Source organism: Ixodes scapularis, unplaced genomic scaffold, assembly GCF_016920785.2.
Source record: "Ixodes scapularis isolate PalLabHiFi unplaced genomic scaffold, ASM1692078v2 PGA_scaffold3__209_contigs__length_174095766, whole genome shotgun sequence".
Classification (NCBI taxonomy): domain Eukaryota; kingdom Metazoa; phylum Arthropoda; class Arachnida; order Ixodida; family Ixodidae; genus Ixodes; species Ixodes scapularis.
In genome coordinates this window covers 155,769,653-155,841,741 of record NW_024609868.1, presented here as the reverse complement: position 1 = coordinate 155,841,741, position 72,089 = coordinate 155,769,653, and the positions used below count along the sequence as shown (strand labels likewise).

General features: G+C 45.5%; 1 protein-coding gene across 1 annotated transcript; it reads right to left on the bottom strand.

The window, feature by feature from the left end:
• Positions 1–42,948: 42,948 nt before the first annotated feature.
• LOC120840611 (zinc finger BED domain-containing protein 4-like) lies at positions 42,949–47,439 on the bottom strand. The gene is made up of 3 exons (XM_040501087.2): positions 47,006–47,439; positions 45,858–45,997; positions 42,949–45,333 (listed from the first exon to the last, which is right to left on the bottom strand). The coding sequence occupies exons 1-3, from the start codon at positions 47,059–47,061 to the stop codon at positions 43,043–43,045; spliced, it is 2,487 nt and encodes an 828-aa protein (XP_040357021.1). The 5' UTR covers positions 47,062–47,439; the 3' UTR covers positions 42,949–43,042.
• Positions 47,440–72,089: the final 24,650 nt, after the last annotated feature.

The window sequence follows — 72,089 nt, the reverse complement described above, 5'->3', positions numbered from 1 at the left end:
GTTCTGACAAAATATTAAACGAGCTGTCTAGGTCAAGAGAAGAGCAATCTCGGAGGCCCTAAAGGTAACCTGCGGCTGTTGGATGACTTTCTGTCAACGGACCCAGAATTCGCGAGCATAGAGAGATGTGCAGAAGCTATGTGATATTCAACCGAAAAGTTAATAAGCTCAAATCATTATTCAGTTTAAGCCCAAAATCTATGATTCGCACATGCCTATTGTTCTAAGTATGAAGCAAAAGGCGAACAAAGTTGTAGTCTGTTAATTAATTGCCGAATAGAATACATTTTCACTATCAAACTGGATGGTTTGCTTATGTTTGAAAGGTTGCTATAAAAATTGAAATAATTAATTGGGTGAAAAGCAAGCCATTGTAAAAATTATGTGCATGATTATATTCTTCATGTCGTTTTACATTCATACACAGCACCCTATTTGAAAGCTAATAGAATTTTTAAAAGAAGGCCGTGAGAGTTACGTTGATTCCTTTTTCACTGCGTGTTCGTGGGACTCGGCGGACATTAGTAAAGGGAATAATTGTCACAGTATGTTGACTAATTGACCATAATCTGTTAGCTTTGTAATTAATGGTTTTGTGGATCATGTTGCAACTGCAGTGTTAAACGCCAGTCAATATGAAAGGCTATACCGATTTAAACCAATCACGAAAAGCCAAGCGGCTTCGAGGTATTCATAGTCAAACTTTTGCATTTTAATGTCGGGTGCAAAAACCGCGCTCAGCTTGACCTCAAGAATTCGTGCCGTTAATCAGTGACATAGTCGCACCGGGTACGTCGTCACTATCTCGACAGTGTGTCCTTAGTGGAAGCATCGGCGTCATACTTCCAGGATAGTGAAGGTGCGTCCGAAGCAACCATGTCCGCACGACATCCTGAGGCCTTCTGAGCGCAAGATTTTGTTATTGGACGACAAAAAGGCAGATGTTTAGGATTGAATATCTCAAAATTGTTGCCGTTCGCAGATTGTGTCAATTGGGTTAGTCTTTAATATTCACTGCCTTTGAAACTAGAATTGAAAAATATCCCACAAAACCATTATTAAAAATATTATTAAAATTTTCGTTAAATAGTTTTGAATAACATACTGCGAAGGGTTTTCCCCTTATGTAATGTCCTCAGAGCCCCACAAACATACGGTGAAGGCGGTATCCAGGTAACACTCACGCCGTTTTTTTTTTTTGTTCTTTTTATTTTGTTTGAATTGAAGTAGAAAGCTTTGTATATATGTATATAAAAATATATATAAATTCCAGGTGCATGTGCATGCAGCCGTGCACCATTCAACTATAGAGGTCCACTTTTTCGCTAAGAAACACTGGAACAAAGTGGACAAGGCCAGTTTTACACAAACCCCTGTAGAGCATGTGCCATAGACCGCTAGAAATGATTGCTCACCTCGCAGAACACTCTGCGTGGCTTGAAGAGAGCGGCTTGCAGTGTTTGACGGTGGGTCCACCCGCTTGGTGCAGCTGGAACCTACAAGAAAGTTAATGCAGCTTGCCATATACCAGAAAGTAACAAAGACAAGGCCAGTATTACATAAACTCCCAGCACGGCATGTACCAAGGACCGCCAGAAATGACTGCTCACCTCAGAGAACACTCTGTGCGGCTTGAAGAGAGCGGCTTGCGGTCTTTGACGATGAGTCTACCCGCTTCGTGCAGCGGGGACCTGCAATAAATTTAATACAGCTTGCCATATGCCACACAGTAACAAAGAAAAGCCAGTAATGCATAAGCCACAGCATGACATGTCCCAAGGACCACTAGAAAGTCGCGCTCGACTCATGGAACACTTCATGCGACAAAACCCCGCATTAAGAACTGATTGAACTTAGTATAAATGTTGCAGAAAAATAAGGATCTGTATTCAGCTGTGTCAAAACACGTGATCTTATGCAATAATTGTGTGGCCTTATAGATCACTACTGAAAAAATTTTGACTAGCGAGAGTGACCACAAGTGTATACTGAAAGAATCAATAACAATCATGAAACCCAGATATTAGTTAAAGGCCTTCCCTGTGTTTTGCCATCGAGTGAAAGAAGTTTCTTGGCCTACATTTTTCATTAGAAACAGGTGTGATGTCCGTCTGTGTTTTGAAATCTTGATGTTGTGCACGATATTTTTTATTTCTTGTTGAAAGCTCAAGGCAATTCCAAGTTTGTTTTATCAGATTTACCCAGATGTTAGTAGGTTGCTTCTTTGCGTCTACTGTTTTTGGGTATGTTAGGAGTTGTGAGCAGTATTACGCTGTAAGGTCCAGGAAGGAATTCCCTTCGTTAAGTGGAGGTAAGGAGACGAGAAATTGTAAAGAGTGACTTCATGTCTACCCCTATGTTTCCTCTTTTGGGTCACCCATTCATTTTTGTCCATTAAAACTCAGCTGTGATGGACACTTCTCTGCGTTTGTATTATCTTCCTGAGAACCCGTCTTGAATAAGTCATTCGTGTTTAGCCTGGTATAGCTAGCTTGTACCCTCGTTTTTATTTTTGTTAATTAATGAATTACTAGGATTCAACTGTTAGCACAGTGTTAATGCATACTAATAAATAGCAGCATACTTTTATTGTCGATAGTCAATAAAAGCATGCTGCTATTGGCTACCGACTAGTTCAAGCATCAGCACTACAGTGCTGATGATTGAACCAGTTGGTAGCCAATCATTAAAAAGAAATCATGAAGAATATGGGAACAGAGGATACCAACACAACACAGCGCTGTGTTGATCTCCTCCTTCTTGTCCGTGCCTTTCACATTCCATGTTTTTAATAATACATTTTTCAATAATTTTCTGCTTGGCATCATCTATATAGGGGTTCACTGAAACGACCCACCTGCCATTGCATTCACTTTAGGGCAGCTCCCCCTTTTCATGGTGCCATCGTTGAGGAAGTGCAAGGCGGGTGTCACTCTCACTCTTGTGGTTCAGTTCCTGAGGTTCCCATAGGTTTCAAGCTGCTAGCCGAATTGAGTCAGGCCTTCCAGCCCTGCAGGAAAAGTCAATTCCACTCTTTTAGACCTAGGCACTTACTTTTTGTGTATACATGAAAGAAGCTCTAACAGAGAAGAAACAAAATGATTGGCGCTTTATGAATGCATCCTTTTCTTTCGCTGAGCACATACATACAAGTCACATGCTATTGTACGTTCAGTGGTGCAGATTAATTTAGGAAGAACACTTTTTTTGTATAACTTCGAGCTTTTGAGAGACAATTCAATATAATGGGTCTGACATAAATGGTTGCTAAGAACTGTCCTATACGTTTAAACATTATCTGATATCATAAAAAGAGTAGAGCAGGGTAGAGCTGCACTGCATCATTTACGATTTTTGTAACCAATTAGCAGTTGGCATTTATTTACTTCTTACCATTGGCAGAAAGAATAACCGGGCGAGTTGGTACGGTGGTAGTCTTCCAACTCCATGCAATAACCAGACTGGACATTAGGCGTTTAAGTTCATTTTTTTCTACCTTCCTTTATGTTTTTGCTATGAATAAAGCTATACGCACTCCGGAGTGCACTTCGGACGGAAATGCCTATACGCACTCCGCTAATCTCGTATAAAACAAATGGTCGCAACGAGTTTTCTGAGCGATGGCATAGCATAGGGTTTAAGGTGTCTGCTTTATACGCAAGTGGACGCAGGTCGATCCGCGGTGGGTCTGCTTTTTTTTCAGGAACATTTGTTTTTTCGAGGTATTTGGCGATATTTACGACATTTCGTTTTTACAAAAAAACACTAAACAAAAAACAAAAAAAATGAATGCTGTCGACGAAGCTGCACAGAACTATATGGTATGGGACTCCCTTTTCGGAGGTGCGATCGAAGACAGCGGGGCTTGGGTTGCCGGCTGGACGCCGCGAAGCGGCGTGTACTGGTTAAGTTTCGTAATTAGCAGCCGCATACTGTCGCCGCGAAGCGGCGTGAACGCAGGCGGGGGGCTGTGCTAACGAGCTCCCCAGTGATACACGCGCCGTTCGAAAAGGGTGGCCCGAGCGGCATGAGCTCTCCGCGGGGTGCGAATAGCCATTTCCGTCCGAAGTGCACTCCGGAGTGCGTATAGCTTTACTCTTTTGCTTTTTCTAGCAGCTCTATTTTTTGTAAGGGATTTCGCCACCACAAAAAACGTGACATCTACATTCTTCTTTTTTCACATCACACAATCGTAAACTTGGAAAGTGTGCCGGTTCGGCAAACGCGAAGAGACCGCGCGTCTCTTCGGCAAAGGCATTAGCTTAGGAGAAATATCATGCTGCTCGCTCTTGGAACGTTTTTCTCGCTCCCGCTTTATGAAACAAATCGGTGGAGAGCTGCTGTTGGGACAAGACGTCAGAACTAGCGTGACCTGTGATTAATACTTTGGGACGGCGACTGAATGCTCGAACTGCCGTCAGAGTCAGACGGCAGGTGAACGCTCCACAAAAGCGTCGTCGGAGGAGCCTTGGAGGACGGCGTCCAAACATCCCCACACTTCAGCCGCACGACAATCCTTCTCACAGTGCGGGAAGAGCCACAGGTTTTGAAGAAGATACGCTCTTTTCAAATAACGAAATAACACAGGGCAGAAGCATAGTTAGAATCAAGCATAGCTTAACAAGCACAGGGTACACGACAAAGTTGGAAACAGCGGCCCACTTCGCAGAAACAAAAGAAATGTTGCTTACCGGCGTTTGCACGAGTCGTCCATGCTGTCCTAAGCTTACGGGCGTTGGCACGACGCAGCGTCTCCCAACTCTCAGTCATCGCTTTCTATTCTTGAACACGGTCCTCGTAAGGAAGATAACTAAAATATCCGCTAAAACGGCTAAAACGTAAAAAGAAAGGAGATTTCTGAAGCCACTGCAACTCTAACGGCCATTCATCGTCAGCCGCAACCGAAACTGGTTGCAAGAGCGATGGTCTTGCGCAGTCTTCAAGAGACTTTTTTCTTTTTTAGAACGAAAGGAAGCAAACCATTTTTATATTAGTAACAATAAGAATTTCGCTACAATAATAATGTAAAATATTAACAAAAGTTTACTAAAGGTTAGGTTTTATTTAAACTTGAGGTGGTTTCTTTTTTTGTGCAAAATCGGAACTAACTCAAGCAACAAAACATTGCTTGAGTTAGTTTCGGTTTGCGCGCGTGCATGCGTGTGTACGTGCCTGCGCGCGTGTATGTGTGTACCTGCGCGCGCGCAAGCGTCTGTTTGTGCTTTCTATTGAACTGCGCCAGCAAGACGACCAATTGAATATCCCTGGCCACTGTTAAAACGCGCTTATTTATTAATTTTATTATGATTTTGATTATTGTCGTGGTGATTGAAGCATGGCCCTGAGTTTTTAGACTCAGGACCATAGAATTGTCTATAGGCGGGTGAAGAAAATTTATTCGTTCCCTGGCTTTAGACAGAGGGCCCTAGACTTTTCCATTGCTGGCTGTAGCTGTATTTATAGATTTCTGAGGCCGACCATACAAGCCCATAGGAGGTGATAGCCTGTCATTTAATTTTTCATAGACGACCATAGACCATTTTTTTGTGGGATGTCTCGGACTGGTTTATTATGGGTTCTGCCTCTTTATGTCTGTGAGTTATTGTGCATGTAATCATATGCTCGAATGAACATTTGACCTAGGTAGACAAGGTCATGTGACAGGTTCTAGCAGCACGTCATGAATATTTGTCGAACATGTTTACTTTATTTTGATTTCATGTCGTGTTGTCAGATATAAACTCGAGACTAACTGAATTTCTTACTGTACACTTCCATCAATAAATATTTGTAAAAAACGCAAGTATTGAGCATTTCTCCATGGTTTCAATTTTCGGAGTGCGGAGTAATTTGTAAGAAAATTAAATATGAACTCATATATAAAATTTTGTTGGCAAACGTAAAAATTGTATGCAAACGAGGCACTTTATTATCAGCTATTTGCATGAATTACAACTGACATAATAAAAAAGAAGACTGCTAACAAGCGTTAGTGTTCAAGCAGAAGTCTAACCTGTACATTATGAAAGAGCCATCTATAAGCTTTCCAAAACCTTTCCGTATTTATTTCGCACCCTATTCTACACCCTTCACTAAATGGAGGGTGTAACAGGAAACACCGCGCCAATTGGCAAAATTATGAGGGTTTATTATTAGATTTAAAGGTGATAAAAATGCCCAGGGTGTAAGTTGCTACAACACCCCTTGTACACCCTTAAAGGTGTGAAAACTTGTACTGTGTACCTCCGGTACGGAGTCTGATACTCCCGGAATGTAGTTCAAGTGTATGCGTTAAAATAAAACCAAATGGAAGAATCGCGACAAATTTTCAACCTCAATATTTTCATTCGATGCTTGTCAATCTGAGCAGCTTGCAAGCACTGCATGTGCTCCCTTTAGATAATGAAAATAACACATGTGCATTGACTTCTTTGTACTATTCCAAAATAAAACAAGAAAAAAACTTCGATCAAGAAAGGGTTCACGTCATTTTTAACGAAATCAAAGCAGCTTGATTTTTTTACTGATACTGTTGATATTTTTTTTTATTGTAACTGAAGTGGTACAGCTTGCAGCAAGAAGAACTGGTACAGGACAATACATGCAATTACAGTAAAAATGGCATTATTGGAGCCCCTAGCGCATTAAGAAGTTAAAAGTAATGTTGGAATGAAGGGCTGCTTTCCCTTTATTGAATAAAGTTGAAGGAAAGCAAAAATGAACGCAATTGCGCAAATAACTATCAGTACTTCAAGATCACTTACCCAAGGTCTCGTTTACCTATTAAAAAGTATCCACATGCGGGTTGTCATCGAAAACATATGCCCGTATACACACACGCACACCGCTCTTTCTCGAGCATTGTTTGTAATCCAACTCTATCGACGACTCCAGTTTTCTTCCGCATAAGTTGACGACGTCCAAGGCTCTACCTAAGTTCACTCGTTTATCTATCATCGAGATGTTCTCAAGAGATTGGCTTACAATAGGCTAGAAGGTTTTCCGTAACCTCAACCAAGTCGTCGTGACGTCAAGGATGACTGGCCACCATCAGCTGTTTCTGAACTATGCAGCTGAATATATGACGCACAAGCTAATGAACAGACGCGATCAAGCCACGAAAAGCAGGGTCGGCTCACTTGCTCTAGCAGAAGCATAGCCGCGGCATTCCCTTCGCTGACCAATGCTTTTTGAAGTAAATCGCTATCAAGCTAGAATCTGGCACCCAGGCTAATTATTCGTTAACCCTAAATGGGCACCATCTGGAAGGTTGGATATCTCAAACTTATTAAAGATGTCCCGAACTGATTTAACCTACTTAAAACATGAAGGAAACCCGTAAAAAAATTACTCGCGCAGGTGTTCGTAAACGGGCAGGAAGACAGACACAGAAGTTTGTTTTCAAACCTCCTAGAAGTGTTTTTTACGCACAGCATGTTCCGTAGATAAGTACAAACGTGGAAGCGCTCTGCGAAATGTAAAAATGTGCTTCTAAGCTTTTATACAGCTGAGAAGATTGCAAAGAACAGGGTAATTCTAAGGTACACATTGCCTATTCTCCCGGCAGCTGAAAAGATAATTTCCCAAAATTCTACCTGCAAACACCTCTCATTGGCGGTAATAATTAGTTCGTCGAACGATGTTTCATCGACAGATTGTTTTATAATCACCTACTATAAGTAGCCTTTTTTTTGTAAGAGATCATCCCAGATTGCCGCCGCAAATTTCTTGTAGGGTGGGCCACGTGGGATAACGTTTCAGTAATGAGCCGTTGCAGAATGTCGCCGCGAAGCTGCGTGGACGGGACTGCCGGCCAATGATCGACACAGCCGCGAAAAAATGTCCCCGTAGTGTGAAATTCGCGTAACGAGTGTCGGTGATATGTGAGTGTCGACAAAACGCGTCCAACAAACGTCCATTCACGAAAAGTCGCCTATGACATGTTTCCACGAAATGCCGAGAGAACAAGAAAATAAGTATTGTCCGGTATAATTGTCGCATGATTTCAGAGAGCTATTTGGAGGCGACTGCGGGAAGACTTTCGGGGAAATTATTGTCCCGTCTGCCGGCAGAATAGACAGTGCCTGATTCTATAAATAATCTTGAAGAGTACCCGTAGAACAGAAGACACTCGTTTCCAACAAGTCGGCTTCAGTGCACTTACCATAAACTTAGCGGACTTGAAAGATGTATTCCTAGATATATGTCGATACGGGCACTGCAGAACAACCTCACAAAAATGGGAAGAAAGGGGTCCGTTAAGATTCATTTAGCACGATGTGGCAGAAGCAGTCATTTGCCGAACGCACACTAAACGCGGCACAAGAATTTTTTAGGCTCCTTTGAAGAAATCGCTCGTTGCCGTTATACGCAAAGGACTTTTCAAATATTGGTTGCCTTGGATACGTTGTCATGGACGAAATCTACAGCAGCCCCGCATGTCGCAGCATAGCACAAAAGAAACTGGGCCAGGAAGCAGACATTCCGGGATTGGAAAAAGCTACCTTTACAACGTGATCACGCTCCTTAAGCTACCCGCGCCCAGAGAGCGGAGTCAAGCGATAAAAAAGTCTCCTATTGATTGGTTCGGCGAGTTCGCACATTCTTCCACCGTTTCAGCTTAGGAAGAGAGGGGAGAAAAGAGAAGGGGTAGGAAAGTAACAGCTCCTTCAAGGTCAAAAGGTGGTTGCGCTCACAAAGGCTTACCTTCAGGGGTATCCCAACAATGAACACAACGAGAGGATTTGTGACTTATATCTTCTTGATAGTTCGACCCAAATTTGATAGTGAAGTGGATGCTATCCGTGCCCTTTGCCCTCGGGAGGTGCCGTGATCTTTCTTATCTCTTTCCCTTGTAAACTGTAGTCACGTGATCCTACCCGGAGACACGATTGGCCTAAAACAAGCAGAGCGTCTACTCTGCTGTCACTACCGAGTGAACAGGACAGCTCCATACTTCCAAAAGAACTCCGTAGCCCGAAAATGGCCCCCGAAACGGGAAGCTAGAATATCCTAATATAAAATGATGAATTGATGAATTAACTGCGACCACGTTGACCGCGACTACGTTGACTGACCGCGTTCGCTCTGCGAAAATTTGAGCGTGGAACTCTCGAGCAGCGTTAGCTTGCTGTTGATGCAGGACGCTGGTTTATCGTTGAAAATCCTTTGCCGTGCGAACGCGAAAACGTTTTTGTGCCGGGCGTACCCTACGCAGCAGTGCCTGTCAGCAACGGCCCGCGCAGCATCGCAATCAATATATGAGAGACGTCATGTTTAGGCTCATCCAAAACACGAAGTCCGAAAGATCCAATCTTATCCGATCCAAACACAAGCTGATCGGGGCGCGTGACTAGCGTGGCGGTGTACTAATGCTGGGTGCATTGATACACCTATAGGATTTTAAGGTGGAAGAGGGGGCTCATGGTCGGTGTACAAGTACACTGGTTGGGTAACGGAGGGTGCATCTTCCAGCAAAGGGGTGCATGTGCGCCCGATGCACCCGGCTACAACTTTTTTTTCTTCTTAGAGTGCAGTTGAGAAGGAAATATGTGGAACACTAACCAAAAAAACGCAGACGTGGTATTCGCGCTGAGAGTGCCGCGCAGCGACAGAGCGATGTTGTTAGCGCGAAAATGACATCGGCGCTTTTCGTATTTTATTTTCAAAGACCCACGGGCAAAATATGTTCCCACTTCTGGTAATGTTCCAAATGAACATATCACACGACAGTGCTAGTTATGGCAATCGCCTTTTAAGTCTAATGAAGAAAAAACTGAATAAAACGTTGATCGTTTGCTTGCGCTAACAGTGTTCGCGCGATGCACGCACTGCAATCCTGCCAACCATCCACTTATGATGCTTCTGTCGCTGCCCGTCGTCATGCCAAAGTTTCGTCAGCGTGATGAAAGTTAAGATTATAGGTGTCCCTTCGGCGAAACTGAAAATCAACACTTCTGGCCAGACATTTGCCGGCCGTGTTTATGTCTTCGGCGGCCAAGCTGAAAATCAGCACTTCTGGCCGAACACTTGCCGGCAGTGTTTATGTCCCCGGCGCCCAAGCTGAAAATCAGCACTTCTGGCCAAACACTTGCCGGCCGTGTTTATGTCCACGGCGGCCAAGCTGAAAATCAGCCCTCCTGGCCAAACACTTGCCGGCCGTGTTTATATCCCCGGCGGCCAAGCTGAAAATCAGCACTGCTGGCCAAACACTTGCCAACCACGTTTATGTCTCCGGCGGCCAAGCTGAAAATCAACACTTCTGGTCAGGCGCTTGCCGGCAAGAGACCGGCCACAAACTAGCTGTTTTTAGCTTGGCCGCCGTCTCCGGCGGCCAAGCTAAAAACAGCTAGTTTGTGGCCGGACTCTTGCCGGCCTTGTTTATGCCTCCTTTGGCCAAGAACTTAAAGTGGCCAAGCTGTCCAGACACTGGCCAACCATCGGCCGATCGAAAGTCACTTTCTGGTGCTGCTTGGGTGTGTTCTAAGTTACATGATACATCGAGATCATGTCGACGACTGTCTTGTTAAACCGTTTTGTATCTTTTTTTCTTTTTCTGTATGCGCAGTATGCGTTGTTGCTCAATTATAGCTAGTGGTTCAGCAGAATAATTTTCCGTGTCAGCTGGGCCACGCACCTTGACTCTCGGTCAGTTATCAAGACTTGGAGGGCGGTGTGCTGGAGAACGATGTATTCTAAGAAAGCTTTTTTGTGAAGGAACTTTTCCTTCACAAAAAATATGTGGATTTTATTGGCATGTGTGGGTGGCCGAGTCATTTCTGACCAGTCACATTTCTGCAACTTTTGTGGCTTTTGCTGTTTCTAATTTGCCGTTTTTATTTTCCAATAAAACTTCAGTTGATAGTCAGTGCTCGTCCTGTTTTCTTTCCCGTCTTCGTATTCGTCTTTATTGTGCGCTTTCACTACTTTTCAACATGCATAACCAACTCGCCTGCATCACTACGTTATTCATTCTAAGAAAATCTTGTATACCACTAAAGCAGTACCAAAGGAAAGTTCCTTTATCTCGTCGTACCGGATATAGCTAATTCTTTGCGACGACTATCCAGCGGTTACACGACGCAAAGGCTGGGAAAGGTCTTAATAGATTCATTCCGACGTTTTGAAATGGCGGAGCAGTCGGTTGCAAAAGCCCAGGTGGTTTCTGACATTCGTGTGACTTTCTTGTGGCGCTTGAAGCTTAGACCTGTTGTACTTATCACGAATTCGAGCCAGAGTTCTGCTGTAATCCAAGTGTCCGGATGTTTGGAAGTCGTAGCAGGCTTGGAAGATCTCGAAAAACGGACGGGATCACCAAGAGCCACCTCGAATGGTCCCCTAAGTTCTTTTTATAGTGGATGTCTTCTCTAATGGCGAAGGTGGCAGAATTCTTGATGAGATACAGGGAACTGCAGTTCTTGGTACTTTCAAATGCTCGAACAGAACTTGAAGAACAAGATCTTGTCACCTGAGATTGGCCATTTCAGTAACGTTCAGTCCACCTATAATGCTCTGTTGTCGTCGTTAGTGCCGATGGAAGCTGACTCAAGGGGGGTTCTGGAGAGGTAGTAAGATTACGTGTGCACACTTCCTTGACTTTTATACTATGGTCACATCGAACTATTGCAGCCGTAAGCTCCATCGAGCTAGTCCTCCTAAGCAGTATTTAATGTCGGCGAGACAACGCATCGAGCGGTGGTCTGTTTTCACTCGAAACGGGTAACCGTATAAGCATGGGTTGAGTTTCGTTATCGGCCAGGAAATGAGCAGAAAATCCTTCGCGGTCGTCAAGAAATTGTGCTCCGTGTTCGAAAGCGTGTGGCTACCGTAGGCGTTCACTTTCTTGGTTCCTTCTTACCGTCGGAACACTGCCGAGCAGATTCTTGTTTTGCTGGCGTATGTGTCAACTATCGTTTCCGCTGCCCGGTCTAAGCGTAAGAGCAGCGGGGCGACTGGAGTTTTCGCATCAGCTTTTCGAAAGCCTGTTGTTGCCCCCTCCCACATTATAAGTTCACGGGGTTCTTAATAAGGTGTGTCAGCGGCGAAGAGATTTAGGGGAAATCCCAAACAACGAGTTTGTACAAGAAACAGAAAAAAAAATATATATACAAATATATGTATATATATATATATATATATATATATATATATATATATATATATAAAACCTTTCGGTTACACTTACGGTTAGCGTTTGCCGTTGATATCGGTTACCGGTTACACGTTCCTAAAAAAACGGTTTATTCCGGTTTTTCTAATAATTTATTTCATTGAAATGCTAGACAGCCGTTTCCTAATAAACGTTTTCAACTTAATCAATCAATCATTCAGCATTTATTTCAGTTTGCCATACAAACTGAGTGTAGTGAGAAAAAAACTCTGTCGTCCACTGCTTGACTGGCCTCGCTACAATTACAAGTCAACAGTGTAAACGCAGTATAGAAAAATAAAATTAAAAAAATGAAGGTATATTCAGGTGCACAGATTTTTGCGTGTATGATACATCTTACAATTAACTGAAGTACCGACAAATAGTACAGAAGGAGACATATCACTAAAATGATCACAAAGAGGCATATTCCAACACTTTGGCAAGATATACCGTAACAGAGTAAAGTCATAGTTTGTTCTGCATCTAGATATCATACAATGGAAATTCCAAGTACCAAGAACTCAAAAACATCTTAGTACTTTTATTTGATCAAACGTACTGCACACGTTTCTAGCTCGAACACACTTTCACTACATAGATTTAAATTATATAGTTTGATACGCAAGCACACATGTTTAAACACCGTTATTTGGGAATTACCGCATTGTACAGAATAAAAATAAACATCGCTACTCTATCTTTCGTCAGCCTCGGTAAACCACTTTCATAAAGTTCCCGCTGGACGCTGGAAGAACCATTCACACATTATCGTCTCTATACATGGTGTTCGGGCCAGTTAACGGCCATAGGTCGGCATTTTAAGCTGTCCTCACTCAAACTAATGATCACTATATTTTCCTCAATCAGAACTCACGCCCACTCACGATCACGATTTATTCAAAATAGGGTCATCACCACGGTCGTCACGCTCACAGATCATCCCGGTCATCACGCTCACTGGTCATCACGAATCGTCAGACTCACGGGTCATCAGACTCGCAGGTCATCACATTCACAGGTCCTCACGGTCCTCATATTGTCAGGTAATCACGCTCATTACACTCACAGGTCTTCACGGTCCTCATCGCACTCACACTCACAAGTCCTCACGGTTCTCACACTCACCTATCATTATGCTGATCACACTCACAGGCCCTCACGGTTCTCACACTCCCAGGTTATCACGGTCATCACACTCCCAGCTCCTCACGTTTCTTACACTCACTGGTCATCATGCACATTCCACTCACAGGTCCTCACGGTTCTCACACTCCCAGGTCATCACGATCCTCACGCTCACAGCTCCTCACGGTTCTCACACTCACCGATCATCATGCTCATCACACTCACAGGTCCTCACGGTTCTCACACTCCCAGGTCATCACGGTCCTCACACTCACAGCTCCTCACGGTTCTCACACTCACCGGTCAACATGCTCATCACACTCACAAATCCTCACGGTTCTCACACTCCCAGGTCATCACGGTCATCACACTCACAGCTCCTCACGGTTCTCACACTCACCGGTCATTATGCTCATTCCACTCACAGGTCCTCACGGTTCTCACACTCCCAGGTCATCACGGTCCTCACACTCACAGCTCATCATGGTTCTCACACTCACCGATCATCATGCTCATCACACTCACAGGTCCTCACGGTTCTCACACTCCCAGGTCATCACGGTCCTCACACTCACAGCTCCTCATGGTTCTCACACTCACCGGTCAACATGCTCATCACACTCGCAGGTCCTCACGGTTCTCACACTCACCGATCATCATGCTCATCACACTCACAGGTCCTCACGGCTCTCACACTCCAAGATCATAAGGGTCCTCACACTCACAGCTCCTGGCGGTTGTCACACTCACAGGTCCCCACGGTCCTCACACTCACACATGTCTTCACACTCATCATTCTCAACAGGTCATCACGCTTATAGGCTTTTCTCGTGTTTTTCTTTTGTTTCTCGCAAGCCGTTGGTTTTTCTTCGCTTGAGTCGTGCGGCGGGGGAACTACCCCAAAACAGTGAACTTCTGAACCGCTTATCCAATCTGAAAGAAATGTACTATGTTTATGTTTATGCACCGCACATTTCTACCGAATTTTTTTAACCTGGATTAATTACGAAAGAAACTAAATGCAGGCTGAAGAAAGTGGGTGTGTTGAACTTTCGCCTGCTGAAATGGGCGGCGGTAAAACACAAACGCTCCTTCCGACAGGTCACACAGACAACGTCGCAGTGATTATAGCATCGCCTCGCTGTGCATACCTCGCTCATTTGTACACAAATAAGCGATTACTACATATATCGCCAACGTTTCTTATCTTTTTTTTTGTGCCACCCACACGTACTTCTACGAAACTTTATGCAGCATATATAGTAAACATATGCATCGACCATATTTGTTTCTGTTTTGGTAAGGTGGTAAAATTAGGTAGGGTGGTTTCACGTGACGTAACTCTGGTGTGAAATCTCACCATAATCAAAGTTGGCAGCTGTGACCGTAGTCGTATGCTATTCTATGAACAGAGGCCGCGGAGGCCGAGATTTTCTTCTCACTCAAGTTGCTTCTGCTTTTGTTGATCGACCGTGCTTGCCGGAGTCGGCTGCAATTTAAAGAATCATCGGCCGGCATTGATTTTCAGTCCTCTCGGCCTTTATAAAATACTGTCAGCATTTATTATCTTGATACATGCAGTCGTCCTTGAATTGGTTTGGTTTGAATTGGTTTGGCATGGTTTTGCTTGGTTTGGGTTGGAGTGGTTGCGGGGTTTGGGGTCGTCCCCATGTTACTCTTTGTCGCGCTCTCGATCACTTAGGACGCGTCACTTTTCATGTGGCAAGCAGCGTCATTCTTGGCGCGCAGTTCTATAATGGGTAATCAGTTCGTCGAACAAGGTTTCATAGACAGATCGTTTCGTCGACACTGCGATGTTTCATCGGCAGATCGTTTCGTCGACATTTGTTTCATCGATCTGTCATCCGCAGATCGTTTCTTCGACGTTCGATGCTCGACAGAGCTTGCTACATTTCGTCGACACTTTTTTTCTTACTCATACGTCTAAACGACATTTCTCTTTCTCTCTCTTTTATCGATTCGGCGTTGGCTTCTTTACGTCTCGCGTTTTTCGTGTGTTCGCAGCGCACTACGGTGTCCGCTACGGACAGGGCGCAGGTGGCGCAAGCGCAAATGCTCCTCACTCTTTGTACGCAGTGCGCTGTGCGCTTACGTTTCTGGAGTGGTGCGTGCAGAGTGGTAGCCTTTTGGATACGTTTGGCCGTTTGGGTGCTCGGCCTGTCTAGCGGATATTTGTTTACGTAAGGAGCGTGCCCTATGAAGCTGAGGACCGGCGCTCGGCAGCCAGACGGCCGGACGTAATTGTTGCTTTCTGTCGTGCTTTTGACTGCGTGGACACTCGAAGCTCGCGAGGTGCTGAATCGTTCCGAACTTTTTCTAAAAGGAGTGTTTCTCGACGCAGCCGTGGCCTAGTATACCACTCATTTTTTTGTAGAATCATGTGAGGCTCATTTTTGTGCCCAGTAATGCACGCGAATGACCAAACTTGACGTTTTACATCCTCGCCTTGCAAGTGTTCCCGAAGAAGGTAGTGACGTAGAGGATAGCCTGTCGGTTTCAGTTATATAGTATTCAACAGTGCTCATCCGTTTGTACTGTAGTTAATATTTCAGACCCGATATATCAATAGTTTATTGTTATCAACCAGGAAAACGCAATATCTGTAAACACCTCCCGACAAAGAAAGAAGACGAGTGCTCGTCGTTCGTTTTGACCAATAGACCGATCTCACCAACCGTCTGAAGCGTGCGTGACGCAGTCATGTTGTAGTTCACAGGAAGCATCGGTATGCACGAGACGGCTCGTGATCGACACGCGCAAACCTAGAGTGGCGTTGACCCTCGTGCGGAAAGACCACAGTTCTCGAAATGCATTGCGCCATAGGAGGCGTAGCGAAACTGGCGGTGAAGCCGGTCTATTACCCCAAGCCCGGTTCACACATCTGCGTTCCGAGCGACAGAAACGGCAGAAACCACACGAACGACATGACACCGAAACGATTCTGTCCACCTTACAGAGCGTGACAGATAATGCAATTAGCAGCTTTGTCGAGCAATCGTGTGTCCCGGTTGTTCTGGTGTCATGTCGTTCGAGTCGTTTCTGTCGTTCCTATAGCTCGGAACGCAGATGTGTGAACCGGCCTTGGGTAGGAATACTAGCGGGGTCTTAAGTGATTTGTTCGGCGCACAAGCGTCAGTAAAGGTCATCACTTTGTCAACATTGCCTGAAGCCTATTTCAATTGTAAAATAAATTATCGAAGGTGCCTTCATGGTCCTTTAAGTGTGCGTGTTTGCACGACATGAAGTGTCGCAGCTTTGCGACCGCAACACCTCACGCGGGCACAATGTCCGTCCATATCAAAATTGAACTGGACGGTGTTTTTAAATATATAGCATTATTTCGCGCATTTAGTTCCCAGAAATTAACAGCATATTCGGAAAATTGAAGTTGAGTGGTATTTTTTTTATAACTCGCGGAAATGATGACAAAAGGTTTCTCTAGTCATTTAGTTGCACATTCGCAAGAAATATTATAATTTATGTTACATAATTATCAAACCCGCGGCGTTTCTGTAATTATCGGTTCGAGAGAGATTCTCTGTCGCTCGGTTAGCAAGTATTCATTCAACCCAGGAGCGCGCTTCAACGACCCGCTGATCAATCTTTCCCTCTGCAACACCACTGTACAATTTCGTTACGGGCTTGAATCATCGCGATATGTGTCATAGGCCTTGAAGCGATATGAAGTGTTTTAGAATTGAATTGTAAAAAGTTGGTTATGAAATATATCATTTTCGTTTAACAAGAAATTCTTAACTCACTCTGGGTACCTATGCATTCAACCATAATAACGTGAAAACGCAACATGAGTAAACAGCGGGCAAAGGTAGCACAGCGTCATGTACGAAGCCCGCGAAGCCCGGGCAATGGGCGCCTCAGAGTCGCGTCCAGCCGGCGCGCCGGCAACCCGGCCGTGGCCGTGGGGCAGGCGCCGCGACGTTGCGGCCACCGCGCGCCGCCGTCATCTACTTCTCAGTTAAAGCAGGCACACGGCACACGGCGAATTCTACGAATCCCGATGAGCCATAAACTTATTGGAGTCAGACACGTGACAGCGTCTCACAGGCATCCATTCTAGATGCCACGTGTCTCTATGCGACGCTCTAATTGACCCACTGAGTTGTAGCTTCCACATTTTGCTTAGCCATACTTAAATGGGCTTATTGGTGTGCCCATAGGCAACCGGGTTCCTATCATTTCGTCGAAACTCGTTTCGTGGAATTACCTTTCGTGGACAACTTTTCGTGGACACACGTTTCATGGACACACGTTTCATCGACAGTGTGACGTTTCGTCGACAATCGGTGAGACGACAGCACCACCGTAAAACGTTTCGTCTACAAACTTCTTTTTTTTTTTTTTTTGCGGTTCCGAAAGGAATACCGGAAACTTAAGTTACATGCGCTTGTAACAGATGAAAAAGACGATGCCTAGCGCAGTTGCTCTCCGAGGTGAGCAACTGCGCTATCCTCTCGCTTTCATCCGTGTCAGATGGAAAAGCAAGAGCGCGCGGGACTTCGCGCGCGGCCTATTCGGATATTTGCAAGTTCCGATGCCCGTTTATGGAACCGAAAGTTACTGGAAGAAGAAAAGTGGTGGAGAAATATATGCGTAGGCACAAAGCAAAACTTCGATCCAATGGTGGGTTGCGGAAAAGGGCGTAAACACTGTTTTTTTTTTTTCTTCTTCATATTGGTTATTCTTAAACAAAAATACAGCTTGCAGTTTTTTATTGCAACATTACAACCCTAATATTTCAGTCGAAATTAAGCATGTTCATTACCCTCAAGTATTCAAAAGGAAAAGTGATGCAGTGTTTTACTGGCTACTGCGACTTATACGCGAAAAAACTGTTTAGTCACACTCGTTTCACCGTCATTTATCCTTAAGGGCCGATTAAAAGAACATTACATAATAAGGGGGCTGTAAACAATGTCAAATAAAAATGAATAACAAAAGCACGAAAACCAATAACACTCGCACTAGCGGGAGCACGCTGCCCGCGAGTAAACATGACAAAAAAAAACAAAACTACATTGCATTGCAAAAAAAAAAAAATAAACACAAGAGTTGGTAACAGATAAATAAAACAGTACACCAAATTTAGTCGTATTACACAAAGTAAACCATAGTTGATATCGAATGTGCATCTTAAAGGGACCATGAAATGATTTTAAAATCGAATTTCATCCACCGCACGTCGTAAAAGGTGTGGAAAGGTACACAAAAACACAAAAATAGGGAGCCAAAAAAAATTATTTGCTATAGAACTTTTAAAAGAAAACTGGACTTTTTTGCGCCTTCTTTCCTTCGCCTTTTCACTACGATGCATCCGCGGAAACGGAGCACGTCAGCCGAATCCACATCGCCTATTGGGTAAGAGCCTCCTCACCAGCACCGCGATCGTAAACCATAAATAGCTGACGAATGTTTTTAAAAAGGTTTGTTAAATAATATTCAGATCCACATTTTGTACCATAATTAGAGATGTGTGGCGAAAATTGCAAAATTTGATAATGCTGAGAGCCAAGCGCCATCTATCGTGTGGTAAACGAAGCAACTACTGCGCGTGCGCAGTAGGGCAGGGCCGACTTCAGTTACTTGGGTCGCGACAGAGGGGAAACGGTGGGTGAGGATGAGTGGCAAATCCCGCGCGCCGACATCCTGGGTCCCGAGTGAAAGATCGCGAAAGAAAGCGACCCTATTGAAAATATTTCTAAAGGGCCCGTCAGCCTTGAAGGATTATGGGACCTCACAGGCCTTCAAAACCCTTTAAAAATACCCCACAGAAAAACCCTTCAGGGATGCCCCATAGAAAAACCCTTTAGCCCCACAGCCCTTCAACCCGTCAGACCCTTTAGCCCATCACCCCTTTAGACGCGCAAATGACTGTGAACCATAGACAAAATGCAGTTCAAAACATTATTCAAAATTTATTGCAGACATTTAGTTTTACATGCATATTATAACTCAAAAAGGTGATAAAAAAGCAACGTTTGTTGAAACCCGGCGCACGGAGCGGTAGACGAAAGAGATCACATCAAACAGGGACAACTGACTTCATCATCACAAAAGAAAAATATATTTCGAAGTACTCACAATGCCGCTGAATATATTCCTGATGTGCGGTAGTTCAGCTAATAAAACCGAGCAGGTGCACCTCACGTACACATACACAGTCTTAGTAGGCGCGTTTAGCGAAAACCACGAAGTCGCAAGCGCTAGCACCCGCCGCCGTTGAGAAATCCCGAGCACAGTCACGGTTTCGTCCATGATGACAATACGCCGACGTCTTCGGCGTATTTTTCGCTTGCTGGATGCTTCTGAAGTCGGACGGACGAAGAGGCGCAAAAACCAAGTCCGGACAGCGACCGTCATCCACCGTCTCAGGGCCCACAGCGCCATAATCCCGGTGCGCAGGCACAACATGCGGTGGGACGCTGACCCCGACTGCCAGGCTTTGCAGCGAGTAAGCCGACACCGGCCACCATCTCCTTGAATGCGCTGAACACGACGGCGCTCGAACGGTGCTGAAGGCGACCAGCGCCGAACTCGGGTGCACCTGCGGAACCAAGGAAGAATCAAAAGAGACCAAGGGGCGAGCCCTGAAAGGCATGCATGCTCACCTTCCTGGAGGAAATTGGTCCGCTCCAAAAATCCGCTGTGTGGGCTAACCGGAACTGTCCACGAGGCTGGCCTCTCCCGCTTGCACACACCACCCTCTCCCGCCGACCGCTGGGCTGGCAGCCCTGCACCCTCTCCCCATCGCCGGGCGGAGAGAGGGGCAGTGTGACTTGCTTTTGGGGACCGTCTCCCGGGGAAGAACCGGTTCCCGGAACGAGTCGCTCCCGCGTGGGTCCCTCTTTCTGGAAAGCGCGCAGTGCTGTCAGCTTGTTTATTTTTTTTTTATTTATGGTTCCACGGATTTCGCCTCCAGCGGACAGGATTGCGTTCGCCTCAAAACGCCGCTCGGTCAACACCACTCGGCCAGCGGCTCGAATTGATTCTCTACGTGGGGCGGTCGCCCTCAGTGGCCTCCTTGGCGACCGAACCCCCGGGCAGTGACAGACGACCCACTCGTAATTGATAGAAGAGCAGTACTACAAATCTGACCGTACATACATACGATCGGCATTCTCCAAATACTTTTTTTCCCCGTAGCGTACAATAAGGCTATATTCTAATTCTGCGAAATGTGTTTTCTCGACCTAAGCCGTGGCCCGCCGACATCTCAAGAAGCCTGAAGGTTTTCCCGACCCCATTAGAAACGTTCTTGACAGGCTTCCAGACATTTCAAGGCATTGTAAAGGGGACTTCAGACATTTCAGGAGAGCCTCTGACGGGGCCAACGAACCCACCAGGAAATATCGGTGCACCTTTCAAACATCACAAGAATTCCTGAAGTCCCTTTCACACCCTTTAAAAAAATCCTGAAGTCCCATCAGAGCGATTTTCAATAGGGGACAGAACACAAGAGATAGAAACCAATGTTGCCAGCTGAAGGACGACAGTCGCAATGGTAATCGCGAAGACTGAAAACTCTCAGCAATATAAACAGTGATAATTTAACGTTGCAAACTAAATTCTGAGTTATTCTAAGGTTTATAAAAAGCAGTATACTCATTACGCTGCATTAACTTCCCTTCTGTCGAAATCTCTAAAATCTGGTAGTTGCGCGGTTTCGTATTTCCGGGCGCGGCCACCCACGCCCGGAAATACGAAACTAAATTAGACAACCGAAGCCGGTTATCTTGTTTAGTTTAGTGTTGACGGGAGGCCGTAAATCTGCGTGCTATGCAAAAAGAAAGCTTGGAAAAGAACGCGAATATTTTTCCGCCGGTAAGTTCGTGGATTGTTGAAGTTCATGACACTGCTCTGATGATATATTTAGGAAATCGAAGGCAGTTGGTAACCATGTGGGACCCCGAGGGTCTGCCTGCATACTCCGCCGCTTGCGGCAGCCAGAATGCATGGGAAAATGGCGGACCTTTTCCTCTAGATTTAGTATGTATGATCTCTATGTGGTCGCGACGACCGACGAACGTTTATTTCCTTTGATTTCCTTCCTCTCAGAACTCTGACTGACTGAACGTTTATTTTTCTACGTGTTCTTCTCGCGCGTGCCGACTTCAAGTAGCAAGTAAGTGAGTTTTACATTAATAGTTAAAGTGAACGAAAATAGATGTGCAGGCTTGGAAAGTGGTCTGACAAACTCGTTTTGCAGGCTATACTTAACAAAATAACATATTTATACAAGTTGTTTTATAAGTCCCTGAGACAGCCATATTGAGAAATACGCTAGTAATAGTCGGGCCGATTGTTGCTTCGCTTTGACGCCGAGAATCAGGCAATGAGGTCTTCAAGCGAGATGTCCGTCGCCCCGTTCCGGCACTTGTAGTAGGCGCTGCAGGCGTGCATTTAGTTGCGACCGCGTGCGCCGTTCGGCACGCGCGGTCGCAACCAAAATTTTCCAATGCGAGTTTTCTAATAGTGGATTTTCGTAGACCAAATTTTTGTTTGTTTCGGCTACCAAATTTAATGCTGATTCTGGTAACAAAGCTCACGGCGTGCAGAAAACACGATACAAAAGTTTTTCTTGCGGAAAACCTCCATGCAGAGGGTAAATATCCATCTCACATGTATACCTTTTTGCCTGTCGCCTTTCTACACCAGGCTTGTGTACTGTTCTCTAGCACGCAGAGTTTGGTTCTAATTACCCACATTTTATTCTAGTGTCGCGGGGGCCTCGGGAGAAGAAGAGGACGGTCGAGCGAGGCGCGAGCGGGGGCCAGCCGGCAAGGAAAGAGGAAGAAATCTGCACGAGGCTGGGGCCGGGCAGGAACGCTAGAGCCGTTCTGGCTGGTCTGGCCCGTGGCGATCCCCGGAGCATTCCACCAGCGAGGTTCGGATCAGGACCGGCGGAAACGGCAAGCCCGGGCCTTACCGGCGCCATGAGGATCCATGAGTGGTTCCGCAGCGCGACTTTGGCTGTGATAGCTTGGAACAGCTAGCCTACGCAGCGATGACGTGGGAAGAACGATCCACAGGCGTGGACACGGACTCCGACTGCGAGCCATGAACAACGGGTGATAACTAGGGTCGGCGGGTCCGGACTGCCGGATCTTGAAAACGGGCAACCGAGAAGTACAGTACATCCATTCGCTTCCTTCTCGTTCTGTTGTGTAACTTCCTGGGAGACGAGCGAATCACAGACCGATCGGGCGGCTATTAATATAGACCGACCCCACAAGTGGTGAAGACAACTCAAACTGGTGTCCAAATGACAACGCTAGAATATGCTTTAAACACTTCGACCTATCAAGGCTCCCGATGGTCTCAAAAAACCACATAAAAAAAGAAGAGACATGGCACGCACGTGCGCACGGTGACTGCCGAAATCGGGGTCGCCGCCGCTCGCCACGGCTCGACGGGCAGACTAGCCGCCCCATTAACAGAGACACCTCCGCTTGTGGCGCTGAATGCAGCACTCGCGGGGCGCCGCCTGGCCATTGCCGGCTGGCTATCAGGCAATTGCGCCATCTTGTCCCGAACGACACATAAAAGCATGATATCCCACAATGTGAAAGATCTTACTCGAAGTTTCGATCGATCATGACACCGCCTTTGTCGCATTTCCTGAGTGATGACTCATTTGCGAAAGGTACGGTGAGGTAAGCGGAAAGATAAAATTGTTTGTGCGACTGGGTGCTGATGAGGATCATGCGAGTCACTTAATTTTATCGCAGCCGTGCGAACATTGCAGTTGACGCTAACCTAAAATTCTATTCCCACCGGCACCAACCTGGCAACAGAAGCCGAAATCCACACAAGCCTTTCTATGTCACAGAGAGAGGAGCGCTAACCGTTTGGAGCACATCCCGAACTCCGACGTTACCGCGCCGCCTCGAGGCGCCGTCAGTCCGTTGACGTCTCGCCGTCTGCCGTGAAGCGAAGAGCGATCGCTGAGGAGAGACGAAAGCGAACACCCTACCCCCCCCCCCCCCCTATACCCCCTCTGCCTCCACAGCTGGTTGAAACATTGCGGAATGCTCTGGCAAGGAGGAGCCTGCAAGAACCAGCACCCCACCCCTCCTCGTCCGTTCTCGTCAGGACCCAGCGCGTCTACACGGCGAAGGAGTAGGCGAGCGACACCCAAACCAACCCTGAACCTCACGCAGTAGTCGCGAAGCGAACCTCCTCGCCCACTAAGATATCCCGGGAGCTCACGTGACCAACCCAGCCAAGATAATACCAGCGCTCACCGCGACTCATGATGGCCATGGTCCTCAGACTCACGTCATCACGCAGACTAATGTAGTCACCGGACTCATATCCACCCTAAAACTCTCGTCTTGATTTGGGCTCATTCTCATGAGCCTCGAAACTCACAATCACACTCACAGATCTCAAAACCCACGCTCATGAGTACTCCACTTAGAGCTGAAGCTCACACTCACACTCAAGAGTTTTCAGAGCTCACGATCACACTCACGATCAAACTCACGATCAAATTCACGCTCATGAGTTGGCAGGACTCACACTCATGAGTTCTCAGAACTCGCGATCACACAAAAGATCAGACTCACGCTCATGAGCTCTTAGGACACACACTCACACTCACACTCATGAGTTCACATAACACACGATCACACTGACACTCACCATTTTTCGAGACTCGCGGCCTCACTCACGATCACCTCAAATCTGACGGTGAGCGTGAGTGATCGTGAGTGATCGCACTCATGAGTGAGAATGCCGAGGTATGCTTACGGCCGCCTCGACAGGGAGCTGAGAACATTTCCGGTTCGGGTTTTGTTGACATACTTTAATAGGGCAACATTACCGCTGTTTTGTGTGCACGGCAATTAAATCTGGCTTTTGTAATGTTTTTCGCGTCCAGTGTACTCTAGAAGTAAAGTAATGTTTTGCAATTGACTGGACAATTTTGCTGTAGCAGATATCCGCGAAATAAAATTATGCAACCAGCAGCCACTCCGTGGCCGTAAAACGCGAATATTCTCTGTCAAGTACGTGTCGATTTCACGCTCAGCACTAGGATCGCCTAATTGTGAAATCAAAGATGCGATCAGCCGACTCTTACGGACAGCGAAGAAACTTGATCTAAACGATCACCCTTGAGTTCTTATACAAATAAAGGATTGAGTGAAATATAAGTTAAAATTCGCCGAAATATAGCTTTATATATTAGTCTAAATCCAGGTTTTCATAACCCAGACCACGGACATAGACCAACTTGGTACTGCATAAAAGATTTAATAAATAAAAATAGACTTTATCATTATTTTTTTTCATCTTAGAGCAGAATTTTTGCTGACGTTAATTCTCGGATGCTTGCGAACTTGCAAACAGGCGGTTTATGTGAGAGTTTATAAAAAATTCCAGCAAAAACTAAAAGACGAACCAAAAAAGGGAATATGAAACAAATATAAATTTTGAGAGTTTATATCGACGGAGGACTTCAGATCTTTTCAAACAAAACCGAACCTGGGGTTTGGTTCCACGTCAATTGAAAAAACTACGATTTTAAAGGTCGAGAGCCTGATTTTTCTTTTCATCACGCAATAAAGCTAATGTTAGTGAAACGATTAAAGCAAGACGTGACACATAGCACGAAACCACATGATTTTATTACTCGCCCACGCCGTCAAACACAACAGCGCTTCTGTATGTCTACCCAAACAGAACACTTTGAACAAATGGGTTATGTCCCCAGAAGTGCCGACTGATCGTATAAAGTCGGACGTGAAACTAGTATTCTTACCTTATAGCCTGAGTTATACGATCAAAAGCAGCCCTTTGACGCCCGTGTCTGCAATTGCATCAACGTGAATATCATTCATGGAATCGCCGCGGTAGGTCGACATTGTCACAATCACAGTGGTTGAAATGGTCGTCGTCGAAATGGTCGTGGTCGAAATGACGCCGCTTGTTTCTTTGGTTTTCGTTTCTTATTTTAATTTCCTGCCTTGACCGAGTAGCGCAATCGTATACACTGCGACAGCTTTGTCCCAGTCACGATATCTCTATTCGTCGTCGAAAACGCACCGCTGCATTTTTCCGGTGCACAATTGAGCACGAGTTGCTCAATTCTTCACACCCTCATTCAACTCCGTACGACAGGCGTAGCGTAGTTTCGTTTTGACCAGCTCGGACAATCATGGTGACGACGCGCATTTCACAAAAAAAACACAAAACAATTACAAATCTCGGCTGATTTGTGGGCATCTAACATAGTAGCAAGTCACACTTGTATACAGGTTTCCACAGGGACGTCAGGTAGGGCCAAGCAACTTTCCCCATGGAGGCCAAATAAAACGACATGCGGTGCTTTTTCTGGGTGACGTTTGGTCAGAAACACACACCGATCTATCTTAATTTCGTTTTTCGAGATGTTTTGTGTTACTTGTTGCCATTAAATACTTAAATACGCGCTGCTTGTTCTTGCTTATTGAAACAAACCAAGGAAGCTGGTCAACCGGGAGGTATCTCGGCCAAAGGAAGTTCTGGCATTACTTGTTTATGTTTACCTAATACCATATATAGTTTGTGGCGATCGTAGAGGTGTGGCAGATTTAAAAATAGAAACATTCCATTATAAGCTCGACTACTGATTCAAGCTAAGTATCCTTAATCCTAAATGTAGATTGAACGGAAATGTATTACCAGATGCTCCACTTGCTGATGGTAACTGTTATTTGGCCACGACCACTAATGTTCATGACAAATGCTGAATCGCGTTTCCCCGCTCCGCGAGTGTGGCCACCGGACGCACTCGCGTCCACCAGACGCGAGCGGCCACGGACGCGTGTGCGGCCACTAGCCTCTGCAAAAATGGCCGCGAGTGCGGCCATCGTTGCAGAGCCTAGCGGCAGCTTGCTGAGGACATGGTTTCTACTGGTTGCCTTCATTCGCCGAACAAGTACCGACCTAAAACATGGGCCTGCCGTACCCAGTTGCTGAGCTTGTGGCGAAGCGGCGGCGAAACGTGGCCACCGGGGATGTCCTTCACCGCCTCCATAAACGTGGTCACGTTCGCTGTTCATTCCAGACCCTATCAGAAAATCCCCTAGACCGGGTCAGGTCTCTTCTGGTGTCCTCTCTGGTGTAAACGCCACACCCACTATTGGGTTTTGGTGGGCACAACTATCCCACCTGTTGTACTTGTGTACATCAGACCCACTTAATATGTCCTGGTCTGAACATCATGCCCACCTAATGTGTTTTGGTCTACACATCGGACCCATCTAATGTGTTTTGGTGTGCACATCAGGCCGACCTAATGTGTTAAGGCATGCACACCAGACCCACCTACCGAGTTTTGGTGTGCACATCAGACCCACGTCATACGTATTGGTCTGCTCATCAGACGTATCGAATCTGTTTTGTGTGCACATCAGACCCACATAGTGTGTTTTGGTGAGCGCATTAGACCAGCGAATTGTGTTTTGGTGTGCACATCACACCCACCTAATGCGTTTTGATGAGCCCATTAAACACACGAATCTGTTTTGGCGTGCACTCTACTCAGGACTAGTGTACCCCGATGTGCACATCACACCAACCTATTGTGTCTTGGTGAGCATACTACATCACACTACACCAAACTAGAGTATCCTGATGTGTACATCAGACCAGCCTAATATGTTATGATGTGCACAGACGCACTTCCGAACACCCGCACACACACACCCACAGATCATTTAAATTTCAAGCACTCTCATATACACGTGCACAAAGACACACCCGCGTACACACACACAAACACACAGGCAAGCACACACAGCCGCACGCCTGCAAACACACGCACGCGCGCACGCCCCCACACTCTTAATCTGGTTCGACTAAGGTCTTAATGAAGATCCGCCTAAGGGTGGTGTTCGAGTAACTTTGACTCAGCCGTGGCAAATTTTCAGCGGACCAGATTCTTTTAAGTGGAAGGCTTGTTTTTGTATCCTTTTGCAATCGACTTTTCTTATCTGCAACACGTTAATTTAGAGCAGGCTGATCAGTTGCTCAATCTAAGTTTGTTCCACTTGCTAGTCTTGTTGCAATTAAACTCTCCGCGCAGTCTTTTTTTTATTTAATATGCGACAATTTGTTATTTGTGTGATGTGGTTCGAAGAAACACAGCAAAAAAGAAGGAAGACTTCGTGTCTCAAAATTTACCACTTCGTCAAGGATTTGGACATCTTGTACTAGTAACTCCTTCGCCCAAAAACATTCCTTAATTTTTTCCGCTCTCCAATTCAAGTGCAAAACATTCCTTAATTTTTTCTGTCGGCTGCTATACGGTCTGTTGATTAAGGTATTCCATGCTAGAATTCCTGTGCAAATTGTCGTCACACAATATTTTAATGAAAAGAGAAAAATGAACGGTTTGAAAAAGGGACTTCGCCAAACTGACGGCTTAAGTGTTGAGCATGCGGAAATAAGAAACAAACTGAACAAACTGGAAAATAAAATATCAACTCGCCAAACTGGTGGCTGAAGTGATCGCCCTGCCAGTTGAGCTGGAAAACTTTCTAGCTAAACTGTTGGACGGGTTGTGAACTTTTTAAAACTGGTAGTCGAACTGATGTCTTTTTTCGGAAAATCACTGCCTCGGGCTTCTCAAAATGCTTTCAAAGCGTGCTATTTAGAAGAGCCACAGATGTCTGCCCTAATTGCGGAAGTGGCCGATTGGCATTTGTCACGAATCATAACAGACAAATATCTAACTGAATGAACCAATCAGCCAGTCCATTTTTTCTGCAGAGTTCCGGAATAAAAAAGGAGTCCACGCTGGCATGTTTCAATAATAAAAATAATATTTTCATTCATCAAACATTCATGTATACAGTACAAATACGGATCTGTTGCAGCCAGATACGGCTTGGGAACAGGACCCGGGCAAGTAGAGTAACGAAAGAGAAAAAAAGGCTCGGTTGTAAGCGGCATAAGTCACCATACAAATGGAAAAGTAATGCATAATATCGCGATGTTAGAGAGATATATTGCCGCGCGCAGGGCTGAGAAAGCAACGCTCGATCACGAATCTCTAGAAAGTTCCCGTTATTCTTGTTCCAGACGTAACATCTATCATTTATCCCTGCTTTTGTTGTTCCAGAAAGTGCGTGTTCATTCTTGCCCCGAGCGCGCTACGCTCGAACCTTCTCCGCCGAATCTTCGAGATAGTGACTCACCTTAGATAAGAGGCCGCCCGCGACGTTGTCGAGTCAGTTTCGCCCCAGCGTTCGACTCTGCTGCTTCGCCGACTTCGACGCCCACGACACTCTGTTATTATCTTTTGTACCCATTTTATTTTTGGCAGAAGTTCGCCACATTAAACGTTCATTTCTTCCTGATTAGTGATTGTTTTTTTGGTCACCACCCGTCACATTTTTGGTGGAGGTACCGCATGCCCGTGCAGCGTTCCCCTCCAAGGGCCAGCAGTGCAAGTCCGGTTCCCAGCTCGGTAAGAAGACCACTCACCGCGGAACCTGAAACTCGGACCAGCCGCCACACCAAGGAAGAGGATCCTGACCACGGTTTACTGCTGGACACGCCCAAGCCGAAGACGACGACGATGGCCAACCAGTCGCAGAACCCCGCCGCTCCTGCCGTCGTCTACCTACCCGTCGCTCCTCGGACACCGGCTCCCTTCCACGGCGAAAGCCACGAAGACATCGGTGACTGGGTCCAACAGTACGAACGACTGGCCCGTCATAACGGGTGGACACCAGAACAGTGTCTACAGAATGCGTACTTCGCCTTGGAAGCAACCGCTTGGAACTGGTTCGAGAACCACGAAGCATCGATCACCTCCTGGGAGCAACTCAAAGCTGAGTTGCGAAGAACGTTCACGAACCTACAACGAAGAGAATGCGCGGAAGAGATTCTTCAAGCGAGGATCCAAGGCCCTAACGAGAGCATCGACAGCTTCGTGGAGGATGTCCTGCGACTCAGCAACCGCGCCGATCCTCAAGCCTCCGAAGCGAAGAAGCTCAGAATCCTGATGCGAGGCGTCAAAGAAAACATCTTCGGCGGCCTTCTGCGAGCCCCGCCTACCACAGTCGAACGATTCATCACGGAGGCTACAAACATTGAACGTGCCCTTCAAGCACGGGACTCCCATTACCAGCGACTTCCCGGCGTCGCGGCCCTTTCGACTTCCAGCTGCAACAGCCCGGACCTCCGCGAGATTATCAGGGACGTCGTGCGGGAGGAAATCAGGAAGCTGCTACCTGCTGCCACAAGCCCGGCTACGCCCTCAGTCGCCGAGATTGTCCGGGAAGAACTTCAGCAGGCGCTGCAGCCACAAGCTCTTGTCAACGCCGCTCCCGAACAACCGACGCTGAGCTACGCCGCAGCTACCCGACGACCACCGCCCCCTGCTCACCCGTACCCCGCGCCACCCCGACGTGACCCTCCAGCGCCGCAGTTTCCCCGACGCCAGGACGATCGGGCGCACGCCCACCCAGAACAAGCAGCGCCAAGAAAGACCGACGTGTGGAGGACAGCGGATCGACGACCCCTCTGCTATCACTGCGGTGAAGCCGACCACATTTATCGTCGATGCCCCTACCGACGACTCGGGCTGCGAGGGTTCCACCCGAACAACCCACGCCCCCGTAATGGTGAACGCCCTACAGAGATCGACGAGTACCTGCGACGACCCCAGTCGCCCGAGCCTGCGTCCCGCCGAGAGTTCCGGTCGCCTTTGCCCCGACGTCCAGCTTCGCCCACGCACCGACCCCGACGCGAAAGCCTGTCGCCCCTCGCTCCTCGCCGGGGAAACTAGGCGCGGCAACCCCTGGAGGTGGAGTTGCCGAAGACGACCGACGTAATGAGTTTCCAAGAGCGACGGAGCGCTCCCACCCTCGCGACGCTACGCATCAATACGACGCTCCTGCTTCGGTGTCCAACAACCTAATCGTTGTTATAGACGGCCTCGACTCATCGGCACTCGTGGACACCGGAGCAGACTACTCAGTCTTGAGTGGGAGGCTCCCCCGCCGCCTTCGAAAAGTCATGACGCCGTGGGGTAGACCACAAATAAGAACCGCTGGAGGACACCTGATTACACCAGTCGGGAGATGCACCGCTCGCGTCGAGATTCACGGCGAAACATGCCCTGTGAAGTTCGTCGTTCTGCAAGACTGCTCGAGGGACGTCATTCTCGGAATGGACTTCCTGTGTGAATACGGCGCCATCATCGACCTTGCGGAGAACAAGCTGACGCTTCGGAAGCCTGTCCCATCGGTGGAAAATCCCAAACCGATGTTAGCTGCAGTGCGAGTCCTCGCCAGCCACGTAAACCTGCCTCCGCTGTCGAGTGTCTTTGTGCCCGTCGGAACCGAAGGAGCCACCCGCGGTGTAGCACTGCTGGAAGGAAGCGTCCAACTTCTCCTTGGACGAGGGATTGGCATTGCAAGAGGCGTAACCGAGCTCCAGGACGGGTGTACCGTAGCCCTTGTCACCAACTTCCGGCAAGAGTCGCAGCACCTTACAAAGGGTACAGCTGTGGGCTACGTCGAGGAAATTCAAGACTCAGCCGCGATCACCGTGGTCTCAGAAGACGCCTCTCCGACGCAGAACAAGACAATCACGTCCTCAGAGCTCGACATCGACCCGTCCCTCCCAGCACCACAACGACGAGAACTTTGTGCCCTTCTCGCCCAGTTCAGTGAGTGCTTCTCCGCGTCGTCGAAGGTGCGCCAAACGACGGTTGCGAAACATCGGATAATTACTGATGACGACGCACTCCCTGTGCATCGGCCGCCGTACAGGGTCTCCGTGAAAGAAAGGGAAGCCATCCAGCAGCAGGTACAAGAAATGCTCGACGACGACATTGTCCAGCCCTCAAGCAGTCCGTGGGCTTCACCGGTAGTCCTGGTGAAAAAGAAAGACGGGACTCTTCGGTTCTGCGTGGACTATCGCCCACTGAACGCCGTAACAAAAAAGGACGTCTACCCGATGCCACGCATCGACGACACCCTGGACCGGCTGCGCCACGCCCGATACTTCTCGTCGATGGACTTGAAGAGCAGGTACTGGCAGATTAAGGTCGACGAACGAGATCGTGAGAAGACAGCCTTCGTCACGCCGGATGGACTGTATGAGCTTAAAGTAATGCCGTTCGGGCTGTGCACAGCACCGGCAACCTTCCAGCACGTTATGGACACCGTCCTTGCCGGCTTGAAATGGCAAAGCTGTCTCGTCTACCTCGACGATGTTGTGGTGTTCGCAAGCGAATTCGACGAGCACCTGAGACGACTGCGAGCCGTGCTACAGGTCTTCAAGGCTGCTGGGCTGACCCTCAAGCCTTCCAAGTGTCGGTTCGCCTATGGTGAGCTGAAATTCTTGGGCCACGTCGTGAGTGCTCAGATTGTAAGCCCTGATCCCGTAAAGACGTCCGCTGTCGCCGAGTTCCCTAAGCCATCAGGCAAGAAGACCGTTCGACGATTCCTTGGGCTTTGCGCCTATTACAGACGTTTCGTTCTTGACTTTGCGCACATTTCTGCACCGCTGACCCATCTGACGAAAGACGACGTGCAGTTCCAGTGGAGAGAGGAGCAAGAGCAAGCGTTCGCCGAACTCAAGCGAAGGCTCCAGTCGCCCCCTATCCTCGGACATTTCGACCAGTCGGCGGAGACTGAAATCCACACGGACGCCAGCAATACCGGTCTCGGTGCTGTACTCGTTCAGCGTCAAGAAGGGGCAGAGGGGCAAGAAGGGGCGCTTACGCAAGCCGGGCGCTGTCTAAGGCAGAACAAAATTATTCAACGACCGACAAAGAATGTCTTGCTGTCGTCTGGGCGATAACAAAGTTCCGCCCGTACTTGTATGGGATCCCGTTCCGCGTGGTCACAGACCACCACGCCCTCTGCTGGCTCGCAAACCTCAAGGATCCGTCCGGACGCCTCGCCCACTGGAGCCTTCGACTGCAGGAATTCGACGTAACCATTTTGCATAAGTCTGGCCGCAAGCATAATGACGCTGACTGTCTGTCCAGGGCTCCAGTCGAACCTCCAATCTCCGGCGCCGACGACGATGACGACTCCCGTTTTCTAGGCGCAGTTAACGCTACCGACATGAGGGCACTGCAACGCGACGACGCGGAACTTAGCTCCGTGATCGACCACCTCGAAGGTCGAGGAGGCTCTGTCCCACGGGTGTTTTCTCGGGACGTACCGTGTTTGTCCTGCGGGGAGGCGTGCTCTTCAGAAAAAATTTCGGAACCAGCGAAACTCCCTGGCTACTGGTTGTCCCCGCCAGCCTCCGAGAAGAAATTTTTCAAGCGTGCCACGACGACCCAACGGCCGGACATCTCGGCTACCGCAGGACCCTTGCCCGGATTCGTGGGAAGTACTACTGGCCAAAGCTTCCGAAGACCGTCCATCTCTACACACGATCGCGCCATGAGTGCCAGCGACGCAAGAAACCGCCGTCAAAGCCGGCAGGCCTCCTCCAGCCGATTACCCCGTCAACCAAGCCCTTCCAGCAAATCGGAATGAATTTGCTGGGTCCTTTTCCACCGTCGACCATGGGGAACCGCTGGATACCCTACTGAAAAAAAAACATTTGAAATTCAAACGGGTGGCAAACTGGTCGCCCGTTTGAATCAAACCTGTCGATCCGTTTGGATCAAACGTGATTATGGGATACGGGTACCCGTTTGGAAACGGTACCCGTTCGAAACGGTACCCGTTTGATACAGGTGCCCGTTTGATACGGGTGCCGTATGGTACGAGTACCCGTTCGACATGGCACGTGACCACACGTTTGAACGTGCCCTTCGAAATGGCAAATTATGCGCTAGCCCTAAATGGGTATCGTCTGGGAGGTTGGTTATCTTAAACATATTTAAGACGTCCCGAAACTCATAAACGTATTTATAACATGGAGAAAACACGTAGAACAAATGCACTCGCGTAGGTGCTTGTAAGTGGACAGGAAAACCGACACAAAAGATTGTTTTCAATTCTCCTCGAAGTTTATTACCTCTTCTGTAGACAAGTACAAACGTGCAAGCGATCTGTGAACCCTATACAGGTAGACTTTCGGGGAAATTATTCTCCTGGCTGCCGCGCGAATAGGCGCTGCATAATTCTTTAGATAATTTAGAAGAGTACGCGTAGAATAACAATCAATCGTTGCCAACACGTAGGTTGCAGTGCACTTACCATAACAATGGCGGACTTGAAAGAGGTAATCCGTGATATTTGTCGACACGGTCAAAGCAGGACAACCACACAAACACAAACGAGAGGGAACGGCTCCTTGGAAGTTTCAACACGATGCGGCGCACAAGCTGTCATTTGCCGAACCCAACCAAACCGCGAGAATTTGCGACTTCTTTGAAGAATCACTCGTTGCCGACATACACGTGGGTCTTTTCGAACACTGATAGCTTTGGTGCACATCCAATACGTTGTCGAGAGACATCCCAATAAGACCGCAGGGTTAGGCGACAGATTGAAGCAGGTAGGCCGAGCGAACTTCGAGCAGCAACTGACAACAAGCAGACAAAGAAAAAAGCGGCTGCAAGGCGCGCCCTTCCGGATCTCGATGCTTATCAGCGTGTAGCTCGCGCGATGCTGTGGGTCACGTGACAGGGGTGACAAGAGAGGAGGGAGGGGGCGACTTCAAGGCGCTGGGACCACCGGGACAGCCCCTCTCCCTCTGCCCAGGCATTCCAGGGAGATGCGTTTTTGTAGTCCCGAAGAACAAACGCACGCGCGCGCGCGCGCTCGAACTTTGGAAATGGCGGCGGGGCTGCCAGAAGCTCGGCTTGCGCCCGAGCGAAGAAAGAACTCAGCGCAAGCTCGTAGTTTGAGTGCTGCAACGGCGGGCGTGCTCTCGCAATGCTCGATGTTCTTGCAGCCGCGTGTACGCGTGCTACCTTCGCTGCGTCTTGAATTAAAGTGAAACGGAGTCTAGACGTACATTCTTTCACGCGGTCGCGTCTTCTGCGAGAGAGATTCGAGCTGGATAAGTAAATTGAGGCAACAAAGATGGACAAAGTATTAAAGGTCTGTCAAAAATATCGGCTCACCAACGTCGCGCGTTTACGTAAAAAAAAAAAAAAAAAAAAAGTGTTAGTTTTAGTTGCAGTATAATCGAAAATCAGCGCAATTGAAACATAAATATAATTACTTGCATTACGCGGACGATCTGAAATTGATGAACCGGCGCTCCCAGCCTTCTGGACAACATTGGCTGCCACGGCTGAAACGCTAGGCGTGCCCACGCCGCCGATCTGTATGTTCAATATCAAACGGGCTCCGGAGAGCCGTTTGATTAAACCGGTGCAGTTTGCAACATGGTCGCCGGTTTGAGCAAACGTGCGACAACTTTGCCCAAACAAGTCGCCCATTTGCCCAGACGAGCGACCCGTTTGCCAAATAGGTGACCGTTATGGCTCATACGGGGGACCCCTTTGAGCCATACGGGCGACCCCTTTGACAAACTGGTGACCAGTATGGTTAAACGGTTACCGGTATGGACCCGTTTATTTTCATATGGGCGCCAAATGTTTTTTTTCAGCAGGGTAGTCGTCGCCACCGATTATCTTACTCGTTACGCCGAGACGAAAGCCCTTCCGTCGGGGACTGCGGTCGAAGCCGCCGAGTTCTTCATCGAGTCCATCGTCCTCCGGCATGGCGCCCTCGAAGTACTGATCGCAGACCGAGGGTCATCGTTCATGGCACAGTTGACCCAAGAGATCCTTCGTCTAAGCCACACGGAACACCGTCCAACAACGGCATACCATCCGCAGACCAACGGGTTGACGGAGCGGCTCCACAAAACAATTGCCGTCATGGTCTCTACATACGTCGACGTAGAGCACAAGACCTGGGACGAAGTGCTGCCCTACGTCACGTTCGCCTACAACACAGCAGTGCAAGAGACCACAGGAGTGACGCCCTTCCAGCTGGTGTACGGCCGGGCGGTGACGACTATGATAGACTCTATGTTGCCGCACGAGTCAGTCGACGACGGGAGCGATGACGCCCAGGTGGTTGCTCAACGGGCAGAAGAGGTCGTCCGCCAGCTAGCCAGACTACGAATTCAAGACCAGCAACACGTCGACGCCGGCCGCTACAATCTTCGCCGGCGTGACACCCACTTTCAACCCGGAGACCGGGTATGGGTCTAGACACAAATACGGCACCGCGGTCTCAGCGAGAAACTTCTCAAGCGCTACTTTGGACCATACAAGGTTCTTCGCCGTCTCGGGGACTTAAACCACGAGGTTCTTCCCGACGGAACTAGACCATCAAGACGACGCAAACCACGACCCGAAGTAGTCCACGTCGTGCGCCTCAAGCCGTATTACGAACGATAGAACTTTGAACTCTCGTCAAACCGTGAACTATGACTCACGATTCTGCTATCCTTTTGTTGTGGCTTTGTGTTTTATGTTGCATCGGGACGAAGCACTTTTAGATGGGGGGATAATGCCGCGCGCAGGGCTGAGAAAGCAACGCTCGATCACGAATCTCTAGAAAGTTCTCGTTTATTCTTGTTCCAGACGTAACATCTATCGTTTATCCCTGCTTTTGTTGTTCCAGAAAGTGCGTGTTCATTCTTGCCCCGAGCGCGCTACGCTCGAACCTTCTCCGCCGAATCTTCGAGATAGTGACTCACCTTAGATAAGAGGCCGCCCGCGACCTTGTCGAGTCAGTTTCGCCCCAGCGTTCGACTCTGCTTCTTCGCCGACTTCGACGCCCACGACGCTGTTTTTATCATTTGTACCCCTTTTATTTTTGGCACAAGTTCGCCACATTAAACGTTTATTTCTTCCTGTTTAGTGATTGTTTTTTTGGTCACCACCCGTGACAATATCGAGTAACATTTTTATAACTTCCTTTCTTGAAGAAGAAGAAGAAGGAAAGTCTTCTGAAAATTTATCAAATAATGAGGGCTCATATACGGAGAGAATTCGTTCACCATAACGTGTAGAACACCATGGAGGGACGAAACAAGCTGCTTCACGTAGATTCCCGCCGGAAACGAAAGGGCACCCTAATTATTGGACCATGCATAACGAAGCACGACAGTTTCCAGAAAGATAGAGGAAAAGTTCGGCATTTGTATAGTTTCGAGCATATTTTCGGAAGAATAATCTCAGTCATATATGTAACAGTTTTAACGTGCCCTTTAGAATGCGATCAACTTAGCCGCGCCACAGATGTGCACAGTATCCAAAAGGGGTGATGCCATACCAAAGAATACTATACCTAAGACCGTATGCTATTGAGTTTCTGACACTGAACAGCATGTACACCTTATAATGAAAAAGTATACAGTAAACACTGCGAAGCTTCCTGCAAACATACCTCAGATGTAAATTCTGTGACATATCTAGATCCCAAAACACCCCCAGATATTTCACACGGACCGCGCAGATTAGTGGGGGCACTTTACATTATGACAGCTTAATTGTTGAAAATTAATCCGCGTGTTGGGATTCACCTGCTTAGGTGGATATCGAAAGCAGATAATCTTCGATTTAGAAGCGTTCATTGTGATTAAGTTGTCGTTGAACCAAACCATTATTTTTTCAGCATTACCTCTCAATAAACGCAGCTCATGATCGTAACTGAGATGACGAGAAAAAAGTACCGTGTAGCCAGCACACTAAAAAAACAACTGCAAGCAAAATAAAGAAATAGAAAGCATCTTGGAAGTAATAGATTCGCTGAAATTTCGTTTACTTACAGATTAAAAAGTGTAGGCAGCGGATTAGCTGATCACTTTTTTAATTTTTAATTTCTGATTACTTGGGCACTTTTAAAGCTTTCAACAAGCACAACCTCATAACGAATTTTAGAAGAAAGCTTTCGAACAATGTAAAAAAACAGACTACGCTAGCCAGAGTTAAACAGTTTTTGAAAAATATTTTTTTTGGGCTAACAGTGTCGAAAGATTTTGTCACGTCTAAAAAAAAAAGGGCACAGGAGAAAAAGTTGTCATTAAATGCAGCTTGTATTAAATCAGCCAAATCGTCAAGGAGTGACTGTGTGCCTCTTCCATCCAAAAAACCATATTGGCAATTATATAAAATGTCAGAGTTGTCATTGAAACCAGTCGTAAAGGCGAACATATGTATTTCCAGTACCTTCCCAATGCAACGTAAAATCGGGATCTGACGGGAGCATTCTAATGTATTTGTCGTTCCACCTTTGAATAACAATTCAATAAGTGCGGTTTTCAAATCCAGAAGAATATTCCCTGACACCAAAAGCCCGTTAAACAGGAAAAGTAACACGTCTTTCATACTGTCAAAGTTTCGACACAGATCCCCGACACGAATGCCAACAATACGGCCTGGTTCACACTTGCGAATCGGCGGGTGAATCAGCAAGAATTCATCCGCCGGGCGTAGCGTCCAGTGTGCATTGCCGCGGCCGATTCTGCTTCGGCGGCAGCGGATTAGCTGTAAGTGTGAACCAGGCCTAACAGTTGATTTACTTTGCTTGATATTGATCAAAATGAAACGTAACGTGAATAAATCAACAGGTGGAAAAAATGCTGAACCCGATAACCGATCATGACTCATTCTATTACACGTTAATCCCCTATATGTAGCGACACCCGATTACTCAGCGAAATTTGGGTTGAAATCAATGATAGTTGATGGTAAGTCCGAGCCAAAATGCTTTTGGGGAGAATCATCGATAGGTTGTCTAGATGCTGGCCCTCTAAAGGTGTTAATCAACCGCCATATTTTCTGCGAATTCAATATTGTCTAAAAAAGAAACTTCCTCTGAAATTAGCTAAGTTTAGCGGATCGAATTATGGCGTTGGCTTTGTTTCTGCCACAGCGACATTCTGCTCGCAACTATGGATTGTTTGGAGCACGGCGGCATTGTAACCATAACATTTCCTTAGATTTGATTGCAATTACGATGTCATTGTTAAACCAGAGTTTATCCGACCGTTTCCTAAATTTCGGCTCCTTCCTCGATTCTCGGTATAAAGACTTAAGAACCTGAACAAACGCAACATAAACATGCGCCGGCTGAACAGAACTAACAAATGTGTCCCAATCAAAAGAATTAACCGTTTCGATAAATTTTATTATATTGCTTATAAAGACACACGAGAAATAACGTCTGCCCTTTTACTGCGAAACTGCGTCTAAACGACATTCCAGAAAGTAGTGGTCAGATACTTTTTGACATATTACAGCATATATTACTGTGATATCGTGAGCCCGAACGTTTACACGATCTATACAGAAGGATACTGAATTTCCAGACAACAGCTCCTCTCTGGTAGAGCTGTTGATGGTATTTTTCAATATATTCTCCGATATTAGAGTTGAGAACTTAATAATCTCAAACTACAGATTTCATTTCTTTAATAGTGTCTACGCTTTATATCGCCAATCATGCAAAGAATTTCGTTCAAACCGAGCTGCCGGAGCACCACTTCTAAGTCTGCTAGAAAAAGTGAAGCGTCTTTAAAAAAAGAAAAAAAAACTATATAGCGCAAGTAAGAAAACAAAAACAAAAAAACGAGATCGGTAAATATTAAGAGCCAAAGACTCAGCATGAAAGAAAGGCACACTCCAGCTTAAAACCAACCATTTGTCTTTGACATATATTGCTTTACCTCCCCCTCCGCCACTACCACGCCTGTGAAACAGTTCCGTATAACCGTTTGGGATAAGCTAATAGAATTGAAAAGATGGTATATTAATTTCGGTGAGAACGAACACATGCACTCGAGGACCGCAGTCGAATATAACAACTAGGAACTCGTTCCAGTGTTTGCGTAGGGTTCTTATGTTTATATGAATAATTGTAACAGACAAATCAAAGATACGACCCAAAACCATGTGGAAAGCGCAACGGTTGGAAACTGAAAAAAAGAAACGGCTTGTCATTCTTTAAACAAGCCACTCGAGGTCTGCACTTGAATCAATGCGCAACGCCGGAAAATCCACGTTTTTCCTGACGTATATTTTCATGTTCTTGGGCCACAGAAACTCGCGTCAAGCTTCCCGGCCCTGAGTATTTGCGAGCCAGAAGAGTTCTCGGTTTGCTTTTGCTACCTTTTCGTTATAAATGACCTTGCCTTGTTATCAGAGCGAGAGAGCTGCTCCAATCTGCCTCGCGCAGTCACCCAAATATCCCTGTGTCTGACAGAAGTAAAATCAATTAGCATTGGCGAAGCGGTGTCTCGTTTTTTGTTTGGAAGGTGATGAATTGCGAGGATAACGGAGGCCTTAAACGATGGATGGTCTAGGTTTTGTGAAAGATTTTCTATGACCTTAGCCAGGTCCTTTCGGGGAGCTTTAATTAATTATTCCCTCAGCCGGGAGATTTCCTGGGATTGATCCATCATTGCACCTCTGATTTTGTGGACTTTGCTCTCAAGGTCTTTTACCGATTTTCCGTTAATCGACATAAGAGCGAACACGGAATTATACTTTACAACGAAAGCACCGATATTCAATGATTTGGATGCCAATATTAATAATATTAATAATACTATGAGTAAATCGATTTCGATTTTTTCGAGTCCAGGAAAATGTAACTTGTTTTCATGCTGGCACAGTTCAATTAAAAGCAGAAACACCCAAGCTTGCGCGCGCACACACAAACACGCTTACACAAACGCGCGTGGACGGGCGTACGCACGTACGCAAACGCACACGCCCACGTACTCACGCACTCTGACGAGTCCACATGCTCACACCACACGGGAATGCTCGCACGCACTCAAATACGACCAAGTAAATGTAGATCAAGATAGTTTTGGTTCTGGTCTGACACAGAAAATGAAAACCCAAAAACTTTTATTTCAAAGTATACGTAAAACATCAAATTAACTATTTCTGCTTTATCCTTCACGTTGTTTTTATGGTGACATTAGTATTATTACTGTAAGTGTGGTTTGCTTAGTTTTGCTTTCAAAATTTAAAGCAAGAAGAGAAGACTCTTGAAGACTGCGCAGGTTCATCGTCATTGCCATCTCTCCCGTTTAGCCATAGAGATCATACATACTAACTCTAGAGGAAAAGGTCCGCCATTTTCCCATACATTCTGGCTGCCGCAAGCGGCGGATCATGCAGGCAGACCCTCGGGGTCCCAAACACGGTTACATCATCAGAGCAGTTTCGTGAACTTCAACAATCCACGAACTTACCGGTGGATAGATATTCGCGTTCCTTTCGAAGCTTTCTTTTTGCATAGCGCGCAGATGTACGGCCTTGCGTTAACGCTAAACAGAACCATATACCCGGCTTCGCCGGTGGGGCGCGGGTGGGCGCGGTTGAGGAATACGAAACTGCGCAACCACCAGATTTCCGAGATTTCGACAGAAGGAAAGTTAATGCAGCGTGATGACTTTATTGCTTTTTATAAGCGTTAGAATTGCTCAGAATTTAGTTCACAACGTTAAATTATCACTGTTTGTATTGCTGAGAGTTTTCCCTCTTCGCGTTTACCATGGCAACGTGGCTTTCTTTCTCTCGTGTTCTGTCGCTCTCTTTTGCGATCGTTCACTCGGGACCCCGGGTGTCGGCGCACGGGATTTGCCACTCCTCCTCACCCACCTTTACCCCCCTGCGTTTGGCGCAAGAAAGGTTGGCGCAAGTATAGAATTATCACAACTAGGTATAGGGGCTTAGGGTTATAAACCGGAAATTTAATAGTGGTACCCCTTCGGTTTCCGCCATGTTCTACGTATAAGTGACTACTCGTCACGTGAGTTCAGAAGAGCCGTGGCGTCACAGGTAAGATAGCAGCGCCCAAGGCTGGTGGATGCGAGTTTGTTCGGTGCGCGGTAGTCGCGATATGTTACTGCTTTCCGACAATTTCTTGCTTCTACGTGCTTTCTGACTCGGGTATAACGTGAAGATCTGAAGGAATGATACTTTATATCTTCTTTGCACAAGATCGGTCTGGATAATGGCACATCTGACACCAAATGAATGGTATTGCCGTAGCGGAGCTCGGATTCCCAGATGTGTCCGAGGATCGGTAGAGCTTTTACTGCTTTCGGCATGAAAATTAGTGATGGACCGAATCTGCCGAACTTCAGATTCGGCAAAGTTCGGCACTTGCCGAACTTTTGGTGGAAAGTTCGGCAAAAATTCGGCAAAAATTCGGCAAACATCTGTGCAGGCGCGAGAACAACGGTGCGCTGTAGTGATGGCAGTGATGGCACCAGACGAAGCCATGGATTGCAAATGGACGCCGTGCGGTTGTGCGGTTTCCTACCATCGTCATACTCGTACAGTGTAGTACTAGGTGTTACGGCAAGGTGCGCAGTAGGCGACATTGTGTTTTTCAGCCTTCGTGAGTGTGGCTCTCTTCAATATGTTCTTCCTCAAGAACTGAAGATCGACCGGGAATTGACGCAGTCGACTGCCCAAGTGACAAATGATGCGCTACATTCCGGATAACGTGATTTCCATTCTATCTTCCCAGTGATGTGTACGAGGCGGAGCGTGAAGGGCCGTTTTAATGTATTTCGGGTTTGATTTCGTGTTCTCTGTACTCAGTGCCATACTTAATCCACAACCCTGTCAAAACTTGTAGCGCAAGCGCGTCGGTTCTGCGTTTTCAATGCTCACAACAACGTGAGCGCAAGCTCGTGGTTTTCGAAAGCGCTCTGTGTGCGTCAGCGCAAACCAAGCATGGCTATGCTTTCAAGCCCGTATTCTACCTTTGATAGCCCTGCACACAACGTGAAAAAACAGCTCGCTTGCGCCTCTAGCTTTGACAACATTGTAGATTATGGAACGGAGCATAGAGAGCACTGCACGATGTGGCGACAACAACAAATAATGTGCCAATGTTGGAAGATCCGCCCTTGTTATGAGTCCCCTCATTTTGGAATAAAGGTGTCAGTAAGATACATCAGAATTCTGTATGGTATATCCTTGCTTGAGGAGGACGATTTTATCTCCAATGTTGTAAAATAACCTGAGCATTTGAAGCATATATTCACTTGTACCTGAAGCGAAACAAAATAATGATGTCCTTAGAATATGGCTTTATAAAATATAATTCAGAAAACTAAGGCAAGACACAATGACTAGATAAAACAACCAACAAAAACTTGCGTCGCAAGTGTGAGGACTAGAGCACGCTGTGTCCTCCTTTAAAACATAACTATAGGAACACTGCAAATAGTGGGACTAGATGTGAAAACGTAACAAAAATGTTTTGTACAGGGTTATTCATTATATTGTGCCACCCATTCAATAAACCACAGAAAAATATGCTGCTTCACTTTGGGACTTATTTTCTGCAAAGACGTAACTGAGTGGTGGATATATGCATCCCTGAAGTTGTGGAAATTAAGCATTTTTTTATCTACAGCTGTGCACCATGATAAGCCTTTTTCTTGTTAGGCAGAAAATGTGATTCATGCCGTTGACACCTTACTTTTTTACAAAAACCTATACTATTTAAGAAACACACATTGCTTTGGCTTCCGTGCACTTTCATTACTCACTGACATTCTGCGACACCAACTTACCAAAATTAATCCTACAGTCAGGGCTAACATCAGTTTGCTATAATTGACTGCTGTCTATAGAAATATAATCATTCTTAGCTTTACTTGTAGCACATCCACCACCTAGACACATCTTTGTGGAAAGTACAATATCCCTAGTGAAGTATACGGATTCATGTGCTCCAACGAATTGATAGCACAATATAATGGGTCCCATTATTTGTGAACATAAACATATGGAGATCTTGGCATCAAGCACTAAGTATCTTCAAAGTGAACTCTCTTAAGAAGTGGCTCTTCGTCCTCGTCATCTGATTCTGAGCTGACCAGATCTTGCTCCAGCATCGAAGTAATTGGGGATGCTGTCTTGTCGATCCAAGCCCTGTTCATCCGAATGAATGCCAGCATGCTAACATTTTTCGTGCTTAGACGGTTCCTCCTCTCGGTTACAATCATGCCTGCTGCACTGAATGCCTGCTCAGAGTAAACACTGGTTGGGGGGCATGCCAGGTGCTTGACTGCAGTTACGAAAAGAGAAGGCCACTGGTTTTTCTTTGTTGCCCAATATTGCAATGGGTCACTCTGCACTCCATAGCTGTCAGCTTCTCTGTCCTGGGCATATGCGTCCAGCTCAACCTTTGCAGCTAAGGATGGCTGGGGTGGTGCATGCCCTGGCCGCACTTGTGACTGGGTCAGTCCCATCTCGTCGGAGCTGGAAAACCACAGGCTGAATTCTCCAGCTGGAGGTGGGGTCACTGTTTGAACCGATGTACTGCACGGTTGCGCTGACATTTGCGACGAGGTTTCTGTTGTGATGCAGTCATCTTTAGCATCCATGGTCTCCTCAATCTGGCGAATAAGGTGCTCCTGCGTCCTTTTCAGTTTTAAAGCGGCCTGGTCTTCAGTGTAGTTGCCAAATGTGTTCCTGAACCTTGGATCTAAGAAGCTTGCAGCCCAGTACACAATGTCTTCCTTGATGCTGTTCAGATGCCTGTTGCTGTGCAATGCAGTTAGCAGGCTGGCAGCAAGCTGTGCAGTACCCGCTGCCCCTTCACGGCTGGCCATCCGTTCAAGGCTCCGTTCAATGAACTTGAGCAGAGGCAGCACTTGACCTAATGTGGCATCATCCATGCACACCAGGAGGGTCGCCTCCTCAAATGGTCGCAGCACAGTTATCAGGGTCTTCAAAAGCATCCACTGTTCTGGAGTGAGGTGGTGCTTGCTGCTGTCTTCAAAGAACTCTGTCACCGCACGTCGTTGCTCACACAGTCGTTCTACCATATGCAAGGTGCTGTTCCAGCGAGTTGGCACGTCTTGTAGCAGCTGGTGCTGGGGCAAGTTTTGCCGGCGCTGTACCTCTGCGAGCTTTGACATTTTTGTAGCCGAATGGTGAAAATGTCCACAGATGGCCCGGGAAGTCTTTAAAGCATCTTCCACAGCTGGTCCAGCCTTCGATAGGCCTCCTTTCACAACGAGGTTGAGACAGTGTGCCATGCACGGAATTCGCTTCATGTTGACATCTCTTAATGCTCTGACAACATTCTGAGCGTTGTCCGTGGTCACATAACCTGGTTCTAAGTCCAGAGGTGGCAGCCAGCGTTTCACGACGGAGTCCAACTTTTCGGCTATATTCTCAGCCGTGTGCGTTTGGCCGAAACTTGCCATGTCCATGACTGCCTTCCGTCTGGACAGGCATCCCTGCTGATCCTGGATCATCCAGTGAGCTGTGACAGACATGTAGTCCGTCACTTGCCGGCTTGACCAGATGTCGGTGGTCAGATGCACTATTCCCCCAATGCTGAGTTTGAGCTCTTTCTTGAGGGCCTCACGAATGGCTGCTTCGAGAGCAGGAACAACAGAGGAAGCAAAGTGTTTCCTCCCAGGAATCTTCCATTTGGGCACACAGTAGTGCATGAACCTGAGGAATGCTGGGTCTTCCACCATAGAGAATGGCTTCATGCTGACAGCCAGAAATTCTGCCAGCTTTTGGCAGTGCAGCAGTGCCTGCGCATCAGTGGGCTCCCAGGCCTTCTTCCGGTCTAGTGCTTCCTGGAGTGTCGGTTGCACTTTCTTCTGGTTTTTTGACTCGGGTGCACTCTGTTGAATTAGTGAGCTTTTTTCCTTTGCTGCTGCTTCCCTTGGATTTGTAACTAGATGTGCGTGGTTACGCTTCATATGGTTGTGCAGTGCTGTGGTCCCCGTCGTGCGAGTGTCGCCTCCTGGTTTTCCAACACGTACCTTCCTTCGGCAGTAGCAACAGGTAGCTGCCAGCTTATCTTTGGTGCACCTTTCAAAATGAGCCCATATGGTAGAAACCGTCTTTTGTTGCTTAGAAGTTTGAAGCGGAGGTCCTGTCGCATTCTTTTCGTGGCTGGGTTGAAGGTTCCCTCTAGACGCAACGGTGAGAATGGCGGAACCTGCAGGAGCATCGCTTATAAGAGGAACACCGCTTGTACTGGTAGAGGCGCTTGTGCTGGCAGATGATTTGTCACTTGTAGCTGCAGCACTCTTCTGAATCACGTAGCAGCCTTGCCTTTCTAGCTCTTGAGCTGGACAAACAAAACATTTACTTTCAGTTGCATGCTCCATGTAGTTCTGAGTGTTGGAACGTTTTTTTCAAAACCCAAATCTAATAAAACTTTTTTTTTTAATTGATTGCCTGATTGCATTATCAAAAAAATTCTTCTGTAAGCGTTCCTTAATCAGCACACCTGAACTGATATTTTCTCTCACTATGGATCACATAGCTATTGGCCCAAAAGTGATGTTGGCATAATAAATTACACAGATCCCGATTCAACCTCATCCCATCCATATATGGTGCCCCTATAATCAGAAAAGTGCATCTACAGGCACCAAAAAACTCGACCAATTATCCAATTTGACTTAGTTGGATGGAACTGTGTCAAATATTGGATTTTTAATTGCTTGCTTTCAGCATTTTGTTTTATTTTTCTGGTGATGCTATGACAAATAAAATACATATTTGAGAAAAAACGATGGTGTGCTACATTGATTGCCTTTTTTTGCAGGCGGTTGTAGGTTGCTAAGTTTTGGTTATGACATATTTTACCTTGAAGGAAGGAAAAGTTGAGCCCTTCCAACTCCTCCAGATCAATGAGATAGACTGGAGCTTGAGCCTCGTCCATGGGAGCAGTTGGCTCGGGGGCTGTCTCTTCCAGTGATTCATGCATCACACCACGTGGAGTTTCACTTGTAATGTAAAAATAGACGAGATATTAATCTCAAAGTATTGTTTTGATTTCAGCTGGCAATGTGTTAATGAGTGGATGTAAAACAGAAACAAATATCATACCGATAATTTTGCTTGCACATACACAAACAAAACATCTAAGACGCAATATGATTGGATCTGCAGTCCTGTTTGTAAATCGCTTGGTGCTGACCCAAATAAGGATATAAACATTGTGTGAGAATCTCATAGACAATATTTTGTGCCTTTGTGAAGCTTATTTCGGGCTAATGAATTTAATTGAATAATATATGTAAGCCAATTTAGTGTCCTTTGTATTCCACCCGTTTTTCAGTCGTATTAAACGCCAGAATGGCCCAAGACAAATTTTTTAAAAATATTTTAAAAAATGCGGCAATTTTGACATAAAACAAAACTTTTTTTTTTCTTTTGATCATACCTCCAAATAATGATTCCACCACGTTCAGACACCTCTCTGATAAAGCATTCCGTCATGCCTTATGAGGCTGATTTATACGGTCACTTTAATAGCCAGCGAATCATCGTGGGCACCCGAACATGCCATGTTCAGGAGATTTTGACATTTTCATTGGCACATAAATTCTGTTGTGTGATGCAACGAGGTAATTGCAACATGTCTTACAGTAGTTTGAAGCACTCCTCGCAATTATAGCAATCCTGTTTTCGGCTCACAAATTGTTTGTGCAAATATATATATATATATATATATAAAAAGCAATATATATATATATATATATATATATATTATGTATATTGCTTTTTAATTAGCGTTATTTCGCAGTTTTCATTCACCCACCTAAAACTAAACCTGCACGACGTTCCATATCCGACATTCCTAACTCTTATTATCTCGTTAAACGACCGCGTGTTTTAAGATCAGAAACCAGTATTTTAAAAGTTAAAAACGAGACGTCGCGAATATGGAACGCACACTTTCATGCAAAGCTGGCGTCAAGTGACTCAAATCGAAAAACATGCAAACTTACAATAATATTATCTCTTCTGGAGGAGGATCAGCTGGCTCAGCAGCCGGTTCATTCATTTTCACGTGCGAAACAGTGACTCGCAGAGAAAGTAAGAACACAGTGTTACCGTCTTTATTTCCCTTTAACCGACAACAATGCACAGACGTAACGTTGGCATAGACACTTGCAGGCTTGCCTTGCGCTGATGAGGAATCAAAACAGAAACTCACGTGTCGTGGCTGCGGCCGCTACTCAACATCGTTGTCACACCACTTCTGCAAGAAGTGCTGTTAAATAGCCAGTAAACACACAAAAAGGACACCGACACAATTATCTTGTAGAATATCACCTTATTTACTAATAACTGTATCAATGTGCATTATACGTTGCATTTAAGTTTAAGAAAAAAAAACTGAAAAAGTTTTCGTCAGAAAAAACGAAATATCACTTTTAAGTCTGGCAACAATGGATTTTTGCCGAATCTTTGCCGAATTTTTAAAAAAGTTCGGCAAAATTTCGGCTTTGCCGAATCCCAAGATTCGGCACCGAATTTTCGATTCGGCAAAAGTTCGGCCCATCACTAATGAAAATTTCTCATTCTCTTAGCTTTCTGAACTTTGAAATGTCTGAAAAAATATGTGAAATTTATGCGCTGCACATAGGACCCAGGGGAAGTTGCAAAGACCTACGTAACCACATAATCCCAGCAGCATTTAGCGAGAAAGCTCCTGCAATCTTTACGTTTTGTACTAAGCAATGATTTTACGATATGACTTTTAGCATAAGCTTTTCGAATTTTTCTAGGTCTGTTTGAACCTTAAAATGTCTGTGAATCGAAGCGAAAAGTATGCGAAAGGTATCTCCTGGCGCTCGATTATAAGAGCAAATATACGGAGTATATTTGTTCGGTATACAAAATACGGAATAGACGAAATAATTAGTCAGTTCTAACAATTTCCTTTAAAATTAATTACATTAAAAACGGTGCTAAAACGGCTTCGTACAAGTATTTATGTGCACTGTCGGACACCGTTAGCGCGAACACGACGTCAGAGCTTTCCAGGATGGGGGATGTACGTACGTCTCAAACGAACAAAGGACATCTGGAAACCTAAGAGAGACGGCAAGAAATACGCCGTAACACCGGGTCCCTGTGCATGTATGATCAAAATGAATTGAAGGCCATTTAATATAGTCCGATTTTCAATACGTAGTGCTTTGTTCTTTCTGCCCTGCAAAGATGCTTGTTCTACGTTCAAAAAGCCACCAACACGTTCAATATGTTTGAGAACAAGTGCGAACGTACGTTTTGCATTATAATAACTCTATGGCCGCAAGAAGATTTAAGTATAGCCGGACCCGGCACGACGTCATGCGCAGCGACGCCGGAAAAAGAACCCAATCAGACTGCCTTGGGCACTCATGAACTCACTTCCAACCTAAATCTAACCTACGCTACATCTGCTCTGTCTGCCCCATGCCTGCTGTCTGCTTCGTCTGCTCGCTGTCGGTGCTGGCTTTCGATACGCTAGACGCACCAAAAGAAGTTTCGATTAGAACCCGCATTCCCATCGCGGTGGAGGGAAACGAACACCTACTGGAAGCAGGGCTTGACAGCTTTTTTAACCCACAGTGCCGTTCCCAGCGTTTGTGCGTGCGACGACTGACACGCCCGCCTTCCAAAGCCGGGCTATGACGAGTCGCTCTAGGCGACGCTCCCGGCGCGATGTGGAGGACCACCGCTACACGCCGACTGGTCAGGCAAGTGTTTGGCTCCAAATCTCGCCTGTTCGACACAGACTCAGTGGACGGCGCCTTGAAAATATAGAGCAGGTAACTGAGTTGCCACGGCAATACCATGGCAACCCGCATGTTTGCCCATATTTTCTCGAAGGCGTCCGTTCTCTGAGTTTCCTACACGCGATGAAAATTACCTGAGCCTGTAATAAGTCATTGGAAATTGTGTAAAAAAAATTCACAAGAAACGAAGAAACGGCACGCTTCAATTGCCGAGGGCCTTAAAGGTCTGGATTGGTTTTATAAATAAGTACCGCCAAGCTTGTTTACGCTGCACTTGAGCCAAAAATGGGGGAGGGTCGCCGCCAATCTAGTTCGTCGCAGAGGCGCGGCGTCGGTATCTACAGCAGACCAATGCGGAGCGCAAGTTCGTCTGCTTCTTTTGTAGGGGTTATGGTGACGTCAGAGCACCGAGTTGTGATTGGCTCTGGTTGAAGGATAGTGGGTAGACCTCAGAACAGGTTGCCTTGAGGTCTATCCACTATCTTTGATTCAAAACCAATCGGAGCTTGGCGTTACGACGTCACCACAACTCCTGCAAAAAGAAGCACACGAACATCTGGTCCGCATAGGAGCGTGGTCGCAAGCTGCGACGCATCACCGGCAGCCACAACAGACCACTAGGAACGTGCGCGCCTGGATGTGGGATGCGCCATGAGCCAAAAGTGGCGACGCTCCGCCGGCATCCAATAGGAGCGCCGGCGGCACTATAGATCGGTGGTGGTGCTTAGATAAGTCACGACATCCAGCGCTTTAGTGGGCCTCTATTCTGTCCGTCATCCGACGACGCTCGTGTGACGACGCTTTCTTCGGAGTATTCAAGAGCCGTATGACGGTACTTCAAGCATTCAGATGCCGTCCCAAGGTTTTAATTAAGCGCAAGTCATGCTAGTTCTTGCGTGTAGTCCTGACAGCCGCTCACCGCCCATTTCTTTGATAAAGAGGAAACGCGAAAAACGTTACGGGAGCGAACAGCATGCTTTCTTGCCTATGCATATACCTCTGCCATAGAGACACGCGGTGGCTTTGCGTTCCCCGAAGCGGAACGCTTTTCAAGGATACGATCGTGTGGTGTAAAAAAGGTGAGTTTGGATGTCACGTTTTTCAGTGACGGCGAAAGCCACTTTGAAAAGCAGGGAAGGCAAAAAGAACACAAACTGTTTGACTTTGGTGCGCAATGTCAAGCCTAAATATTTGAAGGAGTTGAATGACTACCAACGTACAAACTGGCCCAGTTATTTATTCTGCCGAATTTAACAAATGTCAACTGTTAGTTTGGTGAAAAAATCGTAATTAATTCAGTACACCCCTACCCTGCTCTAATTTCTGTGTGATATCAGGTTATGTGTAAACGTATAGGATTATATACGAAAGTGCTCATCCTTAATGTAGCTACACCACTGAATATACAATAGTGTGAGGCTTGTATATATGTTTTCAGCAAAAAAAAAAATCAATGCATTCAAAGAGGAACAATTATTTTGTTTTCTCAGTGTAATAAGGGTGAAACAAGGAGGCGCCAGGCTGTATAAATCGACCGGAAAATTCGGTCTTTTAACCTATCGCGCTCCGACTTTGTGCAGCGTTGCCCACAGATGGTGTATTTTTTTTTTTTTTTTTGGTAAAATTTGCAAAGAGCGAACTTACCTGAGGAAAAAGTTAAGAAAGAAAAAGTCTTAGCTCCTATGGAAACGCAGCGACGCCACCGGTCTTCAAAGAGCACGGCGCCGTTTCACGCGGGAGACAAGAGATGGCGCAACGAACGCCGCCAACGAACGAGCGTATGGCGCCGTGAGCCAGCGTCTTTAGCAGACAATCTTTTCGACTCAAAAGCGGCGCGCGTTCCGCAGGCGGCGACAGTCGCAGAAACAAAAACAGGCGCGGTAACAGCAAGGAACTGCAGTTCCTTGTCTGCTAAATACGCCGGCTCTTGGCGTCGTCTGCTCGTTCGTTGGCGGCAGTTGGCGTCGCGACCGCTTGCGCCATCTCTTGTCTCCCGTGCGAAACGGCGCCGTGTTGTTTGCAGACCGGTGGCGTCACTGCGTTTCCATAGGAGTTAAGCCTTTTTCTTTTTTCTTTTTTCCTCAGGTAAGTTCGCTCTTTGCAAATTTTACAAAAAAATATGCACCATCAGTGGGCAACGCTGCACGAAGTCGCAGCGCGATAGGTCAAGAAACCTAATTTTCCGGTCGATTTAAAGAGCCTGGCGTCTCCATGTTTCACACTGTAGGACGTTTCAGGTACACGTTCACGGGTGCCTACGCCTACAAGTGTCCAATTGGCATTCCCCGCAGGGGTGGCAGGCCTGACTCAGCATGGCTGGCAGCTTGCAACCTATAAAAGCTTGGTTAACTGCACCACAAGTATGTGAGAGTGACGTCCACCCTGCACTTATTCATGGATGGCTCAATGGCGAAATTGGATTTGCCCCCAAAGTGAATGCAATGGTACGTAAGTCATTGTAGTGAACCCCTACACAAAAAACAAATACCAAACAGAAAGTAATTGGCAAACGTATTATAAAAAAAAACATGTGAATGGCAGAGGCAAGGAGGAGGAGATTAACACAGTACGGTTTTGTGTTTGTACCTTTTGTTCCCGTAGTCTTCACGGTTTCGTTTTAATAATGGTCTACCGACAGGTCAATTATAAGCAATAGTCAGCAAAACTATGCTGCTATTAATTACCATGCATTTACACCGTGCTTACGGTTGAATAAAAAATCATTTATTAACAAACCAAAACAACAGAGAATGCTTTTTAGGCTTTGAACTTATTAATCTAACGTGAGTTAGCTGAAATACCGGCCTGTATTGACTAGTCTTCCAGTGTTTATGCTTCTAGGCACCTAAAATATGACAGTTATAGGAGGAAACCTGCCTTGGAGGGGGGGGGGGGGGGGGGGGACTCCCGGTGTGTTGATGAAAGGCTGACGTATATTTCAGCAATGCTATCAGAAATATTAAATGCTTCATTATTTATATTGTGAGTACTGTCAGCTGCTAGGCCAATACATGCAGTAACTTTGTGCAGCACACATCTCTAAGCCCTGTACCACATTTGCTCCTGAGCTTCCTCTTGGCGTTTTTTTTTAATTGTTTTCTAAATTTTTAAAATTTCCAATCACCGGTAAACACCGCGGAGAAACCTACTTTATTATAGAGCCCACTATTAATTTAGTAATTCTGCAAAATATGTTAATCGCCCGATTTGACGGGGCAAGCGCCCATTTTTGGAAATATATCAGTTTGAACTTTAGAAAATACTCAGAAAGGACAGGAGAGGACAAACAGCTGACTATTAACGATATTTTAGTGTAAACTTGTGTATAGAATAGAAGGTTTTAAATAACTAAAACATCGTTGGTAGTCAGCTGCTTGTCCAACTCCTATCCTTTCAAGGTATGTATTTGAATTTCATCTGATATATCTACAAGTATGTACCAACACACTCAACTCTTAACCGTTATTCAAATGCCCAAGTCTAGATTAACCCAGTTTCTAATGAAAGTGGGGTAGGCGCTTCCCCGGTATATTACGGAAGTTTAATACTATTTAGCAGCTGGCAACTTGATGTCAGCTTCTCTCATCGACCTGCGGCATTTTATTGTGTGCCAGAGACACCACAAAAATTAAGTGAAATTTCTTTAATATTATGCTTGGTTCCTGCATTGCTAGGGATATATTAATCCCAACATTTGCATTCTCCTAATATATACAGCAATTTTCATAATTTTGTATTATTTTAACAATTCTCTTAACCTTTGCTTTATTCTCATTGACTGATTCATTAATATAATAAATGTAAATTATAAATCAGTTACAAATTTCATATTTAGAGCACAGTCCTACCCTGCACTAAATTTTGTGCGTGATATCAGGTAATATTGGATAAAAATACAAGATATTTCATAGGAAACTTTTTTGGCTTAACTCGCTATATTCAATGTGTTTTTTTTTAATAACCTCGAAGTTGTATAAGCAAGTGCTCATATTAAGGTAAGTGACACCACAGGTCTTAGAGTAGCATGCGACTTGTATGTATGTTGTCAGCAAAATAAAAGGATCTATTCAAAAAGGTTCAATCATTTGCTTTGCTCTTTGTTTTGACCTGTTTCAAATCGACGTAAAATATTGGTGTTTACGTCTGAAAGAGTCAAATTGATATTTTCCGCAGGGCTGGCTGTCCTGACTCAGGTTGGCTGGCAGCCTGCAACCAAAGGGGAACCTGGGGAACTGCACAAGAGTGCGAGGTTGATGCATACCCTACACTTCCTCAAATATTGGGCACTCGAAGCTGCCCCTAAAGTGGACGCCATGGCAGGTGGGTTATTACAGTGAACCCCTAGTACAGATAATGCCAAACACACATTTATCAAGAGATGCATAACTAAACAGTGCAAATAGCGTAGACAAGGAGGCAAAGATGAACACAGTATATCCCTGTGGTGTGTTTTTCTTCCTTCTTCTTGTGTCCTTCGCACTGTTTTTCTTTAATGTTGGTCTGTGAACTAGTCCAATCCTCAGCACTAGTCAACGAAAGTATGCTCATATTCCATTTTATGCATTAACTTTTTGCTTGCAAGTGAATCGCGAACATTGTTCATGTTGTCTTTTGTAGTGAAACGCACACATAAATTTATTATCGAAAAAAATGAAGGCGCAAGCTAGGTGGCGTAGGTTAAAGAAAGTGAATTTACCCGGGACTATTTATCTCTGAAGGATGGCACACATTCGGAGAAGTCTCAAACACAGCGGAGGTTTAATGAAGACAAAATAAATCGACGACCTCAAAAAAGAAGCTCGAAGACGCGAAGGCGCTCTTTGCAACAATGGCTTTCCACTCAACAAAAGGAATTCGCTCCAAGGTCTTACAGCTTTCTACTATACACTACCCTAACATACCCAAGCACAGAAACGCAGAGATGCAACTTACTACACTTTGGGTAATGTGATTTATAAAACAACAGAGAATGCCCATGAGTTTTCAACCTAGGAAATACACAACGTCCAATTTCCAAAAACAGACAGACACCAAACCTGTTTCTAAAAAAATTCAGGTCAAGAAACTTATTCCACTCCGAGTCAAAAGAATCAGAAGGCGTATTCAAAACATTTCTAATCTTTATCACTGCTCTTTATTATTTCCGTATGTCATTCTGGTCATTCGCTTGGCCAAAACTATTTCAGTAGAGTCCATAATGGCAAAGAGTTATGATATTTCATCGAGTTTCTTGACACAGCCATACCCGTTCTTATTTGTCGGCAACATTTGTACTAATTTAATCACTCGTTATTGCAGAATATCGTCGTAAACTTTGCAAAAAAATAGGAATCCGTATTCGGGAGTTGAAGATATTTGATGGAAAAATTTTGTGTCTTTATATATCTCTACTGAAATAGTTCTGACTAAAGACAATAAAAAATTACACTGAAATGATCAGTAGCAATAATGATGGACTTTAGTACGTTGAATAAGCCTCCCTTGAGTTTTTATTCCTAATGAATATTATTTGTTCTTTAGAATTTGTTTTTTCTTATATATATCCACCTGTCGTTGGAGTCTCTAGGCTGTGTAATTTTTATTTGCATTTCCTAGGTTATATGTTCATAATTATTCCCTGTTTCTTTTATTACGTTTGCACAGCGGTTGGTAGGCTGCTTCTTTGTATCCTCCGTCCTTGAGTATGTTAGGGGTAATTTCATGTTATTTATAGTGCAAGCTCAAACAACCAAGCGACAACCGAAAGATACCTTCTGGTGGCTGTGACTCGACGCGGGAAGCGGAACTTGTAATCAGACATGGTATTAGGACAAGAGTGCAATGACCGCCATTTTGAGACTTAGGCTGTTGTTTCTCCGTGTTTAGAAACAGTCCGATGTGCCAAACCCTTACGAGTCTTAACCGCCTACCCATGATTATTCTCGTCTCCATTATTTAGACCTGTGGTCTTTGTCCCAATCAAGTAATTTTATACGATGTCAGTGAGGTGATTGCTGCTTCATTTGCGCCAGAATGCGTTAAAGGGCTTACCCTCCTACATCCTGCTACATTTAGTACAAAGTCAGAAACCTTACGCCAAAATTGCGCCAAAACTTGGTTTCACTTTATTAATATTGAAATTATAATGACTGGTGCACCGCTATGCGTCGAGGTCGTTGTGGTATAGCTTGTTCGAATCTTCAGAACTTTTGAATTTAGCCGAAAATAATGTAATGCCTTATTTTATCTTTCTGTCAGTGTGAAACACTGATAGTACTTGTAATTCTCGCATTACCTGTTATGTTTGGCTGCTCGCGGGTGTAAGGTAACTTTGCTGAGTGCGCTTCTCACCGCGCTGTTTGGTACTTCAGTGAAGGGCAACCGCGAAGGAAGCTTTGCATTTTATTTATCTTGCCGCGCCGCAGCGCATCCGTGTGCTAACAATGAAGCACTCCAACAGAGCGGGACTTTAAAGAAGCTAGCATCGAGCATATTAAAAAATAAAAACTGTTTTACTTTTATTGGAACAGCGCTGATTTGCAGTAAACATTTTTGAATATAATTGTGGCTATTAGTTATGATAGACTGCGGTATTCGAACTATATATCTTTTTTCAAATTCTAAATTTAGTAAGGGTAGTCGCAAGATAATTTATATAAAGTACTCTATAGGTTCATATTTATGTGAACCACATCTTTTAGTTCTCATAGGTTTTATCCGTTCAAGGTTTAGTCAGTATAATAAATTAAAACTAAATTACATAAAGCAGTGCAAGCAAACTTGGCACCTTAGCGACGTTGGCTGGATGGTTTTAAAGGGGAGATGTGACGATTTTCTTTTACTTTGCGTGAATACCCCTTGAAACGAATCCCTTAACTATCACCTTAAGATGATAATCGTTGACTATTTTACGAATTCGTTTTAATAGGCGGAGAGAAAAAAATGAGGACAAAACAATTTCCATATTTTGTTTTAACACTAAGCAGAAGAAAACAAAGACAAAATACAAACAGTTGTGAGTCAGCGCTGTGTGTATCTCTTTGTGTCTGTAATTGAGTGAGTGCCTACTTTTGTAAGACGTTTATGCGCTGTGAAGTACAAATTATAGAAAACCAACTAGCCCAAGCTGTTAACAAGGATCCCTCAGGTTAATGAACTATGACACGCGCTTATGTTTTTACCACAGGCAATAGAAGTCGCATCAAAAATGAAAGGAAAACGAGCAGGTTCATCCTTTCAACTCGGAGCCAGGTCAAGCGGCCGCGTTATCTGAAGCCAATTACTTTCCACCAGTGTTGATCATAGCCACGCGTTGGGGTTGGAAAAGCACAAGACACGCGCTGAGTTCCCGACATTGTTATGGTTCGGCTATTGCCGTCATTTCAGCGAGTAAACACGAGCCACTATCCGAATGTTCCTCGGTCTTTTGATAATCACGAGCCCAAATAGAGTGTTCACCCAATGCTCGAGTCCAATCTATGAGCCGCATCAGAATTTCACCACTGTGGGGGTACTGCGACAGTTACGTCCTAAAGTTTTGCGAAGGGGAGATTAAAAGAAAACCCTCGCCTTTGTTTTTAAAATTATACTGCAACAATGTTTTTTTTTTTTTTTTTTTTTATTGGTGGCGTTTTGTGTGAATATGCTTGGGTGCGACTAGTGCAAATAAGCTCAAGTAAATTTTAAAAAAAAATTCAGTGAGTATTGTTGCACAGCTCCTTTAAAGCCTACTTAGGGTTCACATACTGATCTTCGTTGTCCTGAAAATCAAAATACAAAATGTCATTGAATTTCATTACTTAAACCCAACGTTTTTATATGTATTTTTAACCTCAATTAAGAATTTCAGTTTTTTTTTACAACCCTTAGCGCTTAAATAAAACATAAATTTGTTTTCCCAAGATTATGCTACGCTTATGTCACTGGGATATTTTATTGTATACCTAAAATGAGCATTCACGGCAGTTCATACTCTCCTTCATCGATCGGCACCTTGAAGCCATGCCTAGTGCTTCGGTATGCAACTAAACAGCTATATAGTTCTGTGTTTGAGGGAATGAAACCTGCCGTTGCACCGAAGTGAGAAGGCAAAGTATGCACGTTTTGTAGTTGGATAGGCCAACCCACAAATCGTAACGTATAATATCCACAGTGATATGAATAAAATAATTTGTATGCTTGTGCACAAGAACTACATTTTGGTGTTTTATAATTAACTTTTGGCTGCTTTAAAAGGTGCTACAGAATGACTATGGCGAATCACACCATTGGATGTCTGAATAAGAAAACAAAATGGTGACTATTAGGAATGCCGCGAACTTTTTTCGGACCGAAAGTTCGATGATCGAATCAAGCGGTCGAAAGGTTCGAAAGAATTCGAATTTTCAAACTTTCCATATCAAGAAATTCGACGGAAGTCGAATTTCCGACCTTGTTAAACTAACAAGTTCGACGCTTTTCGAAATTTCGAACTTTTTACGCTGCACAATCGATGCTTGTCGAACTTTCGATCATAATAGACGAAAAATTCGATGATTTTCGACCTTTCGAATTTCTCGCACTAAAAAGTTCGAATCTTTTTGATCTTTCGACCTTTCTACGCTAAGAAATTTGATAAATTTAGAACTTTCGAACTTATTAATCTAAAGAATTCGAAAATTGTCGAACTTTCGATTCCTGAAAAGTCAAAAGTTCGACGAACTTCGAAGTTTTAGGGTAAAAGGTCGAAGTTCGTCGACCTCCGAAAGACGGGCGGGCGGTTTCATTTGGATTCAAGCTGTGAGGTACATTCGTAATTTTTTTTCTCGCATACATGTGGCGACGCATTCCTTGCGAAAGACAATGCCGTTTATTTCAATCATCTGGCATGCTTGGTTTTAAAGAAATAGATTCCCGAAGGAGCGAAGAAGGACGACGGGTTTTTGACAATTGTCGTTTGTGCCATATTTGAAGCGCGCTATAGCCGAAGATATTTATGGTAGGGATGTTAAACGTTTTAAGAATGATCTATGTATAGCCTAAGTAAGTGTAGTCTTAAGATATGATTATTATTCTTCAAGACGAGTTTTGAAGAAATATCCAAACATGTATCTACGGGCAATTATGCCCTAAACTTGGTAATTTGTTTCGCCGAAATTGTTTGAGGTATCGCACTTAAATTAACACCACAGACAGTACATATTTTTACCATCTGCAGAATACAAATTAATATATATATTGTTCTTTTCACGTTGAGGAATAAATTAACTCAGGAAAAAAGATTTCTAATATTGTTCAAACTTGGCACGTTATAAAAAAAGAAAACATATATTATTTATTTCTTTATTTATTTTTCATTTTACGTTTTTGGGACATGTTTCTTTTAGCCTGTACACATTTTGGTAGGAGAAACTTGTTTCGCAGTTCTGGGCCTATGAATACGCAAGAATACAACACTTCCAATGGATTCTTGATAGTTTTTTTTCTTCCGCTTTTTTATTTTTTGCATTTATTGTTATGTTTATTTATTTATTATTTTTTTACCAATGGCACAGTTATTTAGGTCGAAAAGACTTGGCTTTGAACTTCCTTATGACAACGAGTTTCTAACAATGACCATCTACGCGATCTTTTATGCAGTGAAGAGCGACAGTAGCTATATATATGCATAAATAATTTCAGATTGAAATAAGCTCGACCGTGCCCTCTTTTCCCGTATTGTTTTCTTTAACAGTACGAAATATCTGGGGATGGGGGGGGGGGGGGAGAAGACTGGAGCCCCCCCCCCTCCCCCCCCCCCGTTTTTCTTCCTCCGACGGTACTGGTATGGTAGAACGCTCCTCGACCTCAAGTTCTGTGAGCTTCTGTGCTTTTTGCTCGGCGTTTCTTCCGTCTCGGCAAAAAAACCTTCAAAGCAGTTACAAACTAAAATATTGTCAAGGTGCAGGCGAGCTGGTGCATGTTGATTATGATGCAAAATACCGAGACTGGAAATAAAATTCGAAAGAAATAGTGTAAGAAGAAAGAGAAAATGGAACAGGACAACGTCACAAACTCAGCTGAGTTGAGTTTGAGACGTTGTCCTGAACTCAGTTTTCAGCTGAGTTGAGTTTGAGACGTTGTCGTGAGCTGAGTCTGAGACGTTGTCCTGTCCCCTTTTTTCTGTCTTCTAACACTTCTTTCAAATTTCATTTCCAGTATCAGGAGTTTGCATCATGTAAAAACTAAACTTACTATATGCCAGCGTCACTTGGGCGGCGTTGGAGCGGATTACTACCAGCCTGCAAGGGGACAGGGAGGCAGTTTGCCAGACCGCTTCAAGGTTTTTCTGAGCCTCAACCACCTGCCTGCCCCTGGCCGTTTCGAACTGCATGAGTATCGTTAAACAGTGCCCCCCCCCCCCCCCCCCGGCTGGCGGTCACAATTACTGATCTGCACACGTCACTCTGCACTGTCAAATAATCCAGCACATCCGGGACACTCGTCGTCCCATTTAATTGCCTGACCAACTTCGCGCAGTCTAAATATCACACCCGAACATTTCTAAACCTGATTTCGTCAAAAACAGTGAGGCGTGAAAACGTTAAGCGCCGTTCACACTCTTGGGACCCAGTAAGACCGAGAGAGACCAGACCGGTTTTTAAGCCTTTGGCGACTTCTTAGGACTGGATGTGCTGCAGCGGAGCTCGTCCTAAGAGATCGCAAAAGGCTTAAAAACTGGTCTGGTCTCTCTCGGTCTTACTCGGTCGCAAGAGTGTAAATGGGCCTTTATTTGAAACTACAACTGTAGCGGAACATGAAAACCGGACTTCGAACTTTGCGAAATTTATTTAGAAATAAATTCGAAATCGTCGATTTCATCGAACTTTATGTCTATAAGAAATCGAAACCTTCGATTTTTTCGAATTTCAGATCCCAAGAAATTCGAAACATTCGAATATCTCGAATTTCATGTTAGGAAAGTTTGAAATCTTCGGATTTCTTGAACCTCAAGTAAAAAAAAACGTATTCGAAATAATTGAACCCTAATTTTTAGGAACCGTGAAAGCTTCGAGCTTTTCGATTTCGAAACTCCACGATTTTTGAAAGTTGCGAATTTTTCGAATTTGAATCTCCGTACGGTCAAAAATATCGAAACCTTTCGAAATCGAACATCAGTTCTGTTCAAAAATATCGAAATATTTCCAAATCGAACCTAGGGTGGTTCGCGGCATCCCTAGTAACTATAAACAAACGCAGAAGCAGTACATGTGCAGGAACGGCGTGCAGTTCTCAACCACGATACGTCTCATACCCCCGTTGCAAGTTCACTCTCTCGTGTCGGGGCGCTGCCATTGGCATCTTTCAGTGGTTTGGTCATTTCAGCTTCTCTCATCTATGACAGTACAGTAGAAGACAGAAAGGTCTGGGAACAAGTTTACTCGTGAAATGGTTGTATGCTGAAGCGTACTTGTGAAAATAGTTACTTCGAGTCCATTTTAATCCTGCGGGGAAAGAACAAAGTCCTACCGCAATAAGTTAAACTAGGAGACAAAAACAACTGTCGGATGCTTACCGTAAAGGTTCTCAATGTTCTCCACCTCGAGCATCACAAGACTCATGTCTCGCACTTTTCCCGCCGTGAGTACTCTATTTTTTTCTTGGCCTGTGAGGTACGGCATGCCAAATCAGTGTTGTTAAAGGGTCGATGCAACAATTATGTTTGCACTTTCAGTAAATACGGCTTACAAATATTTGTTTAAATTTGTATCCTTTGAAACATACAGTAGTTGTTTTTGTCACACAAAAGCAGTGGCAGATAAAAAAGTAAACAAATCAGCAGCATTCTCCCCCAACTTGCAGCCATTAGAAGCGTACACCCAATCTGGAGTCGATTAGACGCCGCTAATCTTTATCACAGCCAGTTGTTGGGGTTGGCGAAGTACAGGACATGCTCTGACTTCCACACATTGTTGAGGTTTGACTATTCTCGACATCGCAGCGATTGGCTACGAGGCACTACCCGAATGCATGTCAAGGCATTGGTTCTAACGAGATGAAACCGAGTACTTAGGTAGTGCTCGTGTCCCCGGTATGAACTACATTTAAACATTTCTACTTCAGGGATCGCAAAGCTAGATGATAAAATCCTGGGAATTGCATTACTCACAATGGCATCAATGCAATCCCCATGACTTTGTCGTCAAGTTTTGCGAAGGAGGGACTGAAAAAAAACGCCTGCTTTTATCCTCAATATTACGCCGCAACCAAAATGCTCCTTCCTCAGTGGCGTTGCAAGGGAGTGTACTTGGGTCCTACTCTAGCCAGTAAACCTGTGGAGAAGGAAAAAATCTCCTACCTAATATTGTTGCACGGACTCTTGAGAAGACTTGTCTTTCAAATTCAGCTGTGCCCCAGTCTCAGGCTATTTCTCCATGTCGAATTTCCTCTCGTGTCAAACTTCAAGGCAATGTCAAATATGCTATAAGTATAAGCAAACACAATTCACGGAAGAAAGTGTGTTTTTTTTTTCTTTTGTTTAGAAGAAACTATTGTATTTTGCCATTTTAATTGTGGACGCTGTTACGGTAAGAGCTCTCACCGACTACTGCTCAAAGTCAATTGGCTTGGGGCTTCTAAAGCTTGTCACTTTCATGTATTTGTTTTCTTCGACACTATTGTTTGGCTGAACCACAACATTTTTTTGGCTCAACACAGTCTTGCGAAGGAACTTATAATTTGACAAACTTATTGTTATTAACGGAGCAACGGCAGTGCAGTGAACAACTGCCAATTATAGAGGACTAGTGGCCTGGGGTGAAGCTAATTTTCCTATGAACACCGAGAAATAATGAAAAACAGTCCGCAGTCGATCTCTCAAGGTGCACTGCCTAATTTCTTCAGGTATCATGTTTCTCTATACCAGCCTCAACTGCATGAGTGGGCTGGTGCACATCTTTTTTGTATGCCTGCAACAAAAGCCACCAAACGAAGCTCTACACTTCTGGTCTCAAATGCCGTCTATTTGTTGCCTAAGAAAACTGTTCCTCGCATTCAAAATGTAGGTTCTTGGTGTCAAGAGGGCTGGAGGTGTCGCATAATACTTTATTATTATTATTTTTAATTCGAAGAAAACATTATTTTTGCCTGCAACCCACGCAAGTTGTAGCTGTTTTGTGTAGGACAAATATTTTTGTTCAGGTGCTACAGTTCTAAAAATTCCGAGGTTCTTAAATGGCTACATGAGGTCGGTATTACAATAGTTCATTTCGCGTCTCACAAGCGCGTTTCAGCTTTACGATCACATACTTTTTTCTTGGAGCCATATGAGAATGTCTTTAAATCGAGCAATTCTTTTAATTCCTGCTTTATTAGTTGAAGTGGACTCGCGATAATTCAAAAGGAATACTTCATACTTCTGGTTATTTCAAACGAATTTAAAAAATCTGGTCGTCCCGCTATGTTTTAATGTATTTATAAGCTGCATATAATTTAAACAGCGTTTTCGCCTATTTCATACTGTTCGTTCACCCCGGAGGGTTAGCCCCGTTGAATGCGCTTCCTGCCGAGCACCTTTGTTCTGCGGAAAAGCAATATCCACGAAGCTGCCTGCCATTGCGTTTCCGTAGTACGCTGTCAAGGGGAGAGGTGAGGAATGATTACTACCACCTCCTCACAGTAGCTTCGTAATCAGATGCATATTGAAGCATTCGACTACACTTAGTTTTACTGACACATTTTGCGGCTGAGCAACATAATTCAGTGCTATTGTGGAAAAAGCAGAGCTCAATGACTTTTGATTAATCGCTGTTATTATACGAAATGCTCCCTGGCCCTAGTAGTTCGGATTAATCTGAAATAGTTGCAATTTTATGTCTGGTATTATGGCCATCCTGCAGTCTTATGCACGCCTTTTCTGTCTTTGGAATTAATTTCTACAACTTTGACTATATCTATCAGAAAGGAATTTAGCAGGACAACGTGATCCACAGACTTGCTCTAAAATTAGAGTCAAGTTGTGAAATGAAAGTTCTGTGTAAAGCTAGATGTCTGAAGGTATTTTATTTTGAAAGCAAATAGTTCAGAACTTGTGAGGCGGAAGAATAGTTTATTACGTAAAGTACATGTGATAACCATTGCAGAAACCGAGAAACTACTTGCGCCACTTTACTGGAACTATGCAGGGCGAAGCGGTGGGCTACAGCGGGCACAAAAAAAAAAAGACTCCTGCGGTCGCTAGCCTTCACAAGGACAGCCAGCTCACGGTGCAGTTCCCGGCCATAGACAAGCACCGTTCAATCAGAAAGCAGATGGGGGAAAAAGAACCGGCCATTCTGCACTACTTCGACGTCTGGGACGTCTCAAAGAGTAAATATCACATGTCGAAACCCACTTCAACTTCGCCAAACTACGCTGCTTGCCAATTCGAAAAACAAATAGGTTCAAGCTGTGTTTCGCTTGATTCAAGTCGAGCGATCTTTCGGTTGTCGACAGACAGACAGGTTTTTCACCAAGTGTCAGTCTACAACATTAGAGACCTTGCTAACAGGGTGTCCTTGCTATGTCTGCGACCATTGTTTGTCTAGAATAGCTAAAGGCATTTTTATTTTTAGAGCGCAGCGTTTCCGGCTTGAGCGGCGTCGGCGTCGGCGTCGCCGTCGGCGTAACCGCCCGGTGCATTTCGGGTAAATTTCCCCGCTAAATCTAGCGGAAAAATTTCCCCGCTAAATCTAGCGGAAACATTTCCCCGCTAAATCTAGCGGAACAAGTTCCCCGCTAAATCTAGCAAAAAAATTTCTCCACTAAATCTAGCGGAAAAATTTCCCTGCCAAATCTAGCGGAGAAATTTGCCCGCTACATCTAGCGGAAGAATTCCCCCGCTAAATCTAGCGGAAAAATTTTTCCGCTAAATCTAGCGGGAAAATTTTCCCGCTAAATCTACTGGAAAAATTTCCCCGCTAAATCTAGCGGAAAAATTTCCCCGCTAAATCTAGCGGAAAAGTTTCCCCACTAAATCTAGCGGAAAAATTTCCCTGCTAAATCTAGCGGAGGTCACGTGACCTGGGGGGGGTCAGGTGACCCCTCCTCTAGGTAACGTGACCCCCCTCCAAGAACACGTGACTCTCAGTACCCTTCCCTCCTCCTCCTCAAGAGCTGCGCTCTAATTCGGCGTTACAGGGAGTTGTAAACGGCTTTCATTTTTTTGTTTATAAGGTATATTTTGTTTGCATTATAGGGCTTTCTGAAAGGAAAACTGAAGTGGTTTTAAATTTGGGCAAAGGCACTGCTATATTCTTATTTACTTTACATCCAAAATTGTAATGATTATTTATTTCCTCATTTAAAGCTTGCTTTACGAACAAAATATGTTCAAAATAGGGTAAAAACTATGCAGTTATATCACTCTTTACACCCTGTCCTTTTTTGACAGATATTGCATGCCTTTGTTTAGCATGAGTTGAAATTCGGTAATAAGAGTCGAAATGATATAATAAATTTAAATCAAGCCCAATGATCAGAGGCGTCATTCACAAAGGGCATAAATATGCTCTCTGTGTAAGGTGATGAACATTTTATTGTAGACCGGCTATTAGAAAAAAAAAATCTACAGCTGATTTTGAGGACTCATCAATTTGCAGACGTCAAGAACCTAAATGTTGCAGGCAAGAGCAAGGACTGCGGGTCGATTTCTGACTGGGCTCATCCACCAGTAAACCATAGGTATCGATGTACCTCAGTTAGCCAGTGCAACGCTGACCTCCTCGTGGATACCTGGTGCAGCGTCACGAGGCACGTGCTTCACATCAGCACGAACCCTCCTGGCATCTATACCGCAAGTTTCCATAACCGCATCGAAAAAGGCGAATGGCTAGTGCCACGTGAACGGGTGTTCTACATATATGTCAGTGTTCTACAGAGTGTAAATGGCAAAGAAGAACGCCTTTAAGAAATAGAATGCAATAATGTTTACGAAGAGTTTTAGGTGAAAGTACGAAACATTAGTCAACTAAATTTTCCCACAGCAAACCTTTGTCGTGTATTTTTATCTTTGTTCTAGACACGCCTGCGCATGCCCGGTTCATTGACGTAGTGACGAGCAAGTCCTTGCTCAAGGACCTACGCCAACTGTCTCCACACACAGAGACATAGGCTTTGGAGTCATTAAATAGCATACTGAACGGTTTCGCATCAAAGTGGGCTGCATTTCGCCCAACAGGCATTCTTGCCAGGTATGTAAATGAATAAATTATCCAGAAAAGAATCCTAAGGTGCTGCGCTAGAGAAAAATATGAAAGTTATATTTATGTGTGTTACATGCATTATGGTGCAACCCTTATAATTTTAAAATAAAATTTCTAAAAATCTATATTCATTTCTTGTTAAATATGTGACATATTTTGGTGTCTTCTATGCTATAACTTACTTCCAGATCACAGCTGTAGCTGTTAGTAGATTAGACAGAGTAAAAAAACATCCATTGCTACACAAATCAGCCAGGAAAAAGATTCCCGTTATGAGACTAGCAATACTCACTGCTGGGGTAAACCTAAAAAGGGCACAGATTGCGATGTGCTGACAAAGGCAGTGAGCAGCACATCACGGCACACAGCACTTTTGGGAGCCGCTCAATGCTTTGAATGGATCGTATTTTCTATTGTAGGACCCGCGTAGCTGCGCTGCAGTAAAATGAAAATGGCAACCAGGAGCAGGCTTCACCAGAGCAGGTCAGAAGCAATGGAACCTCAAGCACCTGTGGTGCTTTAAAGTTAATACCAGTATTATGAGATCAATTTCGGTACCAAATGACTAGCTAATATAGACACTTTGTAAATCATATTTAGCTCACTAACCATATTCATGCAGTATATACTCGTGTATAAGCCACACTTATTTTTTTTTAATTCCGTTCGGGTTATACGCGAGTCTGGACTAAAAGGCAGCTTTAAACATTTTTCGAATTTTTGCATCTAAAAAAAGGGGGGGGGGGGCGGGGGGGAGTTATCCATGAAGGTGGCTTATAGCCAGAATATACGGTATTTACAGTGAGGGTATCTAAATAATGTTTTTTTTTAGATGAAGCATGTAAAGCAGCTGTCTGTGGAGAACCGGAGATTCCTTTTCTCGTTCATGCATTTGTCTTACTGAGGCATACTCGTGTATTTTCTGTGATGTACGATTCTCAATTTTGTATTGATTTCATGCTTGTTTCTCCTTTTTCTTTTTTTTTCATCTTTACCAAATTTGTGCGCTGTAATCTCTCAGTTCTTCTGAGAAAGACCAAGTGCGTTTTTTATTCACCATTTATACATATTTTTTTTATTATTTAATTGATGGCTGCGATTGTTTGTTCGAAGAAATAAAAATGGGTGGCTGAGGAGGGAAAGATATTTCAGCCTCGCCAACTTCGCTTTGGGGACAGAAGAGCATATTAACAAAAAAAAAAGTTAATAATACCTTTATTATGGTTTATGAGTGTAAAGAATATTCTGAACACAAATTATCCTCAGCGCGAACATTGTCTCTTGGCCCTGCCTTTTTCGCAATGTACAACTGTTATCAAAGCGCTACAGTTGGCGCAATGCTTAATGTTAAAATTTTATTCTGCAGGCTACGTCGCCAAGCTCCTGGCCCGGGCCCTAGTGGTCTGTGAGGACATAGGGTCTCTGAGACAAGCCTTTGAGCTCGATGCTGAGAAACCAGACCCGCCCGGCCTGAACCATAGCGTCGATAGGCAACCGAAGAAGGACCTGGTGGCAGCGAGGGTCAGCCGGCTCGCGAGAAGACCACCGAGTAGACTCATGACACCCCTCCCCTCAACCTCTCCTTCCCCCTCCCCCAGATGCAGCCTCCATAAGGCTGGGAATGTTCGATCTTTCGAGCTGTGGCAGGTTGTGGGTCCTGCCACAAAGAGCTGGCGTGAGACGCCAGCTCTTTGTGCATTCCCGCGAGGCGCCTGAGCGTCGACATTTCTTCAGGAGCTGGCATAACATTCCTTCCTCCTTAAATGGAGTCACCCTTCTCGTTGGGGTCTTGAAACCGCCGTTTTCGTTGGAGCTGTTTTGTCTCGTTCTTCGGGAGGTGCTCTAACACACGAGTTTGAACGTTTGGATGGCGTTTCCTTGATATTAGCGCGCAGTTTGTCGTCCGTTCCTGGACAAGGTGGTGGTATCCGGTGGTGGCTGTAGAACATACGAAACCAGTACAGTGCGTTGGGGCTTGTTACCGGTTTCTTGTACATGTCACCTGATGAAGCGTCCTCTATTATAGAAGATAAGAGTGCAAATGACAAGTAGAAAAAAAATGACGGGACATGGCGCTGATGAAGGTTTCTCTGTCTGGTACGTCGGTGCTCCGGGCTCAGCGTGATCCAGGTGTCGACGAACCACTCCGTTTTCGCACCTAATCATTCAAGACCGTTGTCCTAATCCATTTGTTATTGATCCCACCATCCAAGCAGGGTTTCCCTCGAAGCTGCGGGCGAGAACAGACTGCGCTACGGCAACTCCTCTTTGTGACTTCTCTCCGCGGCGGTCAGAGGCGTTCTTTCAGTCTCGTGGGGCTGTCGGCGTATGAGCGCAGTAAAAAGCTCACGACCGAACTTCAGCGCGGCTTGTATTTGTCCGCCAAGGTGGAGATGGTGGTGTGCTGTTTAAGTAGAAATCTTGCCACCCTGCATGAAAACATACCGGTCTGGTTTTTCGCCAACGGCTGCTCCGTTTCTAGAACTATTCTTTCTACTTGTTTATTTGTAACGGGATGGTATGGGGAATTTCTAATTGTGTCACACCAACTCTTTTAAGGAAGTCTTCGACGTAGGAAGAAACAAAGCACGGTCCTCCGTCAAAATCGTTTCAGGGATTCCAAAAGTTGCGAAAAGATTCCGCAATTCTTCACTGAGTGTGTCTTGCTGTATGTTGGGCATGCTGCCTACTTCTAGCCATTTGCTGTACGCTCCGACAACAATTGGTAGCATCTTACCTTCCATAGGGCCGGCGAAGTCTGCGAGAATTGTGTGCCAAGGTGTCGTTGCGTGGTCCCAGTCGGAGAAGGGCACCTTGGGTGGTGCCTCCTGAAGCTGCCGAAAATTTACACAGCTTTTAGCTAGTGTTTGAATGTCACTGTCGATACCGGGCCGCCAAAAGTGACCCCATTGATATGTCTTTATGGCTGCTACTCCTCTGTAAACCGTATGCGCCAGGTCATGCACTTCCTTTCTTGCCTTTGTGAGAATGACCACTCTGAAGCCTTTGATGAAACAGTTTTCTTACTCTGTTCCGAGTTTGCAGTGTGGTAAGAACTGTTACTGTGACAGTTTATGAAGTTGTCCACTTGAAACAGCTGCTAACATACGCGATAATACTGGATCGTGTCGGGTCATTCCCACGAGTTGAAGTGGTGACAGTTCGAAACTTGGCAGTGAGGCTAACATGAATCTGTCTGCCGGGAAACGGGGCTAGTAGACCTGTGCCAGAAGTGGCAGCCTGCTAAGAGCGTCAGTGTTTTGATGGTGTCCTCCAAGCCTGCATACCAGCTTGTAGTCGTAAATGGCTAGCTTAAGACGCCATCGTGTCATCTTTGGCGACGTGACTAGTGGCACCGGCTTCTTTTCTCCCAAAAGAAAAGAAAAGGCTGGTGATCTGTTATAACGGGCACTTGTCGGCCAGCAATATACTGATGAAAATCACTGACGCCGAAAAATTACGGTCAAGCCTTCCTTGTCATTTTGGGAGTAATTCTTTCTTGCAGGCCCGTGGTTTCGCAACGCAAAAGCTACGGGAGCCTCTCTGCCAACTTCATTTTCCTGTGGAAGCATGGCACTAATACCATACGGTGACGCATCTGCCGACAGAACAAGTGGCTTTGCCTCATCGTAACGGGCGAGCTTGTACAGCTCTGCAGCAACAGTCGCTCTATTTTCCAAGAAGTGGTCGTAGAATGCGACAAGCCTAAGTAAAGTTTAAAGAGCTGTCTTGTCGGTTGGTTTGGGTGTCTGAAGGATAGCTTGCACCTTCTTTTCAGTGGTGTGTGCCCCCTTTGCATCAATTCTGTGTCCCAGGAACTCAACCGGCTGTGTACCAAAGCGGCACTTCCCTTCCTTGTGGCGTTGACCTGCATTGCTCTTCCTCACTACAACCTGGTTTAGACGTTCTGCATGCTCATGGGCATTCTTCCCGCTAACAGTGATGTCTTCAAGGTAAACGCTCACCCCAAATATTCCGGCGAGTGTAATATCTATCATGCGCTGAAAGATTGTTCGTGGTGCGGGAATTCTAAACGGAAGCCGTCACAGCTTAAACAGTCCCATGATAGTGTTGAATGTTAGGACAGAAGCAGTTTCTTTGTCAATCTTCATTCGCTGGTATGCCTGGTACTGATTAAGGGTCGAGTAGACAGTTCCTGTGCGCAATTCTGCGAACACTTCTTCCGTGGTTGGCGAACGTTATTCCTTTTAGAGCCAAGGGCATAGAGCGAACGTTGCTAGCGCGCTTTGCAAAACTTGGCCATTTCATTTTCCAGTTCCAGGTCAACCGAAAGGGCTGTGTAGCCGTTTATAATTTCCTTCAATACATTTGGGTGAAGAGCAAGCGCCGTCTGGATCTTCTGCGTAGCATAAACAGCCTGGTTAATTTCTTGATTCCAGAGTTTCAGCGTTGAGAACCAGCCCCGTCCTAACAGGTTTCATCTGATTCATTTCATGACCAGCAAAGGAAACAAGTAATCCTTTGGCTTGAACTTGACGCAAACTTGAGATAGCCTAAACCACGTAGCTCTTTTTACGATCAGGTGCGCGATTTCAGAGGTTCATTTGACAACTTCGAAAAATGTTTCGGCCACGTTCGGTTGTGTGCCATTTTGTTATTCAAAAAGCATGCTGCACTAGTGTCGACTTCGAATTGTAGAGGGGCTCCCCTACAGTCTGCGACACGCTTAGCGTCCACTTCCTACGTGCAGCTCGTAGGGAGACTCCCTGGTGAACGAGTCTGAAGGAGGTGTGCTAACACTGTGTGTGCCTTGCTTGGCATTGGAATGGAATTCTTTTTTGTTCGTTTTCCGTACGATGCAAGACTTTTCATTGCGGCCCTCTTTTTCGAAGTATTGACATTCGGCTGCCTTGAACTTGCAGGTTCAAGCCGCGTGACAGCCGTCACTAGTAACGCCGAGGTGAAGCCGACTCATTAGATGCTTGTTTGGGCATAGACGCCGTGTTGACATCAGCTGACTTTGTGGCTCTCTTGATTCCTCGCTGCTGCTTGGATATAATTTCTGCAGTTGCAGTCGGCCTGGCGTGAAGCCTAGCCCTCCAGGCCACTTCAAAAAAGACGCCGGAGACGTCGATGAGAAACTGAAAACGAATTAAGCTTTATATACAATATTTATACTTGGTACATTGACGGAGTCAAACTCGACGCTCCTTGTCGAGTTCCACCCCAAACGTTTATCGTGTCAATGCACAAACTCTCTCCCAGTCACTTGCCGACGTTTCGGTCACGCAAACGCAGCTTTCGGCGCACCCGCTGTCTCACTCAATTGCTGTTGTCTCCCTGAACGAGGACTCAGCTTCTCGTCCGTCGCCTCGAGTCCCTTCTTGTGTGAATGGCGCTCTTCCACGAAGTTTCTGGCGTCTCAATGAAACGAAGATGTAGCTCTTCAGCGGCAGCCCCCCGTCGAAATCTTCACCAGAGCCCCGGCTCTGCCTGCCGCAGTTCGGACAGCTTTTTGGAGAATCATCTCTCCACCCCCAGACGAATGCCGGTGTCACGCAGTCCGATGATTTTATAGTATTTGGGAAGCAAGCGTCAAGCCCGGAGAATATGCGGACAACGAATGGCTTCTTCTTTTCGCACAGATCACTCCCTCTTCCCTCTCCGTCATGCGGCACTTGTTCATAAGACAGTGCTGTCGGCGGGAGAAGGAGAGTCCACCACATTAGAGGAGAGCCCGTAGTATCATCTTGTATTGACGAGATTCAATGCCAGGCTGCTGCTCCTTCTTCTGAAAGCAGCTTCTTGCGTAACGTGCATCCGGCGCCTGACGCTAGTAGTAGCGAGGTATGAAGGCGCCGCTTTCCACTCGATTGTCCAAGGGTCGACACGTGCACTCGGCGATCTATGCCAAGCGAGGCCGCTATGCACGTGAAATTCCCCCTCCGTTCTCCTTCTATCAAGGCTGCTATTGACATCAGAGGGCCTCGACGTTTTTCTTAATGTTTAGCTAGACCGCGTCTTTCGTAATGCCCGGGCTCTTTGACCCTGGTTGAGGTATGCCGGCGGGTTCCTAGGTGTGGAATTTTCTACGTGGCGTTCTTGGTGACGTGATTCTCGGTGGCCTGCTCCTAGCCTCCTTTGGGGTTGGCTGTCGCTGGGCTGCTAACTTTCCTGTCGTCAAGCACACGCGGCTGCTTGGCACAACACGTCCAGGCCGGCGCAAGCACGAATCAAAGCAGCCTGTCGAATGTCCTTCACGGCTGCCCGAGCTGAACAGGGTCGGACGGCCGATCGCAACACTGCTGAGGGAGCGATTTCCAGATCGCATTGAAAAGTCTACTTTTTTTTCTGTGGACAGTATTTGTTGGAGGTGTTCGTCACGTATGCCGTTGACGAATCTGTCCCAAAGCATGACACCTTGTGGAAGCATAGTGGTGTTCGGTTGTGAAATTGACTTTCTGGCTTTTTGCCTCAACACTAATGCTGCAGTTTTTGTTGTTAGCACTCCGCAATCGTAATCAGCAGTCTGTTCTTTTTTTTTGTTTTTTGGTTGTTGTTTTTTTGCGCTGCGATGTCGCTGATAGTCTCGTCCGGCAATTGGTCGCGTTCTTGGAAAACGGACCGGCTATTCGCGACTCCAGCGACCTATAGGGGGCGCCACCACCAAACAAACATGGCGGCTGAGTCCAGGTCGCGGCGGCTCGGCCGGGCCGCCTGAACAGGTGGCGCGTTCAATTTAACAGATTTTCTTTTGTTTAATGCCCAATATTATAGGTATTTGAACTGAGACGGTTAAGTGTAGCCGGTGCAGATAAACTTGCAAAGCATAGTTTTGTTTTGCCGGTGTTTTTTTGTTCTTTTCTGGTCAAACTTTCGTTTCGGAGATTTCGTTCAAAACCGAAACTATGAGCTCCGGAAAGACGGTAATATACTAATCAGTTTTGATCATCTAAGGAAAGCGGCGATGACTATAGAATTGTTCCACAGAGAGTAACTTTTCAGCTAACTCGCACGCCTCGACCATGCGACTTATCTGTCCGCGAAATCGAGCTTTTGTGCGTATCCGCGTTTATGAAACAGCTCCAGTCGTCTGCACGGCCAACAACACAGGCTGCAGGAAAATTACGAGAAGTAAGCAACCGCTTCTTGAGTCAAGGACCATG

What these genes read in the sequence shown, in the direction of transcription:
- LOC120840611 (XM_040501087.2), bottom strand. Translation starts at nt 47,061, where the DNA reads ATGAATGAACCGGCTGCTGAGCCAGCTGATCCTCCTCCAGAAGAGATA. An exon ending in CCAGAAGAGATAATATTATT is followed by an intron (nt 45,998 to 47,005) that starts GTAAGTTTGCAT and finishes TTACATTACAAG; the next exon opens with TGAAACTCCACGTGGTGTGA. An exon ending in CAACTTTTCCTTCCTTCAAG is followed by an intron (nt 45,334 to 45,857) that starts GTAAAATATGTC and finishes TTGTTTGTCCAG; the next exon opens with CTCAAGAGCTAGAAAGGCAA.